Source organism: Euprymna scolopes, chromosome 37, assembly GCF_053919585.1.
Source record: "Euprymna scolopes isolate OS-2025 chromosome 37, ASM5391958v1, whole genome shotgun sequence".
Classification (NCBI taxonomy): domain Eukaryota; kingdom Metazoa; phylum Mollusca; class Cephalopoda; order Sepiida; family Sepiolidae; genus Euprymna; species Euprymna scolopes.
This window is the reverse complement of record NC_136518.1, coordinates 70,956,427-71,028,515: the sequence shown is the minus strand read 5'-3', so window position 1 is coordinate 71,028,515 and position 72,089 is coordinate 70,956,427.

Here is a 72,089-nt window from a genome sequence, read left to right as displayed (position 1 = left end):
CAAAGTCGACGTCAAAGAAAATAGACGTGTAAATTCGAGGACGAGAATGGGCTGGCTGTGGCCGACATGAGGTCGGAGAAAAGAAAAACACGTTCCAAGTTAAATGGACATGTAGCAACTAGAGACATAAATGGTGTAAAAACGGGAGAGTAATGCGTAATGAAAACCGACCGGAATTTTTATTTATATATTTAATGAATTACTAAAGTAAAGTGCAACGCCATGTAACGTCATATATATTTATTTTGGCTGCCGTGACTAGGCCTTTTAACATGAAAGGGTCAATATGAAGTAGAAAGGAAAGAAAAGTAAACGTAACCACAAAAAAATGCAGTCGCAAAAGATGAGCGAAAAGAAAAATGCAATAACAAATAAGGACTTAAAAAACAAATCCGGTCGAAAGTGGAATACTTAAAAAAAGATAGAGATATTGGTGAATCACTTGTTCGCTTATTTTTCTTCTTGTCTGCTCACTTTCGAATTTTTTTCTGTCCTTTTAATTATATGTAAAAGACGACTTTTCTAGTCTTATGGGTCAGTCATGCATTGTTATAAGTGATATTGTTTTATACTCATTTTAAAGTAGCAAATACCTTGTTTTGTTTTAGAGAGAAATTTGGAAATAACAATTTTAACTTGAACATATTTTTATAAGTTTGTGTTTACACTGTTTAAGGGTATCTCCAGTTTTATTGTTATCAAATAGTAAAGTTTTAAAATTTGAAAAAAAAAACTTGGCTGGAGGTTTGGCAGGACTAGAATAAATATTTAAAGAATTATAATGCGAGTAAAAGTAAAAATACGTACTAAAGTAAGTACTAAAATAAGTACTAAAAAATAAAAAATAAATTTGACTTCATTTCCATAAAGAGTAACAATTTTGTTATAAGCATATGAGTCGTTTATAATTGACTTAATCTTGCTATTGTAAAAATATGATTATTTAATATGAAGACATTGTATTTTTTTACAAAACTGAAAAAAAGACGCGCTCATTTTTAGTACGAGCTATGCTAAGCAACTTATAAATAACTTTGTTTTATTTTCGAGGTTTTTCACCGTGTATGGTGCTTTTGTTTGTCAGTATTTTGCTACATGGATTCAGATAAATACGGAATAGTGAAATATTAAAAGATTAAGTAGTTTTAATTTTTGAAATAAAAGCAAGACTGCATGATGGTAAGGTAGGACACTTGACATGAAGAAAATTATTCTTTGTAATTGTAACTCCTTATGACGATAAGGCGCAGCAGCTTGCATTGCCTTTATGGTAGAAACATAAGTGCCTACTAAATATTTGAGGTGCTCACAGTTCTCAGTTATAGAGATTAAGTATGTAAATAATGGTGAATTTTTTCTCTGGAAAGTCCGAAAGTGTTCGACAGAACTCGGACAACTAATCAAATTTCCCGTATATGCACGGAAGTTAGTAACTTACTTTTGGTGTGTCAGTCTATAAACAAAGAACCTTAGAGGATAGCTGAAATTATAGAGTAATGTGCGAATAAGCAGTGCTCGGATTAGATATATCTTAATGATAATGTTAAACTGTATTCTAACACGAAAAGGTGAAAATGTAATATTTATTGTATAATGTCGATATCTGATTAAGTCGGGTGTACGGATAATGCTTCTGGCCTGTTGGGTCAAGTATCAGCCGTAATTGTCTCGAATAATCTCGTCAAAAGTGACTGAGCACTTTAACAAAAATCAAAAACTGTTTTGAATGATCTCATTAAGCATGGGCTGAGCCATTAAGAGACAAAAAGAGGCTGTGGACTAAAACGGGTTAGATAAACTAGTGCTCTTTCAGATAATCTCGTCAAAAGTAATTAAGTAATACAGAGATAAATGAGTCATAGGACTAAGAACAATGTTATGATAACAAGTTTAGTCAAAGGTTTCAAAGAGGTTGTTTTAACCAAAAGAAAACTACTTATGCAGTTGGCGTAAAAATCTATTAATGAGCAAGGGAGATATGAATGCTATGATTGATAGGCTATTGAAAGAGAAGTTGAAGCAAGAAAATAAGAAAAGATCTGCACGGAAAAAAACTCACACAAAAAATATATATGTATTAACATATCTTTAAAAACATTATAACATAGGTGTTATCACGAAGCAATAAACCGAATTTATTACTAAAATAAAAATATTCCGTTTCAGTTTGGTGTATTTGCATCAAAGATTATGCAAACTCTGATTTGATCTTGCTATGATTTGACTGGATTTGTAAAATGTTTTTAACATTTGAAACTGTTTTCTTGCACAACCAAGCTGAAACACTTTAACATTTCTTCAGTGAAATTTCTGAAGCCTCCCCATAAATCCTTGTTATTTAAACAGTTCATCATTTTTTTTCTTTTCAACGTATTAAAAAGTTGCCTTAAAATAGTTGAAAGAATACTTTGAAATTCCTTTATTTTTACAAATGAAAATAAAAAAGACTAAATAAGGAAAGGAAATTCTAAGACATTTTTATTTGGATTTAATTATACATATTCTGTTGTGAGAATTTTTGGGTTTCCTTTTCTTGTTTTCTTTTATTACCAAATGGTTTAATTGAATTTTTGTAAAGAATTTTTTGGGGAGGAAATGTATGCAAGATAGTGCATATGAGCACGTGGAAAAAGGTCAGCAGCAGCGAAGGATGGCTGGCTTGCGAAGAGATTAGTAGCAGCAGTAGCCGGAAAAAAACGGATATGCAAATTAGGAAGTATGCATGAGTTGGAGTAACAAGAAAAAGAGAAAAAGGATACAACGTGATCAGTGGAAACAAAGTCGACATCGAAGAAAATAGACGTGTAAAGTTGAATGCGAGAAATGGCTGGCTACAACTACGATGAGGATTGCTTTCGTAGAGCCTCACAGCGTCAATATCTGCAACAGAGAGATGAAATTTCAGGTCAATTTCTATCATCATAACAATGCAATTTGCAATCGTCTCTGATCCGTTCGGGTGGAATAAAAAATAGTAGGCATTCTTTTTGGAACGTCCCTTATACAAAGCCAATATTTTACTCTCTCAAAAAGTTGAAGAGTTACGTAGAAGAGTGTGTACCATTAAACGAGCGACCTTATGTAATCCAGAATCTATTTTTCTACACAGTCACGACCATTCTCACTGCACTTTTGCCAGGAATTCAATGATGCATAACCTCTTCTGGCTCACGTCCATGACAAGGGGTTCTTTCATAGAGTCTCACACCGTACATATCTGCAACAGACAAGGTTCTGAATATTAAAGTTGGAGAATGTTGTGAATTTTTATGTCTTCCGGCTTCTCAGTGTGGATGTTTGTGGCAGGTAGTTCAGGTTGAGATTTGAAATCGAACCGCTTAGTCAGCAATTGGTATTAGTCAGTAAGTATTAAGCGACAAGCTATCTTCTTATATATATATATATATATATACATATATATATATATATATATATATATATATATATACATATATATATAAAGGGCAAAATGTGTACGTGTGTGTGTATGTGTTTGTATGTCTGGCAAAAACTTCTGACTAACGTGTCAGAACATAACAAAATCGGTGTTGTTTTGAAGCTCGACCCTTCGGACGACAAATATCGAAAAATTGGCCAAAAACATTAATTCCTTTACCCTCAACTGGCCAGTTTTCTACAAGGCGGGGTCGCTTTTTTCGCCGATATTTTCGCAAATCATCTTCTCTTTTCGATTGACTAGTCTCAATTTCAACTTTCACGACTTCCGGTTTTGCCATTTCGTTTTTTTTTTTTACCTTCTTTTTCTCCTTCATGCCTGCATATTACCGCTTTTTTTTAAACATCTCTCTCCACCCAAACTGCCTACTGTTGTTTCCCAACCGGTACTAACACTTTTTTCGGGTTTCCTTACTACACCACCTCGATTCAGCTGGGCAACACCGGGTACCCCCGCTAGTAATTAATAAAGACTTGTTTTTCAACTGGCATTTTTAGCTATTCAGTTTCTTTGCTAGGTTAAATAGAAAAAAAAATGAAAAAATTTCAATAATGTTTGTATTGTTGACGTGAAAAACAAAACATTTTATTTTTTGTATTCAAAAATCATATTATATTTATGCGACATTCTCTCAAATGGTAAAAAGAAAATTATTGTTCACAACAGGAAATGTTTCCCCCGGAGAACAAAAGAATATTATTTCATTATTTGAATAGTCAGCAAACCTATTTACTGTGATCTGAATTAGTATTATGAAGCAGTTATTGTTATTAAAAACTAACTGTCCCCCACCCGCCGTTGCCAGGGATCCATTACATATAAATGTGTTTGATAAATATTTCTATGTTTTCTATAACCACACCTTTTTTGGGTACAATATCTAAATTAAAGAAACAAGAAATTTTAAGAGAAGTTATTATTATTATTATTATTATTATTATTATTATTATTATTATTATTATTATTATTATTATTATTATTATCTCACAAGGAACTTTCACACAGGTCATCAAAGATTTTCCTTGAAAAAACCTGTGCTGTTCTATAGAAGCTGAGATACAACAAGTCTCCCCAGATTTTTCAGTATTCTCCACCTCTTTCGATAGCATTTGCAAATAAATTTGCGTTATTGCAACAGCCACTTACCATTAATTTCTCGATGGCAGCGGCCATTGGTCTCCACTGTGATTTGAGTTGCAATAAGCCTTCTCAAGGTCCTAGTTCTCTTTGAATATGTCCAGTGTAGGTTTAGTCAGTGCTTTCTCCTAGGTCTTTCCATCCTCCATTGACCCTTTTCGACTATTTGACATCACTTTTTTTGGAGGGGGCGGTGGTGGGGCAATGGAAGATTGGAGATAGGATGTTAAACTTGTAGATATGCAGCTCCAATGTTCTTTGTTGCATGTAACGCTTCTTCATGTTTTGCCTCTGCAGCATTTTGTCTGGCCCGCGCATGTGGCTCATGTGTATTAGTCTCCGCATTCAAGAGTTTCCTTAAAATTTCAGCTGTTTTCATTATTGTTATTCGTTGTATCTTTCCAGCCATTCCTCTAATTCCAATTTCTCCCATTCTTTTTTCAAAGTTTTTCAGAATTGTTCCTAGTGCTCCTATTATTATAGGTATTATCTTGATTTTCTTCATCATCCATATTCCTTTCAGCTCTCTGGCTAGCTCTGTGTATTTGCTCCGTTTTTTTTTCTTCTTTTATTTTATATTCACTCTGTGGTCAGCTGGAACAGCAAAGTTTACGATTTGACAGGACATTTTTTTTTAATTTAATTATTACGAAATTTGGTCTTCTTGATTGGATGGATTTATCCATTTGTATGTCTATGTCCTTTAGGATTTTGTGATTCTCATTCTCAAGTACTGTTGCCGGCTTATGCTTAAACCATTTGTCTGTGCATTTGAGAAGCTGTTGTTTGCATAATTCCCAGTGCACTGCCCTTCACACTTGGTCGTGCCTGTTCTTATATTTTTGGGGGGCCAGTTTGCTGCATTTGCTTACTGTATGGTTTAAATTTTTGTCTCTTTGTCCACAGAGTCTGCATTTGCTGTTTCTTGTGTTTTGTTGATCTTTGCTTTGATGTGATTCGTTCTTATCGAGTTATCTTGCGCTGCAGTTATTAGGGATTCAGTTTCTCGGTTTACGTGTCCTTTTTACATCCATGTCCAAGCGTTTTCATTACTCTCATCTTTTGTCATCCTTATGAATCTAGTTGTTTCTCTTCCCATTTTTCTTTTCTCGTCCTATCCTTTATCTCTCTGTTTTTTGTTTTGTTGATTTTTTTCGGTGTCTCTCGCTGCCATAATCATCCTTTCAGTGTTTTGCATTATGTATTTTTCTAATTTTTTTAATCTCATTCACACAGTCTTCTATATGAACCAGTCCTCCCTGCCATCTTTCCTTTTCACGTAGAGTCGGTCAACATCGTCCTTTGGGTGTAGTGCATGGGCGTGAGTTTCCTGGTTTTCTGATTGAGCGGTCTCAGTTCTTCTTTAGTCCACCCTAGGAACGGTCCAAAGTATTTTACTAGTGATACTGCCCATGCATTTATGCCTTTTATTAGGTTTCTGCTATATAATTTAGTTTCCAGGAGTTTTCTTGTTCTCCTGAGATATTCCTTTCCAATTCTCTCTTTCATTTATGCTGCTTTGATGGTGTCTGCTTTCATAACTCCCAAGTATTTATAGTCGTCTTGCTCCTCTAGTGCCATCATCTCCGTTTGGTTTGGTAGTTCATGCCTTCTGTCGTCTCCAGTTTTTCCCTTTTTATAACTATTAGTGCACACTTTTCCATACCAAATTCCATTTCCATATCCTTTCTGAAGATTCTGGTAGATTTTATTATTTATTAGTGTCTTTAGTTCCTTTTCGGTCCTTGCAAAAAATTTCAGATCGTTCATGTAGATCAGATGGTTCATTTTTTCCTCTGTATTAGAGAACTTGTCCGGCTTTGCACTCTCTTAGTATCTTGTTCAGGGCATCATGACTATGATCAAGAGTAATGATGATAGTGAATCTCCTTGGAAGATACTTCTTTGTATGTTAATGTTGTCCATCAGCTGTTAATTCCAGTCTCCATGTTCTCATTGCATTTTCAATCACGTTGATGATCCTGCTTGGTATTTTATACATTTTAATCATTCTATTATCCATGCTTGGGTGATCCTATTATACACTTTTTCATATTCTATCTATACCATGGCTAAATTCTTTCTCATTCTTTTTACCTCTTTCAGGATCTTTTAATCTATATATAGCAGATCAAGTGTTCCTCTTTTTCCTTTTTGGCATCCTTTCTGTTCCTCGGGAAGAAATCCACGGTTATTCAGGGAGTGGTAGATTTGTTCCCTCAGTTGTGCTGTTAGTATTTTCCATGTGGTGAGTAAGCACATGCTTGGCCTATAGTTGCTGGGAACAGTTCCTTTCTCTGTGTCTTTCTGTATCAGTGTGGTTCTACCTTTTGTCATCCAATCTGGCACGTTTGTTTCCTGTATATATCTCAGGTTTTGAACTATTCTCTCGTGTTACATTGTGAATTTTTTAAACCATTATGCATTTATCCCGTCGTTCCCTGGTGCTCCCAGTTAGCCATTTTTCCAATGATTTTATTGCATGGTTCCTTGCTGGTTTCATTCACTGTTCCTTCTTCGATTTGTTGTAACTCTTCTTTCATGTCTATCAGCCATTCGGCATTTCTATTGTGATCTCATCGTTTTTCCAATATCTTATTCCAGTAGATACCACATCCACATGCATTATCTATTCTCCTGACATATCGAAAGCCTTCAATAAGGTATGGCATAAGGGCCTACTTCACAAGATTTCCAGATACGGTATTACTGGAAATTTTTTCTCAATCATTAAATCATTTCTCCTTGATAGGTTCATAAGAGTAGTGGTTGATGGGCAGAAATCAGAGGCCCACAGTATTAATGCTGGAGTCCCCCAGGGGTCCATCCTGGGCTCAACTCTCTTCCTGATCTGCATCAATGATCTCCCAAAACAGATACTTAAATCATTCGTTGACATCTATGCTGATGACACGACCATCTATGGCAACTCATCAAAGGCCGTAAATGACAAAGTTCTCTCTTTAATTCTCTCTCCTCTGATCTTGAGTGCATGGTACAATGGGGGAAGAGGTGGCTGGTCACTTTTAATGCATCCAAAACCAAGCTTCTATCTTTACATTATCAACGCTCTGATCCCCATCTGGAATCAATTGAAATGAATGGCTGTCGTCTTGGGGAGGATCCATGTTTTGACAAGCTTCTGGGCTTGACCTTTACTCCTGATCTGAAATGGAACACGTACATCAAATCTGTTGCCAGAGACGCTGGGAAAATTGTGGGATACTTCTACCGCTCCAGAAAATATCTCACTACTGATGCAATTCTCTATCTGTGTAAAAGCCAAGTACGTTCAAGGATGGAGTACTGCTGCCACATCTGGGCAGGAGCTGCTAAAAACAGCCTATCCTGCCTTGACAGAGTACAAAATAGACTTCGTGGTTTAGTGGGGGATGCCCTTTTCTCTTCCCTGCAACCTCTCTCCCACAGAAGAGACGTTGCGAGCCTGTCTTTGTTTTATCGTTATTTCCATGGCAGGTGCTCGTTTCTATCGGATTTGGTCGTTCTGTTTTTGTTTTTCCTCCGTTCACATTTTGATAGAATTGCCTTTCATTGTTTTCAAATGTCCCGTTTTGCTTGCACTGTTTAGATTTGTATCTATATCGTCTCAATCTCCCTTCTTTTGCTGCTATTTTTTTTGGTTCATATCTTTATGTTTCTTGATTAGCCTTTCCCTGCTAATCACATTTCCAATTTTCCATCTTCTCCGCGTCGCTTTATTCCTGTTTATCATTTTGGCTTCTATTTATGTTTGTTGATTTGAGTTTCTAGCCTAATTTCCAATCCAGGTTATGGCGGGACATCTTTCCCTGGCTGTTTTTCTGATTTTAAGTCTGTGATTGTATCTGTTGTGATGTGTGGGAGGAGCTTGTTAACCTTCTTTGTTTCTGTTTTTAATTTCTTTTGCTCTTAAAAATGGGTGCTTTGTTTTTTTTTCTTCATTCATGAACTGTATTATTTTTTCTATTTCATCTGCTTCATCCTCTGTTAACTCTGATTCATTGCTCTCGATTTCCACGTTTGTAGAGTTCAGACTACGCAAGTCCTCTTTCTGTGATGTTTTTACTTGTAGGGCTTCCACTTGTGAGGTTTCTACACGTGCAGTTCTAGTGGGGGGGGGTACTTCATGCTCAACTTCATCATTTATTTTTCGCCGTATTTCTGTTAGTTCCAGTTTTGAAAACCAGCCTCTCTTGAGTATCACTCTTACTTGGTCCGCAATTCTTTGCTCTGTTGTATGGTAGTCACTGAACTTGTCCCATAGTTCTTTCATTCGTTTCTGATAACCTCCATATCTACATTTAGGGTGTTTTTTAAGAGTATTTCACTGAGTTTATTCTCTTTCATTGTCCATTTCATCCTTCGGGTTTTTCTTTTTTTATGGTTATTTTGGTTGTGCTGTGTTTGGTCGGTATCATTTTGATCCCTTAAACTAAATATTATGCTTACTTGTTCAGCGTCTGTGTTATTTTACGTTTCTGAAATTGCAAAGTGGGCCAACATTCACAGGATGACGACCGGGTTCCACCATGCTGGCTACTGAAGGAGCACCTGCCGATCATGATATCCAGATCTTTCTTCTGAGTCCCACGGTTTGTGTTATTTGAACTAGACATTTTTCGTGTTGTGGTGTTTGTAGCAACACTGGGCCCAGATTTGTTTTACCTGTCGTTCTTACGCAGAGGGAGTGTATATTTCTCATGTATATGGGAGGTATCGTGCACTATCACACATACATAAAGAATATGAACGAACACATTCAGGGCAAACAAACAACCAACAAAAGAACGGTAAGAGGGACTTTTTTAATATCTCCTTAATACTGTTCGTAGCTCTATTCCAAATTTAAGAGGATGTTTGAAGATAACTTCCCCTCCTACATTTACGGATGAATTTGTAATGTGGGATCAACATGGCATTGTTAGTTACAGTTTTCATACTTTTTTTAAAAAATATTCTAGGCACATTTCAATTTTAACTATTAATGGCAATTAGATGAAAATATAACAATAAAAACATTCTTTTAACAAGATTATTTACCGTTCGTTTACCATGTATCTAGAAGTTTATTCTTAGTTTAATCAAGGGCAGGTAATTTGTCAAGAGTTTTCACCATTCCCTCCCCCCCCCATTTTCCATTTTGAAACAAATCTATTTAAGTAAGAAAATTAGTCAATTTACGTTTACTTGTCCAAAGTTGCCACCTTCAGACTATGAGTGTTTTTTGGGGTGAGGGTAGATTATTATTATTATTATTATTATTATTATTATTATTATTATTATTATTATACCACCACCAACAACAACAAAACAATAGCAGCAACAACAACAACAACAATAATAATAATGATAATAATAATAATAACAACAATAACAACAACAACAACAACAACAACAACAATAATAATAATAATAATAATAATAACAACAACAATAATAATAACAACAATAATAATAACAACAACAACAACAATAATAATAATAATATATAAAAACAACTAAGTATTGTACTTATGTCGAGAGTCGGGATTTGTCTTCTGTAACAAAGTTTGAAGATAGGTCTCCCTTACACGATTATGCGTAGTCGCTAGTCGTAGCGGAAATGGGTGGAGTTTGTCTTCCCCCAACCTCGGATAATAATTAGTTTTTCTTTATTTCCTTTTTTATTCACGTAAGAATAAAATACTAAACCAAATTCAATAATTCAGTAAGTGATTTTTCGACATTATAGCTTCTACCTTAAACCTTAAAGGTTCGTAAGTAAATAAAATTAGAATAAACATAGATAGTTAATAGGGTGACGTGCTTATACACAGACCGAGATATGGTTCTAATAGGTGAAGTCAAGCAAAGGGCAGTTAAAATGCGTGAAATTATTATTATTATTATTATTATTATTATTATTATTATTATTATTATTAGGGGGAGGTCCAACCTATGTATGTTTCTTTAAGCTTAAATAGTAATTCTAAAAAGAAGTTATGGTTATAGAAAATTAGCAGGGAGACTCGCCGTTGCCTGGAATCGAGGAAGGATCAACAATTTTTTTTTTCGTTTCCAATACTTTTATTGTCATCGAAATCGGTGAAATCCTCCATTTTTCAATCATTGCCTACTCTTATCGGGAATCCACCATGGTGAACCAGGAGGACTCTTCACATGTCTTCTTGCAGTGTCTTAGTCCACAATGCATTGTAGTCTAGATTACATTGTAGAGAAGCTACTGTTGATTTTATAATGTTATATAACGAATTGAATGAAAGTTTAAAATGTAATTATTGTTCAGTTGGGCTCTAAAAATCAACAGTAGGTTCTCTACAGTGCAATGTAGTTTATAATGTATTGTGGACTAAATCACTGCGAGGAGGCATGTGAAACTTCTTCCTGGCGCACCCGTACTAGAGCAGGCAATCAATCGATTTAATAGAAGAATGGACAATTTCATTGATTTCGATAAAATTATTGAAAGTATGGAACATTCTTTGATCCTCATTCAATCCCAGGCAACGTCGGATCTTCCTCCCTTGGCACTTCTTCCGAAGGAGGAAGCTGCTTCAGACTGGAGGGAAAGTTAGCCATAGGAGCATGATAATACAAGTGTCTTTTTTCATACCAGAGTATCCTATATGTTTACAAAGCCACAATTCGCCCATGCATGGTGTATTGCTGTCACAACCGGGCTGGTGTATCTACAACTAGTCTCTCACTCTTAGGCAGGTTCCGAAAAGGTGTCTCGCTGACCTGCTTTCCAGCTGACTACAACATGGTCCTCTTCAAGTCCAAAGTAAACAAGTTCCCTTACATAACCAAATTCTACCTACTTTCCACCACTACTGATCCCTATGCTGTTGTCTTAGTGACCACCGTACACTCATTAATCCTTATCCTGGAGTTTGCCATCGGGCCTTGAAAAGTAGTAACTTTGTAATTTTGTAATAAAAAAAAGCCCTACGATAAAACGTAGTGACTGATTTACCATCAATAAATGGATGACCCAGGAAAAAGAAAATAGAAGATAATTTGAGCTTAGTGAGTTCAATCCTTACAGTCAGTCGAAAAAAAAAAAAACGAGCTAAATATAGGTGAAATTAATTAATGAAAGAAATATTGAACATGAAACGCAGAATGATAAAACTATCACTGTAGGATTAAATAACAGATTATTTTTAAGATAAAAGGTACAACAAAATAATAGCAAAATAGAATAGTACATCGGCCAAAAACGTTTTGAAGTTTAATGTCGCATTGCTTACAGCGTAACGAGTTTCAGATCTCTGGGGGGGGGGCTATTGTATCATTTGCGCTAATATTATTTACCTATGAGTATAACAGTAGACTCTCAAGTAGGGCAACTATAAACGAAAGAAAACTCAGAAACACAATATCTCTCCTCCCTTCTCCCCTCTCTCTCTCTCTCTCTCTCTCTCTCTCTCTCTCTCTTTCTGAACAGTCGACTTCATAGGATCTTCGTACGCGAAGTCAAGCCAAACAGAAGACGACAAGAAGAAAATGTAGGCAACTTGCTTATTTATTCAAAACTAAGACAGGAAGTCCCATTTCGTAAGCGACACATTATTATATCAACTCTCATTGTACTATTTAATGACTTTTCACATCAGGGATCACTTTTTAATTATAACGTTCTACTAAATTATAGCTCTCGATTTCGGGCACAGTGGCATGATACTAAGGTGTCACGTGCACGGTGATATTTCTCGTATAATAAAATTGCCACTTCATTACAAAGAAATGTGTATAGATAATCTATATATATATATATATATATATATATATATATATATATATATATAATATATATAATATACATTATATATATAATATATACATTATATATAATATAGATATAATAAATATATCTATATTATATACAATAGTTATATAATATATACGTACATATTATATATATTGTATACATATAATATATAATATATATAATATAGATGTATACATTATATATAGTATATATAATATATATAGATATATATTATGTATATTATACATAATATATGGATATTATATATGTTATATAATATATATAGATGTATTATATATATTATATATTATATAGAGATATATATCATACATTATATGTGTATATTATATAATATATATAGATATATATACACTGTGTGTCAAATTATTAACAGATAAAATTTTTTTACCAGTTTCAGAAACTTACCGGTAGTTTCATATCAAAAGCTTCGGAAACGTTGGCAATGGTGAGCTGCGCGTACTGTGAAATTTTTGTACTGTTCCGCGCAATGTAAACAACTTGCCATCGTAAATGCTGAATCTACGGTATTTAAGGTGTGTCAAATTATTGACAAGGCAGTTTGTTTCGTCAATAAAATGGGTCGTAAAGGTGGTTTGATTAGTTCTGAAAAGGGTACTATTACAGAACAGCTAGCCAAAGATAAAACTACCATCGAAATATCGAAAATGATAGAAAGGTAGCATCAAATTGTGAAGAACTTTGTCAAGGACCCTACAAAGGTACGTAAGAGAGCTGATAAAGGTAAATCTAGAGTTGCTTCACGCCGTTCTCTACTCCTAATTAAACGTGAAGTTGTTAAGAACCCTGTCCAGACAAGTCGAGAAGTCTTTGTCTAAGCCGGATTGAATAATGTTTCAAAAAGTATTCGGTGTCGCCTTCTGAAAGAAGTGGCACAGTCTGTTAAGCTCGTAACAAAGCCTCCATTAAAGCAACATCACATACAAAACCGATCGAAATGGGCAGAGGACAACATGTAAACAGATTTTTTCAAAGTTTTGTTTACGGATGAAGTGCATGTCACTCTTGATGGCCCAGATGGCTGGAGCAAGGGATGGATCCTAGATGGACGACATCAGCGTTTAAGGCACCAACAAGGTGGTGGTGGGATAATGATTTCGGCTGGGATTATCGGAGGTACTTTAGTTGGCCCATGGAAAGTCCCAGAAGGTGTAAAAATGACGTCAAATGCTTACGTAGCTTTTCTGAAGGAGCACCTTGAACCATGGCTGAAGAAGCAAAGGTTGACGTTCAGAAGAACCATTATTTTCATGCAGGAAAATGCTCTCTCGCATGCAGCAAACAAAAGCAAAAAGTATTTGCAACAACTGGGGCTACGGAAGATGGAGTGGCCTGCGAATTCACCAGATTTGAACTCAATTGAGAACCTTTGGTGTATCATAAAGCGACGCCTCTATGCAAGTGGACGCCAATTTAAGAGCAAAGATGAGTGGTTGAATGCTCTCCGAGACGTACCGTGAGTTGTGGGATGCTCTCCACAAGATATCGCGAGGAATAACTGTTGACGAAAACACAAATTTGACTAATTCTGTGGACCTACCTCTTTTACAAATTCATAAAAATGATCGCATATCCCCTACTAATTATGTCAACGTATGAATTGCTGTGTAGTTATTGTTCTAAAACTACATTTAATGTTTGAAAATTTCATTTAATGTTTGAAAATTTCATTTAATGTTTGAAAATTATTTCAATAAACAAGTTATGGGTAGATTGTGTTTTTTTTTTTCTCAACCTCGTTAATAACTTGATACATTGAAATCAATAGATATTCCTGTATTCTGCCATAGTTTCGCTAATACTGCTTTAAATACTTTTATTTTCTGACTGAAGTAGCTGAATAGTATTGTAAGAACTTTCTCAAAGTTTCATGGAGTTTCATTCACTCGTTCCTTAAATATTAAAAAAAATGTAAACTCTTTAATAATTTGATACGCAGTATATATATATATATATATATATATATATATATATATATATATATATATATATATATATATATTTAAATAAATGTTTAGAGGTACAGAATGTGTATATGGTTTTAAATAAAATAGTAGGCGGAAGTTTCTCGAGAGCTCTTTCGGCTATAATCTCTTCAGGAGTAAATCGATAGCAATCTAAATAGTATTGTGACGAAAATAAAGAGTTCTATTGGGGAACTTATTTAATGTGCCAACGTACGGGGGCATTAATTAAATTTATTTACGTTTAAAAACGATTAAAAATGTTGGCACAACGAGGGAGAAAAAAAAAAAAAAAGCGGGAGAAAAAATTCAAAGTTCCCCAAAGAGAAACAATGCGTTTGATGTTTCTTTTTGCCGGCACAAAGAAGGCTGATGCACCGCGATAGAGACGGCCTCCAAAATCTTTAATTTTAAAAAATCCGATAAAAGAAAGAAGTCCGATTTTGACCAAAGTTAAAACTTTTATACAATCTAATATCAATAGTGCATTTGATAAGTTTTATCACCGCACAAGCAGAAAGACCCAATACATAAAGCATCGTCACGTTGACGCACCGATTCCCGTTAGATCACCGAAGTTAAGCAATATTTAGCTTAGTCAGTACTAAAATGGGTGACCACTTGGGATTACCAGGTACTGCATATTTTCTCCGCTTATCTGACCTATATATCTATAGTTGTCCTAGACTTCTCCTTGACATGGGAATCAAGCATAATTCATTCCTTATGGACTTGGAAACGGCTAAGCCGATTTTTAAAAAAGTTTCACAGAAAGGTACTTGATGTGTCTGGGAATGTTCTTATGAAGGTTTTCTATGCGTCTGATATCGAAGTCAATAATCTAAAAAAAAAGAAAGAAAGGAAGTCGGATATAAACTAAACACTTTTATAAAAACTAACATCGCAAGTGCATTTGAGAAGTTTTATTACTGCACAAGCAGAAAATCTCAGCCTATAGAATCAACTGTAGATTCTTTTGTAAGTCAAGAGCACGTTCGAAATGAATGTGTCTTTTTTATAGCACAATTGAACCATGATACTTGACTTTTGCACGTTTAACTTTAATTTAAGTGATTTATGTAAGAAAAATATTTTCATGAAATCAACAGTTGGTTCTTTGACACATTCCAAATAAATGTTTCTGTTTAGAGCACAAATGAACCATTATACTTGGCTTTTACATTTTAAATTTTATGTGAAGCCCTTATTTACAGACAATGTTATCAACTCAACAGTGGATTCTAATTAATACAATGTTGGCTACAATGTGTTATGGACTAAGTAACTTTGTGTGTGTGTGTGTGTGTGTGTGTGTGTGTGTGTGTGTGTGTGTGTGTGTGTGTGTGTGTGTGCAAGAGAGAGAAAGACAGAGAGAGAGAGAGAGAGAGAGAGTTCCCCGTACACTCGAAAACGGCTGGGCTGATTTTTTTTTAAATTTCACATGAAGGTATTTTATGTGCCTGAAAGTGTTCTTAGATGGACGGGTTTTGTCTCGGAATGTCTTCGATAAGTATGGATAATCGAATAATCCAATAAAAAAAGGAACAGGTGAGTTTGATCAAAGTTAACACCGTACAAAGCCTAACATCACAAGTGCATTTCAAAAGTTGTGTTATAACACAAGCAGAAAGGCCCGACATATAAAATCAACATTAGGTTCTTTGATATGACAAAGTGCGTTCGAAATGATTGTTCATGTTTAAAGCACAATTGAAGCACGAGTCTTGACTCTTGAGTTCTGAACTTTCAATCAATTATATACAAAAAATAATTCAATAAAATCAACAGTAGGTTCTCTACAGTGCAATGTAGACTACAGTGTACTGTGGACTAAGTCACCGCGAAAGGCATGTGAAGCTTCCTCCTGGTGCACCGCGATGGGTTCTCAATCAGAGCAGGCAATTAATCGATTTGATTGAAAAAATGATCGATTTCATCGATAACAATAAAAATATGGGAGTGTGGAACATTTATTAATCCCGGGAAACGTCAGGTCTTCCTGTAAGTGTTCAATAAAATTTTAAAACTGCAATTGCCTGTCTCACTTGTTTTTGTGAAACCGTTAGAGGCCATCTGCGGTTTAGAAACGCTGCTCTGAGATCTTTGTGAAGTGTTCTCCCCATTCTGTCATTGGTTGGCATCTTTCTTTCTCGTATATTTTTGTATTTGCAAATGCTGTGTACGTGACCGACTTCACAGACACTGGATAATTACCATCCTGCATCAGTATTCAATCCGTTCACCTCCTCTATTTGTCGGTCTGGTTGGTCATCTGCTCGGTTGTCTGTCTGTTCGCGTGTTTGTAGATGTTTCTATGTTTTGGACGCCCATAATTAAACATTACGAAGGTGCGCCAGACAGCATGTGCCCGTCACTACTTACAATACAGTGTGTGGTGTATGTGCGTGTGTGTGTATGTGTGTTCCCGTGAGTGGATGTATGTCTTATATGTATGTATGTCTATCTGTGTTCGTGTGTTTTTGTGTGTGCGTTGTAATGTGTTATGTAATTATTCCTTTGTTTGCGGGTGTTTCTATTTTAATGCTAAATAAACCGGTTTTTCATTAGTTTTAAAGCTGAATCCGATCATAACAATTTAGCCAAAGAAATCTATTTTTGTGATTGATAAAATGTAGCCATGTATATATATATATATATATATATATATATATATATATATATATATATATATATAGTCATCCACATACAGCACTGTTTCGCTGTTTCACAGCTCATCAGTGCGGCTAGACAGGCAACTACCTCAAGCCAGGATTGAAACCCGACCGTTTGTACAGCAGTCAAGGCTCCTAACCATTATGCTATTTGCGGCTGCTTGAACGAGTAGTGAGTTTTAACGATATTTTTAATATCGTCTGAAATACCTCCGCTCGATTTGTTTACACAAAGAGCGTCGCTTATATGCTAATGGTAATTCGTGTTTCACTTCTCAATATGCTCATATATATATATATATATGAGCCAAATATATATATATATATGTATATAAAATGCCATATATATATATATATATATTTATATATATATATTTATGTAAAAATATATTTTTCTTATTATATATCAATCCTTATATAAAAAGCTCAATGTGATTACAGAGCAATATATAGACGTTGTCTTAAAGAGAATTGCTTCCCAACACCCTGGAAAACCTCATCAGTATGCCCTGTATTTGAGAATTCAGGTGACAGGTCATCTCCCTCTCAGTACAGACCAATAAGTCTACTGTGTGTCATGAGCAAGTTGCTGGAATCCATATTAAATAAAGAAGTAGTCAACCACCTCAGCAAAAATAACCTCCTTAGTGACATGCAATATGGTTTCCGTTCTGCTAGATCTACAGCAGATGTGCTAACGGTTATATCTCATAAGATTAGTGAATATCTCGACAAAGGCTTCCTTTCTATGGCAATTGCTCTTGACATATCAAAGGCCTTCGATAAGGTATGGCATAAGTACCTACTTCACAAGATTTCCAGCTACCGTATAACTGGAAATGTTTTCTCAATCATTAAATCATTTCTCTCTGATAGGCTCATAAGAGTAGTGGTTGATGGGTAGAAATCAGATGCCCACAGTATTAATGCTGGTGTCCCTTAAGGGCCCATCTTGCGCCCAACTCTCTTCCTGATCTACATCAATGATCTTCCAAAGCACATACTTAAATCATTCGTTGACATCTATGCTGATGTCACGACCATCTATGGCAACACATCAAAGGCCGTAAATGACAAAGTTCTCTCTAATTCTCTCTCCTGTGATCCTGAGCACGTGGTACTATGGGGGAAGAGGTGGCTGGTTACTTTTAATGCATCTAAAACCAAGCTTCTATCTTTACATCATCAACGCTCTGATCCCAATCTGACATCAATTGAATTGGGGAGGCTCCATGTTTTGACAAGCTTTTGGGATTGACCTTTATTTCTGATCTGAAATGGAACACATGCATCAAATCTGTCGGCAAGGTCGCTGGAAAAATGGTGGGATCCTTCTACCGCTCCAGTAGATATCTCACTACTGATGCAATTCTCTATCTATATAAAAGCCAGGTATGTCCAAGGATCAAGTACTGCTGCCATAGCTGGACAGGGGCTGCTAAAAACAGCCTATCCTGCTTTGACAGAGTACAAAATAGACTTTGTGCCCTGGGGGGGGGGCTTTTCTCTTCCCTGCAACCTCTCTCCCACAGAAGGAATGTTGCGAACCTGTCTTTGTTTTATCGTTATTTCCATGGGAAGTGCTATCAATAATTTTCCCCACTCTTTATCTGTGCCAAAATCAAACGTAGATTCCATGAACAAAGCTTCTTTCTCAGAAGTGCACGCCTGTGGAACTTTCTTACATATGCCTGTTTCCCACCTGACTACAACTTGGATGTATTCAAGTCCAACATAAACAAATTCCTGATAAACCGCCCCCCTTAAGTAAGACACTTTATCAGATCTCTATTACTAACGATTACTACGATATTGTCCCATTGGTTACTGTACACACAATAACCCTTATCCCCGAGTGGCCTCCGGGCCTTGATAAATGGTGACTTCCATGTATATATATATATATATATATATATATATATATTAGTGTTGGGCCGATTAATCAGAATCGTAAAAATCGGAAAATTTGGGGGTATCGGAATCGTATCGGAATTGGAAAAATTGATGACTATTTTCCGATGCCAAAACGATTCTTTTAATTGTCTTTTTTTTTTGATTTTGTTTAAACAAAAATCTTCGATTGCTGGTAATAATGCTAAAATAATAAATATTTATTGATTTTAAATTGCCAATAAAGCTAAATATATATATATATATATATATATATATATATATATATATATATATATATATTGTGTGTTTATTATACAAACATGGTTGGTTACGTATGTGCATCCATGGTTCAGTAGAATCCCAATTCAAGGATAACACTCCATCAGACCAAAAAAAGAATCGATATTGAAAAGGGAGTCAAAATTACATTAGTTTTATAAGATATTCGGGTGTGGTTTACGTTCTGGAAGAAAGTGGGGTGTACACTTTGTGAATGTGAGCAGTAGGGGTTTTGGAGGGAGTGGTGGTGAAGGAAGACAGTAGGGATGATGTCGGAGGGAGAAGTACGATTTCGTGTGGTTAAGCTGTTACATTGGTGAGGTGTTAGTATTCTTTAACCTTGGTAGTTGTTTGCTTTGATTTGAAAATGTGATATTATAATCTTATCATCACTACTTCCCTCTCTTAGGTTTTTATGGTTGTTATTTTTTACCCTTTTCTGGTGGCGACTTTATTTTCGTATTGCCAAGTTTATTTATTTATTTTTTTTTTATCTTATTTATTTATTAAATTCTATTTATCGCATTCTTTATACGTTTATTTGTTTCTAGCTTTCAAATTCTTTCTTTATTTCTTTATTTGTAAGATATATGTCCATATGGTCAAATTGACAGTTTGTTGAACAGATATATGGGCTTATTCATATGATTTAAATAAAGCTGGTGTACGGGTAGTTATATTTCCTCTCTACCGCGGTGTTTGATATAATTATTGTGACAAAGGTCTTTATATCTATATATAAACTTAATTTCGATAGTTGTCGTTCTTTTATTGGGATTGTTTATCCTGTCTCCAATACTATGATATGTGTATATTTGATAGGTTTATATGGTTCCTTTTAGGGATAACCTATGCACATGCAAACAGATGCATGATAACATATATTTATCTATGTTTGTGGAGTATTCCGTCCCTAGAGTTCTCTAGTTAGAGTACTTAGCTATCGTTTGAAGTGTTATCCTTGAATTGGGATTCAACTGAAACAGATACGCACATATGTAACTAATAATGCTTGTATAATGAACGAACTATATACCAGCTCTGTCCTCTTTAATAATCACGCGAGTTTCATTTGATTTACATCTAGGAAACCAATCGACACAACCAGTATATATATATATATATATATATATATATATATATATATATATATATATATATATATGTGTGTGTGTATATGTATATGTGTGTGTGTGTGTGTGTGTGTGTGTGTGTGTGTTGAGAGTCCGCGTATGCTTCTAGAATAGTGATTTAATGGTTATGAGAGTGTTTTGAAGCATGAAAATTTTTTTATTTAATATTTTATTTTTTATATTTCAAGCGGTCCTCCGCTCTTGGTCACAAAACGGTATCGAAATGAAAATGAAAGACGTTGGGGAAAAAAATAAGTAAATGAAAATTTGTATGTTGGACAGCGTTCATTCCTTGCAACAATGTTCGAAAGAGTTAACGTGAATTGTTTTTACCGTTTGTGGACGAAGAATGCTGTATTTTTTTATTCTTTTATTTAAAAAAAAAAGATTACAACGTATTAGCGTTTAATTCAAACGGCAAAAAAAGAGACGCAATTGATTTCAATATGTAGGTTGAATGGTTGGAATTTGTTTAACGGTAAAAATAATGCAATTAATTGTTATCATAATGATAGTAAAGTATTAATAAAAAAGGCGATAGTTTTAAACAATAATAATGAAACTCCCCACGAGGGCAGAGTTAGAGACAATGTCGGCTTTGAATGTTAACTAAATTTCAATACTTTTTTGTGACCAAGAGCGCAGGACTGCTTGAAATATAAAAAATAAAATATTAAATACAAAATGTAACATCGTTTTCATGCTTCAAAAAAGCCCTATACTGTTTAAATCATTATATATATATATATATATATATATATATATATATATATATATATATATATATATATATATAGTGAGTGAGAGAGAGACAGACGGTGAGAGATAGAGAGAGAAAGAAAGTGAGAGAGAGAAATAGGGGGGACTGACAGGTACGTGTGTGTTAGTTTTTATAGTTACTATTTTATGCATACGTACGTTATTATCTTCCTACCTCTCAAAAATTAGATTTTCAGATACGAAATTGAAAATCGGAAAAATGTCTGGTTTCGCAAGTTACCAATAATTTAGATTTCGCCTATTTCAAAATACAGAGTGCCCTCAAAAAAGTTTACGTCGTTTTAAAGATTTATAGATTCTATGACCGATTTCATAATTTTCACAAATGTTCAATATGAGCGCCGCCTGTGACTCTGCACACGTCATGTCGGTCATCAAACTCGTGCCAAACTCACTGCAGCAAGTCTTTGATAGCATTCTCCATTGCGGCAGTGATTCTCTGCTTTAGTTCTCCTCCTTCACTTCCGATGTTGATGGCCGTCCAGATCCTTTACCCTCTTTAAATTTTTGGTGCCAGATCCAAATTTGCTTACCAGTTCGTGCATTTGGTGAAAATTTTTCAAAGAACTCACGCTGCACAGTCTTGGGTGACTGTCTTCGAACATATTCCAACACGCAAAATGACTTTTCTTTTAAAGTGAACGACATTTCTCAACCTGAAAAGATATAAATGTCAAACATTAAACATAAAATCTTGAAATGTTTCTGTACAAACTGTCAAAAATTTAGGCCATTTCAACGAAAACTGCTAAACTTATTGCCCTGAGAAATGACGTCAAAGTTTTTAGATCACCCTGTAAATATTCGAATAAAATGTTATAAATAGAATTCTTTCGACGTGTTCGAAAAAAAAGGCATTCGCCTTGATTTATTTTATGTATATTTAGCTAAAAATTATTTTTAAGATATAGATAAAAGAGAACGCTGTATGTCAACAACTGTGGAATTTTACCGATCCTAGCTATAATTATCCTGTCAACGTAATGGTCACCGTCTGCGAAAGACCGATACCATGTTGCTATTGTAATTGTTGTTGTTGTTGTTGTTGTTGTTGTTGTTAAGGCAACAGAAAGCTGACATTTGGACAAATAACTCCTTCACGTTGATCATAGTAATCTATACACAGATGGACATCAATTAACTCGCTTGGTGTCTCCTGCGTCGTTAGATCTCTATATACGCCATAATCACGTTGACACACCGAATCTCGTTAGGTCACCGAAGTTAAGCAATGTTGAGTTTGGCCAGTATCAGATTGGTTGACCATTTGAGAATACCAGGCGCTCTATGTAGGAGATCGCCGACGTTTTCGGCTGCTCCTGGATCACACGTTGCCTCCAGCTATCTAGACCCTGTCCTTCCGCTGAATCAGGTTTGCTGGGAGGGAGAGGGTGATGCTGTTTTGCACAAACAAGTTACACTTTAAACAAAGTCCAAGGGCAAAGTTATCCATCATCTCTAGGAAGATCGGATTGTCTTTGCCGTTCTAGTCATTTTTTTAAATCTCTACTAGCCAATAAGCAATGCCCTCCTCTCATCGGGGTTGAGCTGGGATTGCACTCCTTTCCACTCTAGACGGTTCAGAAGTACTAAGAGACTAAGTTGATTTTTTTATTCATTTTTGTTAATATTTCGCCGAACAAATCATACAGAGACACTTTTAACATGTAACATGGCCGTTAGTTTTTAGCTGTGTCGTTATATTTCAAACCTCTCTGGCCCACACGTTGTCTGGTACTGTCGCAAAGGAACAAACAAATAATGAAAAAAAAAGTAGAAATAAAAATCCGACTTGGCATTTATTCATAGTTCTTCAAAAACAATGCATTTCATTATCTTCCCTAAGTCTTTTCGCGCACACACACACACACACACACACATGCTTTTTAAAAGTCTCTGTCCCCGCCACCTGACGCCGGCCTTAGCCAGCACTTTCTCGCCCTCGACTTCACACGTCCATCTTTCCCGATCGCACTTTGCTTCTCTTTCTCGACCACGTGCTGTCCTTTTTTTCTTTTTCTTGTTCTCTCCTTCTTCTTCCTTTGACGTCAGCGCGTGCACGCTTGTAAATTGTCATAGTACTTTAACGGTTACTGCTGCTAATACTTTCGCTAGCCAGCTATCCTTCGTCTGCTGATGATTTTCTCACACACGCCCATGCGCGCTATGTTATCAAGAAAGCACACTGTTTCATTGTACGTATAAAAAAATATTGTACATTGTACGTATAAAATATGTAAAATATTGCTTCATTGTACGTATAAAAAATATTAGAATCTTATGTATAAAAAATATTAGAATCTTACATATAAAAAGTATTAGAATCTTACATATAAAAATACGCTTAAAATATAACTTTAAAAAAGTAGAAATATTTTTTCAATTAAAATATTTTGTGAAAAAATTAAATAAACAATGCTTAATTTGATTAATTTTTCTTCGAGTTATATCGATTTCGTTAATACGTTATTTAGAGGCTTTTTTTTCGTAATGTTCCTGAAAAAAAAATTTTTTTTATTGTCACAATTTACGATACATTATTTTCACGAAAAAGCAAAAATAAATTCGTTCATTTTTTTTTTTACTACTGAAAACCATAAATGTAGTAAAGGTGTTTTTTTTTGTTTAAACAAAATAATACGTTTCCACTAAGATTCAAATAAAAAATAATGAGTCCATTATATTCCGTGATCATTATTTGATAAATACTGAAAATTTCATTAAAATTAGTTAATTTCCTGATTTTTGGTGTATTATTAAATAAAGGGAGGAGGTCACAATGTTTATACATTTTGAACACCGGCTATTCATTTTGCACGTACCTTGAGAGAGGTTTGATTGCAACGAAAAGAAACTGGAGGAACGCTATAGATCTGGCTTCAGATCGAAAACGATGGCATACTTTAAGGTATTAAATCTTTTATTCAGGTTTCGATTGCCTGTTTTCCGGCTGACTACAATTTGATTGTCTTCAAGTCCAACGTAAACAAGTTCTTGATGAACCGTCCCCCTAAGTAATTCAATTTACAAAATTCCCACTACTTATGTTTACTACACTATAATCACATTGGCTAATGTATACCCAGTAATCCTTATCCTCGAGTCGCCTCCGTGCCTCGATAAGTGGAGATTCCTGTGTAAAAAAAAGCTTAAAAAGTTCAACATGTAAAAAACATTAGGCACAAGGCCAACCCCAAAAGGGGGGGGGGTGAATGGGAGGTCGTTGGTAATCTTTGTCACTCCAGAACTAAACAAAAGTTTCTCTTAGCTAGTATCTTCTTCCACCATTATACCGTATTCACTCTTTCGTACTTGCAGGACGTCCTACTAAGAAGCAAATTGTTTAAAACATTTTTTATTAACGTGTAAAAACAAAAAAAGCATAACAATAGTGATAGTAGAATAATTCTTTTGTGTCGAGGGAGGGGGAAGAAAAATACAACAGTGGTTAGTCGGACCCTCCCAACCCCGTCTAGTTGATAAGACCGCTCGGTCCACTCTGGTTTGTAAAGGAACCTGAGCTCCTGTGGGACAGTCTCTAAGTGGGGATGCCCTCTAGATGGGATGAAATGGAGAAAAGAAAAATTGGTGGGTGAGTGGGTAGGCGTTAGTGATTGATTTCTCTCTCTCCAAGATTGGTGAAATTTAGAGGGAGGATGAAAAGAAAAGATTGTCTCATGCGACGCAAGGTACGAGAGTTCCTAATTCTACGTCACCACGAACACGCACGCACCCACTACCTTACAATTCAAGCTTCAAACTGAGTTCGAGCACTGCACACTTTCTAAAAGCCATTAACAGCGCTGGACAGCGATGATGCATCTCAGATGACCGTCCGTGTCAACTTCCGTTGTCAGTTTCGAAAGGAAATACCGACGCCATTTGTATTCACACTAAATCACCCGCCTTAACGCCTCAGTTCTGTATTTTTTTAAAAATAATTTTATTTATTTAATTATTTTTGTTTGTTTCATTTTATTTTCGCGAGCGCTAAGGCGACAACGTACACCTTGGCAACAGGCGTGAATGTCAGGAAACATCGAAAAGAAAGCGATCAATCTCTGGCAGAATTGAACAAATCCAACTGATTTATTAGTACATAAAACGCGACGATTTCTATGGCATATTTAAAACTGGTAATAAGACAGTGAACATAAAATTAACAAAAATATTCCTTAGATCCGTCCGTCCAATTGACGCTAATAACGACGAATTAAAATAAAGTGAAAATGCTATTTTGTGGCAGAAGACAAAATTGCTATTTAAAAATAACACGTGACAAATGGGCGAAAATGTATTCTCCTTTTTTTTTAAAAAACACTTTTTTGAATTTATTTAAAAAGAAAATACGACTCTATTATGCACCTATTTACAATGCCTCCCCACAGGACAGAGTTAGACACCAGGGTCTTTTTTTAACGTGGAGAAAAGGTACAAAAATAAAAATTGTCTCAGTCTTGAAAGACTGCTCCTCCACCGAAAGAGAACAAGAAATGGAAGTGCAGCATCTGAAGAACAGATACTACACTTTGATCTTGGGTCGTGGAATTGCAATCATCTGCAAAAGATTTAACTAATTTGCATATTCTTTTAAACATTCATTTTAATAAATTCCCTATTAGTTTTTTTTCTCGATTTTCTTAACGGATAATCATCTTTTATTACGTGTAATTATATTCATGCAGATATTCTACATGGTTTATACTTGCGTAATATTTGCGTAAAAAGGTTATAGTAAACACAAACCTCTTTCTATATCTATTTATGTATGCGTATATATATATTTGTTTAAAAAATTTTGCCTACAGAACTCCTGTCAGTTTTTGATTTATAGGCATGGAACTTAATATATAGGGTATTCGTCTCCAGCAGGTATCTCACTGTTGATGCAATTCTCTATCTGTATAAGAGCTAGGTATGCCCTAAAATGGAGTACTGTTGCCACATCTGGACAGGAGCTGCTCGGCGAGCTCTATTTAGCCTTGATAGAGTTCAAAACCGGCTTCGAAACCTAGTAAGTGATGTCTGTTTCGCTTCCCTACAACCTCTTTCCTTCAGAAGAGACGTTACGAGTTTGTCTCTGCTGTATCGTTATTTTCATGACTGAACTCCAATCTTTAGTCCCTTCACGTTGCAAAACTTTTGCAGAAAAATACTCGACTAGCTACAACCACTATAAACGATTTCCCTCACTCTCTATTTGTGCCTAAATCAAAACGCAGATTCCATGAACAAAGCTTCTTTCCTAAAACTGCATGCCTTTGAAACACTATTCCGCTGGCCTGCTTCCCAGTTAAATACAACATGGTAGCCGTCAAGTCCAATGTAAACAAGTTCTTGTGGAGCCGTCCCCATAAATATTCTACCCAGATTAAATTATTAACGATTACTACATTATCATCTTACATTCATTAATTCTTGTCCTCGAGTAGCCTTCGGGCCTTGATAAGTAGTGACTCCTAAATAATAAAAAGAAGATACGTTACCGTGTGCTTGTCTTTTAAACGCATGTGAGTAAATAGGAATGGCATTCCCAGACACTAAAACAAAAAACATTTTTTAGCAAGTGACGCAAGATTCGTCACGAACAAATAATTAAGTTAAGGTACGCCCTTCAACCGTGCCATGACGAGTTGTCGCCTAGCATCGCTAGGTACGTAATTATTTATCTGTATATCCACGTAAAAAAAAAGGGTTAACTGAAACCGTTGCACGGGGAAAATGTCTCTCGCATTCCTTTGCAAAAACAAAAAACAGCAAACGTCGCTTTTAGCCAGATAAAATCTTTTTAAGGAAATACATTTCGGAAATTAGACTCCAACAACTTATGTAGGTTCACCTATTCATGTGTGACGTACTTGCATTAAAAAAAAACAACAAAAAAAAAACAAAAACAATTTAATAGTTAAAAGAAACGGTAAGCATATTAAGTTATCGTTAATATGTGGTATAACTTCTGGAATTACCAGATTATAGTGCTGCTCCTGACTAAATGTAGTGTATTTTACTGGAGTCTTTGGAAAATGCCCCCCCCCCCAAAAAAAACGCTAACAATTAATAAATACAGGATAACCCCCCCCCCAAAAAAACGGGCCCCAACACTAATTAGGCCCCGTTTCATAGCGTTTTGTCCGAATGAAATGAAACTTTAGTCATAACTAGTTTATTATATTCAAAACATCACATCAAAACACAAGGGTCTTTGGCCTTTTTTTTTCTCAGTTCTACAGCATATGTTCTAGATGGCCTCCATTTAGCTTTTTTTTTTATCACTCTGTATATATTTAACTGGCGGACGAAAAGACGTATAAAAACAGGAATGGGTCACCAGTTAACAAGTGCTAACTCACAACGAATTTTAGGAATGAAAGTGGGGGGAAAACATGAATTAACAAACAAAATATATTATATATCAGCAATTTTACAGAAATATAAAATATACTTAAAAAACTAAAACCTCGTATTCTTTGGATTCCTCGAGCAATTGTCCTCGCTTTCAGCATCATTTTCAAAACTTTTCGGTCGACGTAACGGAAAGATAAGTGGTTAGATTACTTGGAAAAATCAATTGTAAAAAGTGATATTCTCTTGAAGGTTGAAAGTTCAAGTCTCAGTGTGGGCGACCGAAAAATACAATTGCAAATTACTCAGGACTTCTATCCAGTCATGGTTGACGAAACAAAAGCAGGTTACCACCACGAAGTAAATAAAGGGTTCCGTCCAAAATTCCGTCTAAATTCCCGACTCGACAGAAACATTCTCAAGTTCGCCAAGATAGACCTGAAGAAGGTCAGAAGTTACATCGACCAATACGCTATGAAAATAACACTCAATATGAGAACGGTAGACCGAAGAATCAGAATAATTCGAATAACCAATCCTCATCTAAAAATTTCAGAAACGTAAGATTAAAGTTTGTTAAAAAGTTTTCAAGTACATGAATGAAATATTTCTAAGTGTAGGATAGAGAAAATTTTAAGTATCTGAGACCAAGAATGAGTTTATTATTTTATTATTGGAATCCTTTGAGATGAGTAATTTGTATATTTATTTATTTTTCAGCCTGTTATACCCATCATCATAGTTGTTGTTGTTTTTCGACGTTTCGGCCAATTATTCTTCTGGCCTTTATCAGGTTATCCTATCCCGTCGTAGTTGCCAACCTGACGAAGGCCAGAGGAATCGTTGGTCGAAACGTCGTGAAACAACAACTATGAAGATGAGGATAACAGTCCACAAAATAAATAAATAAATGTACTAAGGATGACCAACGACATCAATTAACTCCACACTTTTGAATGGCCTTATGCCTAACTTGTTCATTATATATTTTTGTACCTTGTGCAAATAAATATTCCAAAGTATGTTAAGAAATTTTAAAGTTCTTGAGCAGGAAACAGATAAAGTTCGTTTCAAAGTTCCGTTGTTAGTATTAATATGTGTTTTAGAGAGTTTTCCTTCTGAGTGGATGTGTTCGCTGGAGATCGAGCATCAGGCTTAAAGGGATTTCAGCATCCTTCATCCCAGTCTTCTGGGATGGATGTTTAGTATCTAGAAAGAACTCTCCATTTCTGTTCATGAAGCAACTATTTTATAGGATTGTAGAATTTTACACAGGATTACTACATTCACATATAGGTGTTACTTTTTGAAGATTGGAAATATTTCTGTTGGTTGAAAATTCTTTGATTTGACACCTTCATGTTAAAAGTTGGTAGGCTTAGGAAGTGATGAAAAAAGCATATCTTAATGAAGCGGAGAAAGAAAAAGGGTAGCAATTGAAGCCTTTAGCTTTTTAGTGTTTGTTCGAATTATATTTTGATGTAAAAAATCGACGTTCCTGGCCAAGAAAGAAAGAAAGAAAGAAGGAAAGGAGAAGAAGAGGAAGAAAAAGATGTAAGCTGGACAAACAAGGTAAGGAAAGAAGTAGCTTACTTTGTTTATTCGTTTCGCATATCAATTTTTTAATCAACCACAATATGAATATAAATTAAAGAGAGACAAATATTGCCATTCACAAATCCGTTCAAATTATGAAAAAACAAAAAACATCCACTGTTAAATTACACCACAAGATTCCACTTTTTTAGGCAATTACGTGTGAACACTCCTAAAAACTTGGCAGAAAGAAAAACAAAACAAAAAAACTATATTTTTCGAATTTAAGTGGGGGATCAGTTTCCTATGAAAAAAATTACAAGAAACTGCAGCAGTAACCCCAAGGCGGGTTCAACCGGCTCCGTCCAAAGGAGGAAGTTACATGGGAGTATCAAATTCACAAGCGGTCCCCAGTCGCATGTATATCTCCGTTAGGGGAGATGACGACGTTAGGTTTTTGCAACTCTCGCAGAGAGGTGTCGACGTCCCCCTTCATACAGTGCCTGGTATTCCCAAATTCGTCGCCCATTTGGTACTGACCAGCCTCCACGTTGCTTTACTTCTGTGACTTCTCGAGAACGGGTGTTTCAATGTGATTATGCCTTATTACTTCGGTTTGGTATATAAATTTATTGTAAAACAATCCTCCATTTTTTTAGCCATTCTAGTGTTTAAAAATAAAACTAACTTATTTTCGGTGTACATATTTTTTAGGTGGAGCGAGCATTCATGAAATGGTAAACTTACAAAGGAATTTTCAGTTCATAAACGCCTATTTAACCCGCTCAGGGAGAATCATTTTAACAATATTAGTTTTTGCAATTTTTTCTTCTTTTTTTCCTTTCTTTTTGTGGCGAGGTATAATGGTTTTCGTAAGGCAGTTCTTTGACTTTGACGATAGCATCTTTGACTATTGTCAAGAACCACATCAACAATTCATATAAATTGGCTATAAAATTTGTTGTAGCGAAGGAAGAAAATTCAAGGAATATACGAAAATGAAATACGTGAAACCCTTAACTCGAATAAAAAGAGCTGCACGTGTGATTTTAGGCAGCTGAAGAGTCAGTTAACTCCGAGTTGTGGAAGAGAGCCGTTTAAGAGGGAAGAGCAAGAAGACAACCAGTCAGAATGAGAAATTGACCAGATCTTCGGCCTTTCTAGAAAGGTTCAGCCGATTTTGCGTATTGCCGATTTGGCGGGATGACGATTCGGTGTCAAATTAACGTTTCGTTGTCGTAGTTATTTTATTTTTTTTTTTTTTTTATATTTTTATAATTAATTCAGGAAACGAAGATATTTTTTCCTTGGATAAAATTGAAATAAAAATTATTAAAATAAAATAAATTTGATTAAAAAAAAAAAAGAACTTAAAAATAACTGTGCTGATCTAAAACACAACACAAAAACAAACAACAATACTCAGTCGTGAACAACGACTTCATATTTTCGCATTGTTTTTTCTTAATTTAATAAAAAGAACTTAAAAATATTTTTAAAAGTTTTTCATCTTTAAAAAATTAATTAGAAAATATTTAACCAGAAACAGTTTTGCAAGAACATCATTTCTCTAAAACAATTAAAGTGGTATATTTTAATCTTGCTTTTCTTAATAAAATAAAAAATTATAAAATCTTTATAGAAATGCTGACTGGCTTGGTCAACGTCAAATTTTTCTTCCGCCGAATCGGGCACACCGTTGAATCGACTGAACCGAATCGGCCACGCCGAAACATCATATTCCCATTCTAGAAACACCAATAGCCGGAAAATCCGCAAATCTAATAATAAATCCTTTGAAATCAGAGAAAGGACGAGAGCAAAACATGAAAACTCATACATTTTGACCGTAAGTCCCTTGAAAACAGAGGGATCAATGAACTATCAGCCTAATCGGTTCTTATGAGAGCCCGATAAGTTTTGAAGAGAGTCTGGCAAAGTTTTTAGATGAGTTGAAGAGAGTCTGGCAAAGTTTTGAGATGAGTTGAAGAGAGTCTGGCAAAGTTTTTGAGATGAGTTGAAGAGAGTCTGGCAAAGTTTTGAGATGACTTGAAGAGAGTCTGGCAAAGTTTTGAGATGACTTGAAGAGAGTCTGGCAAAGTTTGAGATGACTTGAAGAGAGTCTGGCAAAGTTTTGAGATGACTTGAAGAGAGTCTGGCAAAGTTTTAGATGAGTTGAAGAGAGTCTGGCAAAGTTTTTAGATGAGTTGAAGAGAGTCTGGCAAAGTATTTGAGATGAGTTGAAGAGAGTCTGGCAAAGTTTTTGAGATGAGTTGAAGAGAGTCTGGCAAAGTTTTTGAGATGAGTTGAAGAGAGTCTGGCAAAGTTTTTGAGATGAGTTGAAGAGAGTCTGGCAAAGTTTTTGAGATGAGTTGAAGAGAGTCTGGCAAAGTTTTTGAGATGAGTTGAAGAGAGTCTGGCAAAGTTTTTGAGATGAGTTGAAGAGAGTCTGGCAAAGTTTTTGAGATGAGTTGAAGAGAGTTTGGCAAAGTTTTTGAGATGAGTTGAAGAGAGTCTGGCAAAGTATTTGAGATGAGTTGAAGAGAGTCTGGCAAAGTTTTTGAGATGAGTTGAAGAGAGTCTGGCAAAGTTTTTGAGATGAGTTGAAGAGAGTTTGGCAAAGTTTTTGAGATGAGTTGAAGAGAGTCTGGCAAAGTATTTGAGATGAGCTGAAGAGAGTCTGGCAAAGTATTTGAGATGAGTTGAAGAGAGTCTGGCAAAGTTTTTGAGATGAGTTGAAGAGAGTCTGGCAAAGTTTTTGAGATGAGTTGAAGAGAGTTTGGCAAAGTTTTTGAGATGAGTTGAAGAGAGTCTGGCAAAGTATTTGAGATGAGCTGAAGAGAGTCTGGCAAAGTATTTGAGATGAGCTGAAGAGAGTCTGGCAAAGTTTTTGAGATGAGTTGAAGAGAGTCTGGCAAAGTTTTTGAGATGAGTTGAAGAGAGTCTGGCAAAGCTTTTGAGATGAGTTGAAGAGAGTCTGGCAAAGTTTTTTAGATGAGTTGAGAAGAGTTAGGACAGAGCTCCAGAGAGTCGGGGCGACCAAATATTTCGTCCTATCTAAGAATAAAAGATATAACCCCGAAATATGCAATAGACAACAGAGTATCCCAACGAAAAACACAAAGATCGGAGAAATAGACGGTGAAAATTAAGGGTATATACCTGCATGTATGCATATGAAAATGAAATCTATGAAACATTGATAGAATAGAAGGGTCACCAGTTTATAAGTGTTAACTGAAACATAAAAACAGAGAAAAACTAAATTTTGCTACAAACTGTTTTATTTATAGTTATTTTATAGTTATTTACAAGTGTTCATTTATACAAATTAGTGCTTCGTGAAGAAAGTTGAGAAAATACTCACAAGGCTTAAGAAGACGTTTAGGTCAATATTTTCAGCGCTGCGATATTTTTTTTTATAATGAGAATAGAGATGTGACACAAGGTCGAGAAAGTGGGGGTATCAAGCAAGCGTCTTTAAATTGCCTGGGCATCCCCCATCGGCATTTCCCGATCGGGGCGCCCTAGGTAGCAAGCTATAAAAGCTATAAACTTACCCCACACCAAAGCTAGGTGGCGATGTCTGGGAGGTGGATATGATAATATCAAGGCTGCATACCTCAGTGTGACGCGTACTGGACCAGTTCCTGGCCCAGCACCTGTCATGCTTATTGTCAAGAACGGGTTCTTGACTGGTACTTATCTATCGATAGGAGCTGACCAATCAAATGGAGCCACATTCTGCTAGCAACCAATCAGAAACCAGAATTTCTCTATAAAAATATTGAATATTTACGCATTCCCACAAATGATATATTTTTGTGTCTGTCCAACACTTTTCCAATCCGACACTTGCGCAGGTCGACTACCTAAATGGAAAATTCAAATTTTCTCTGATTAACGACTGCCATTTTGTTTGGAACAAGATTTTTTCTTTTCTTCTGAAACCAAAAATGGTTTTCAATTCAGAATTCATGATGTGAATAATACGTGCATGTTAGTATTTGGCAGCGTGGCATAGTGTATGCGTGTTGGTTTACATGGTTCTTGTTAGTGGGTGTGTAGTTGTGAGTAGCTATTCGTTTCTGTTCGGCTGTATTTCGCTAGTGCGCAAAGATGGGTACGCAAGGTAAAGAAGGCTTGTATGAGTCAAAACATCCTTCTCGTGTTAACACGAAAAATAATATGTGCTGGAATGCTACACAAGTCAAGATTTTTATGGAGCAATTCTGGTTTCAGAACATGGTTCAATTTGATTCGTCAGTTCCTATCGGCAGAGTTTATAAATGAAATCTCCCAACTTTCAGAGATCATGCCCCATTAGATATTAAAAAAATACTGCAAAACCCCCTCCTTTCAATTCATGTTCAATTCTGTTAAAAAATGAATGAATATATATATATATATATATATATATATATATATAATCTTTGAAGTTTTTAACATTTGAAACTATACAAAAATTACTTTTTATCATTCGTTAAAAAAACATCTAGTCAGTAAGTCATTTAATCACCTGCAGTCACTGCATCAACTCTCTCAAATTTACTATAATACCAATTTTTTTTTTTCAAGGGATCATCAGTTGTTTACCATGAAACACTGTTTCGGGGATTTAAAAACAAAACAGTGTATTACATCATGGCTCCCCAGCAGTGTTGATCAAACACCACCACCCTTAATCTTAGGAAGAAGACAAGTTACAAAAATTTGATCCAATTTCCTATTCTTAATTGCAATTACTAACCTTTTCATTGTATAAAAATGAATTTCTTACCTGTGCGATTCATCAATTTCCACATTTAAAATGGATACATTTTTTTTAATTTATCAGTCTTGTATTTATAAGATTTGGATTAATCCATTTAACTACTTATCACCCCCACTATAGTTAGTAGTTTGTATATTTACATTCTTATTTATTTAAAATTCGATATATAAAGGTTAAAAATATTTTATTTTTACATATATACATTTTTTATTATATATATATATTTTTTTTTATTATATATATATATATATATATATATATATATATATATATATATATATATATAAATTTATTATATGTAATTATAAATACATTTATACATTGCTAATATAGTTTTGGATTTCCTTTATTGATATAGTCTGGTTTATCTTAAACGATTCAAAAGCATCAGGATAACGAACAAATGCTTTATTTAACTGTTTAAATATTTTATTTTTATCTCCACCTTGTTTTATCATCCTTATTACTAAGCTAGAAACTGGTGGTATAAAATCTGTTAATTTTAGAGTAACGCGAGCTATTCTCAAAAACTCTGACATAATGGTTCCATAAAACACAAAAACAGGGCAGGTGCTATCCTTATGGGGCATACGTACAATTTTAAAGGGGAATGCGTTTCTTTTATCAAATATTTTATAAAGAAAAATCCCATCCTCAATTTTTATATCTAAATCCAGAAATGTAGCCTGTTGTCCTCTATGTTCACAATTCAACTTTAGTTCGTTTGGATATATAAGATGTTTATTTTTTTCGAATTCATCATTATCGTTTATGCATATAAGGTCATCTATAAATCTCCTACACCCATGAAAGTTATATGTTTTAGATATATCTGTTTTTAATAATGATGACATATATATATACTCTAGTCTATGTAAATACAAATTTGCCCAAAATGGTGCCGGATCCAATCCCATTGGGATACCTATCGTTTGGAGTAATATTTTATTTCCTATTTGAAAATAGCATTCTTTAATAAGATGACTTACAAGCATTTTTAAAATACCTTTAGAAATACTAGTTTTGCTATTTTTATTTTTACACCAGAAAGCTTTAGAGTTTGAAAAGTCTATATATTTACCTTTTCCACCTTGAAAAGCCAAATCTACAGTATCATTTAATTCTTTTATAAGTTTTTCGTGCGGAATTTTAGTATATAGCGTACTAAAATCATAAGTAGCTATAGATTTTGCTTTTATTCTGGAATTTATTTTATCTAATTTTTCTTTCACTGGTTTGGAATTATTTACTACGCAAAATAGATTTATATTACTATAGAATTTACTTTTCAGGTGAAAATTATTTATTTGATTTATAATTAATTTAAATATTTTAGATATAGCTTTACTTAGAGGTTTAGTGATGCACGTCTTTGAACCTACAATAAATCTAGCCCCAACTGGATTTTTATGCATTTTAGGTATCCAATACATACGTGGAAGATTTTTGTCTTTATCTTCTAACTTTAATCCTACTTTTTCATTAATAATACTATTATTCAAAATAATGCTATCTAAATTACTATTACTTACTTTATAAGTATCCGAATCGTTTCCTATAAGTCCTACTTCTATCAATAAACGTTGTATATAATATTTTTTACATATAAAGGCTATATTGTTTGCCGCTTTATCAATCGGAACTATTACGAACTTTTCTTGAAGTATTTTAAGTTCCTCCCGTATTTCTGAATTTTTTAAAAGAGTATTGGTTTTTCTAGGGTGTTTAAATTGTTTTATATGTTTAACCTTTTTATTTACGCATTCAATTATACTATTTTTCCATGCATCAAACGTAGACTGTGCTAATTTATATTTCTTTACCATAGACATAATAAAACCTTCTAGTGCTTTAGTAACTTCTTTAACGCATTTAGTGTAATTTAGGCATTTAGGTTCTCTATAATTTGGACCCTTACTAAGTAGTTTTCTTAATTTAGGATTATTTACTATATTTAAATCTCCTGTAATTACATGTTTTATCTCATTATTACAGAACGGAGAGGAATTACATTCACATTCTGGAATATTTATATTATTATCTTTTATATTTATATGTTCTACCGTTTTCTTATAATTAAAAATCTTATTGCGTATTGTTGGCCCTAGTTTATCTGTAACTATTGGTTTTTGATCTTTTTTCTGGAACTCATTTGGTAGTAATTGAATATTTTTTTGTTTATTAAATATTTTAGGTAAATTTACATCATCAAAACCTTTATTTTCATACAAAACTACACAAACATTTTTAGGTTTCTTTTTTATATCGTTCACTGGTGGCTTATATAATTTAGTGTCAATTATATCTAGAATATATTCATACCATTGAATGAAATAGTCCTTCTTATATATCATATCCGGTTGTAATAATATTTTAGATGCTATTTCCTTCAAAACTTTCTTTTTTGTTTGATTAAGCAATTTTCTTATATAATTGAACGACTCATAAATTTTATTAATAATGATATCTTTAATTTTACTAAAAAAATCCTCGCATGAAATAACTGATTTTCTATTATTTCTATTAACATGAGTTCTATCTCTAATACCGTAGCGAGGCAAAGCTGGATATAATCTACCTATAATTTCAGAATCTTGTAGGTTATTATTATTTTTTTAATTTTAATATTCAACCCATATGGGTAAATTACTCGCATTTTTTTTAAATTATATCGCCTTCCTTATCCTGACGCATCCTTAGGATATCGTTATCTACATTACCTAGACTATTATATCCATTACATTTAAATTTTTCAATTATTTGTACGGAAAAAGACGACTGACTACAGGTTTCTTTAAAATGTTTAACAACATGAATACATCCCTTAGTGCTAGTCCTATGCAAATTCATTCGTTTATTTAGAGGCATTACAGTTTCTCCTACGTATTGTAAATTACAGTTTTTACAGGACAACAGGTAGACCAAATTTTGGGACCTACATGACAAATCTTCTTTAGAATGATTTACAACATAATAAATTTTATTAGTCACATTTGACTTATATTCTTTAGATGTTATAAGAATATTACAAGTTTTACACACATATATATATATATATATATATATATATATATATATATATATATATATATATATATTTCAGCAAACCGAACGCCGTTTTCCCCCCTTTTTTTTCTCTGCGCGGGGAGAGGGTTGGTTAGGTGCGAATTTGTTAGTTTATTTATTTTTCTATTTGTTTATTAACTTATTCACCGTGTCTTCATTCAGTCATTTCCGGTTTGTGTTGGGGAATCGTGTTTGTAAGATCAAGGGTTGTAAAGCTAGAGCGATGTAGATGTTATCTTAAACAAGGATGAGGTTAGCTTGTCTGGTTGCTCGCCGCCTGTCTGGGTGGATTGTTTCAAATTCCTTTTTTATTATCTGTTTTAATTTAGTATTCCTATTTGCTAAAAGATTCAACTCAGATTTATTGACCATTTCATGTGCTTCTAGTGAACGGTGGAGGGAAGAAAGGGGCTTAGGGGCGTAAGAAAGAAAGGAAAGAAAAAGAAAAAGTGGGGGGGGTTGACGCTTATTCTTTATTTTCCATTTTGTTTTGGTTTACCCCCCCACACACACACATACCTCATCACACCAGGGTAACGCCGAGTACCCTCGCTAGTCTAATATAAAACAAGTAATTTAGTTCATTTCAATCTTAAAATTTGAGTATGTAAAAAAGGCAGCCTTTTTTTTTATTTTGTTCAAATGCCAAAACTAGGTGTGTAAAAAGAAAAAAGAAAGAGAAATGAAAGAAACTGATCTTTTATTTTTACCTTGAAAAGGTGACCATGGGAAAAGAAAGCCATTTTTTATTTTAATTTACATTCCCGTTCTAAAACACACACACACACACATGTTAAAAAACACTTTGAAATGAGTTAAAAACATATTTAATCTGAAAAGGAAACACTAGATAAATGGATAGTCCTTAATCCGCAGAGTTTCGAAGAAATACTTTCCTTCTCATCAGAGGGTAGGAATTAGCAAAATGCGGGATCGGATTTTGAATGCAACAGTATTTGATGAAACAACAAGTAAGTCAAAGACCTTACTTGATAACAAAAAATGAAGCAGAGGGAATATGGGGAAGAAAAAGGTGATTACACATGAATGGATAGTCTGGTGGAAGATAAATAATCCAGTGACGGTAAAATCCAAATATATAACTTCAAAAAAGTTAATTGAATTAAAAGTTAAAAGAATTTCCATTTGCACAAGTAAAATCCTAGGAAATCCCGTAATTGGAAGAAGATGGTCCAAAATAATCCAAAGGCAGAAATCCATGGAATAATTCACGAAAATGTGTAAAAGGGGGAATATATATATATATATATATATATATATATATATATATATATATATATATATATATATTCATAAAAAGTATTTATTTTTTGTTAAGTAAAATTAAAACGAAGCAAAAAGAAAAAATAGGAAAGACTTGTCTAATTTTCGGTATATTAAAAAGAGAGTATTGTGCACAAAATAAAGGTATAAAAACGTAAATTTTAGTTTATGCATACCTTAAAATAAGCATGTAAAAAGTATTTGTAAAAAATACAAATACAATGTTTTTTATTTTTTTTTATTTTATTTTTTTATTTTATTTTATTTTTTATTTTTTATTTTATTTTATTTTTTATTTTATTTTTATTTTATTTTTTATTTTATTTTTATTTTATTTTATTTTTTATTTTATTTTATTTTTTATTTTATTTCATTTTTATTTAATTTTTTATTTTATTTTTTATTTTATTTTTATTTTATTTTTATTTATTTTATTTTTTATTTTATTTCATTTTTATTTAATTTTTTATTTCATTTTTTATTTTATTTTTTATTTTTATTTTATTTTATTCTTTATTTTATTTTATTTTTATAATATTTTTGTTTTATAATAGTTTTTGTTTTATTTTATTTTATTTTTTATTTTATTTTTTATTTAATGTTATTTTTTATTTTATTTTTTATTTTATTCTATTTTTTATTTTATTTTATTTTTATTTTATTTTATTTTTTATTTTATTTTTTATTTTATTTCTTATTTTATTTTATTTTTTATTTATTTTATTTTTTGTTTTATTTTATTTTTTATTTTATTTTGGTAAAAGTTTTAAACATTTGTTACGCATTGGTATGTTTTTGTTAAAAGTGTTATTGCAAACAAAATGGGTGCAGTTTAACGTCTTTCAATTTGCTATGTAGCCGGTACGAGTGTATATGTACTTTATGTATATACTAGCGAGGGGTACCCGGCGTTGCCCGGGTGTTTGGAGGTGTGTGTGGAAACTCCGGAGGTGGGGTGGGGGGTAAAAAAATTAAATTAAAGTGTGAAAAAAAAACGTGCGACGTTAACCACTGCCCCACCGCGAGATGCTAACGGAAACACGTTTGAATTTATTTAATTACTTGGATTTGGCAGGTGCCCGTTTTAATGAGTTAATGAGGTCAAGTTTGACTGCGGGATAGTATTTCATTTACTGCTGAACGCTTTTTTTAATTTTTATTTTCCCAAGATGTTATAGGAAAAAGACTAACCCACATGCGGCGAGCGACAAATGTTGAATATTTATCTTCCCGAAATCGAGCAAATTAAATAGACAGGCGAGCTTCGTTGTTAACTGTGAGATATTATGATTTATATGTGATATAAAAAGTTTTTAAAAGTTGTGAACCGACCGACCGCTTCTCTGAAAAAAGCCTTTTCTAGACATACAGAAAAAAGCGAACACACATACATACATACATACATACATTTTCGCTTTTATATTTATAGATGATGTATATATAACGAGTGTATAAACGCGACTCCATTTACTGTTGACGTGTCGTCTATTTGTGCTCATGTATTTCGTGTGATCGTCTCCAGTTATGTATATATTTATAACTGTCTCTTTTTTTTCTTTTTGTATGTGTGCGTGTTCACATATAACAACAATAAAAGAACAGATAAAATTTTATTGGGTGCACATCGGAGAATAGGGAAACACAACTCTCTGTACTTGGCATTCGGGACAAGATCAAAGTGCAGTATCTTCTCTTCAGATGCTGCACTTCAATTTCTTGTTCTGTGTCAGTGGAGGAGAAATCCTTCACGACTGAGGCAATTTTTATTGTTTTGTTCCTTTCTCCGTGTTAAAAAACGACCCTGGTGTCTAACTCTGTCCCGTGGGGAGGCATTGTAAATAGGAACTCTCTGTGGTTTCTTCGTCTCTTCTCATCGTTCAAGCCCCCCCTCTCCCCCGACGGCAACCAAACAACACGAGATTATGTATTTGATATAACTTTATTCTTGACTTCCCATCAAAGCTGCAAGACGTTGTATTTTTTATATATATGCTAAAGTCGCGTTTCCTCTAGCTTCCAAAACGCGGAGACAATATCTTTTGTGTTACCTTGTCCTAATGAATTTTTGTTAAAATGTTTTTGATTACCGGTTGGTGTACGACTCCAATGATTTCGACGATCGTTTGTATAACCACGGTTAACACAATCAACCAATCAGAAGCTTCGAATGTTATGTTAAACTCTCAACTTACTGCTTACGTGTATTACCAAACTATCTCGTTACGTCATTAACTCCACGTAACATTTTGGCCTTTAGGCCAAGATCAAAGTGTAGTATCTATTCTTCAGACGTTTCACTTCAATTTCGTGTTCTCTCTCATTGCAGGAGAAGTCCTTCTCGTCTGAGACAATTTTTATTTTTGTTCCTTTTCTTCACGTTAAAAAACGGCCCCCGGTGTCTAACTCTGTCCCGTGGGGAGGCATTGTAAATAGGGAGTCCGCGTAACATTAAGATCACATGATGCCGTCACTAAAATCATTTACATTTTTTTATGTTCTAACGTTCTTGTTTGTTTTAACATTCCTACGTAAACATTCCTGGGAACTATAAAATGTAAATATTTTTATTCTTCTGGAACATAATTTTTCGTATCAAAACATTTTTCTATCTAAACAACAGTAATCATCAGAATCAACTATCAGCAAGACTAAGCGGTATTTTCCGGGAAGCTAATAACATAACGTTACCCTCGAAGTTGTGCTCATGTTGTAACAGAGCACGTGTGAAAATACCAGCAGCAAACGAAGAATAAATGGCTAGTGAAAGTATTAGCAGGAGCAGTAGCGTTTGAGCGCATATGCAAATGAGCAAGTGTGCGCGTGCTTGAGTCACAAAAGAAAAAAAGAAAAATAGGACAACACGTGATCAGGCAGATATGAAAAGTGCGGCTGGGAAAGATGGACGTATAAAGTTAAAGAACGGAAATGGCTGGCTGTGACCGGCGTGGGGTCGAGGAGAGAAGTAAAGTGCGTACAGTCTCTTCTCAGCATGACATTTTTTTTAATTATAAAATTAAATAGCTCATTTGAAACCGTAAACAGGCAGCCATGTTTTTTTGTTTGTTTTGAACATTTTCGGATAAGAAATGGTTTTAATGATTGTTAACTGATAAAGAGCGACCCTAAAAGAGGTTAATCGTTTTTAATTAATTAATGTTTGCGATGATGATGTTTTTTCTGTGAATTTCGAAAAGTGAGAAACTAGTGATAGATGCACCATCTCAGATCTGGTAACAATACTCCATGCATCCACTTTCTTTGCAGTTAACTTGACAATATCCTAAATGTATTTGTTCCAGTTCATGTTGTCTCTGAATGTTAGACCGAGAAGTTTGAAAGATGGGCTCTCGTGTAGAGTATTATTTGTCATGGCAATTGGTGAGCAAGGAGGCTTTTTTGTGGTTGGTAAAGGAAAGAAGCTTAAGCTTAATAGCATTGAATGTTACCATTCACGACGTTTGCTTCAAATCGACCACGAGAATTGATAGAAACGAATGTGATGTCACATGACTCAAAGAGAGGGCGTACATGAAAAGTCAGCAATTCGTTGGAAACTCTAGAATTTCAAATTTGAATGTAGAGCCTTATTTATTTATTTATTTATTGTTTACTTGCCTCCCCACGAGGGCAGAGTTAGACACAAGGTCGGTTTTTAATGGAGGGGGGTAAACAAGCTCCCCAAAAAGGGGCACTCTGGTTAGTAATAAAAATAAAAAATGTATCAGTCATGAAGGATTTCTCCTTCATTAACCGAGACCAAAAAAGTCTAGTGCACAATCAGAACAGATACTACACTTCTTTCTATTTATGTAGTGCCTTATTTTTAATTAAAATTTTATATTTTTCTTATTGTAAAGTTGTTTTGAGGAGTGTGAGTTAAGGCTGAAAACCCTCTAAATTGTTAATTTTACAAAAATTAATATGCTCACATAAACCATCGTGTTGCCTAGAATATATATTCCATAACTTATATGATCAGTTTATTAGTTTAGAAGTGAACCATCTGTTACATATTAAGCAAGCAGGCTTGTTAGTATAGAATTTGATTAGTCCATTATAATTGGAAATAAATTTCAGTCAGCGTCTACCTGATTATATCGAGGTTAGCATCAATTCGATTATGTGAATTGATAGAAACGGATACGATATCACATGGCTCAAAGAGAAAGTGCGCAAGAAATTTTGTCAGTTCGATTGGAAACCTAGTAGTGGGAACATGTTACTTTAATATGTCCTGATACGATATGATTAAGCAGTAATTATCGATCCGACTTTCTTACCGTTCTCTGATCATTTGGTTAGTAATTTGGAACAAAGAACAAGTCGAATAGACTTTCCCTGTCTTCAGCAGTTTTGTATTTACTTGCACTTGTCGAAATATGAAACGAACCTAATTATAGGTAGCGCTTAATCAGTCTGACAAGATTATATTAAAGTCATTTTAGTTTCAAATATTCAATCCATTTACGCAAGTATCACATTGTAAGATTATCAACGCCCATGTATGACACAAGGTTGAAATGCGACGCTTCCGGCTACAGAACATGAAGTGAATATTTTAAGATGTACTAATTAAGACTAAAAAGTGTTATAGGCACAGATGATGTCGCGTTCAATTCTAAGCAATGTCGAGTTTTCGTGTTAGTTGATTTTTTTTTTTTTTTTTTCATTATTTCGGTTGTTTCTTAATAACCAGCTTCTTGTTCCTGGTCTGTTTATTGAGGTGTATATCCTGGTTGAATGCTAATAGTTGGCTGGGTAGCTGCACCACATTGCGTTCTTTATGCTATGTAGTAATTTATTTGCAACAGCCCTGGTGCCTTTTTCTGTGCCGGTGCTTGATCCGAGTAAGAAGTGATTAGTCTTGACCATTATACCATATCATCTTCAAATATCCTTTTAGATGTTCGCTTGAACCACTTTAAAATCCTTGAATCAAACTCAGATTAGAATCTAGAAATAATACGCAAAAGGAGGTGCAACGTTACGAAAGACATAAAAGAAAACAAAGACGCTATACATTAGCGTTGTTGGATTTCAAACGTTACCAAAAACGACACCGTACTCTGCGACCCTGTCAATACACGCACAGCTGTGTTTTCAATTTATCTTTCATACTTATCTACCATATGTCTTGAAAGGACAGAAATAATGACTCAATGCCAGCATCAAAGATATTCGCTCAACACAGTGTACAGTTCAAAAGACAGTTGCTAAAAAGTTGATTCAAATAAAATTTAAATGCTATTCACTAACTTTATAGTATGTGGTCCAAATTGAGTGGATGTTGATACAGTCGAATATACGTCCTGGACACTCTGTCAAGCAGTTTGGCAAAGAGCAGAAAATATTCTCAGAGATCATATCTCAAATATATATTTTTTTTATCTCTTTAGATCTTGTTTCACGTGTACTTGTGAAACAAATGTTGCGCAATCACCACCCACATATCTCCTGAATCGGCGCTGCTTGAATTGAATCCATCGGTTTCTGACATCTTGAAGTTCAAGATGTCTGAAACCGATGTCAAGCTAAGCAGAGAGCACATACATCACCTGGTATTCCGAAATTGCCACTCATTTAATACCGACCAACATTGCTTAATTTGTGTGGTTTAATGGTTATTGGGGTGTCAATATAGTTCTGCTATAAAGGATTAAGTAAAAATAAAATTATTGAAGACTTAAGACGTTTATTTGCCATGTACTTGTTCCATATTACTGATAAGTGGGGAGAGGGTTTATAATTCCTGCTTAATCATATCTCTTTTCAGAGCATTTTAAAATAAATTCCTATGCTTCTAATCCGACTGACGACTTCTTTCACTCACTCTCTTTAAGCCATGTGACGTTATATCCATTTTCATCAATTCCTACAGTCAAGTCAAGCTAACCTCGATGTTACCAAGTTGACCATGACAGAATTTTTATTTGCTGTTATTTTCAACCGACCAAATTATATACCAGTAAAACCATTCACCGAATATTTAACAGAAGAATATACTCAATATAGATTGAAATAAAATTTAAATGTTATTTGATAAATTTATAGTCTTTAACACAAATTGAGTAGATGCTGTTGATACAATGGAATATACGTCCTCAACACTCAGTCCGGCAGTGGGCTTATTTCTGTTGGGCTAAGATATATTTTTGTTCTGTCCCAATAAATATGCTTTATTACAACAGCCATTTACCATTGGTTTCTCCGTGGCAGTGACTATCGTTATTTACTGGAATGTGGATGTCAATAAGCCGCCCCATCGCCCCTAATGTTCCAGTCTTGTTTGCACTAATCTAGTGGAAGTAACGTTACTGCCTTCTCTCATCGATATTGTTATTTTCCTTGACTCTCCTCGTTTATTTGGTATAGTGCCAGTTGATGCTGACACTTATTTAGGTGAGGGTAACTATACAGTTTCAGTTTTCTTGATTCCATGTGATGCTTCTTTTGGGTCTTACTTTTGTAACAGCTTCTATATGTCCGGTTACCGCCTGTAGCTCGTGTTTATTAGCCTCCGCACTCAAGGGTTTTCCTTAATATTTCAGCCATTTTCATTATTTTTATTCATTGTATTCTCTCAGCCATCCCTCTGATTCCGATCTTTCCCATTCTTTTTGCAAAGTTTTTCCGGGATTGTTCCTAGTTTTCTTATCGTTGTTATTATCTTGACTTTCTTCATCGTCCATATTTCTTTCAGCTCTCCATCTAGCTCTGTGTATCTGCTTCGTTTCTTAGTCTCTTTGATAGTCACTCTGTGATCTGCTGGAATAGCTAAATCTACGATCTGGCAGGACTTTTCCTTCTTATTAACTATTATGACCGACAGTTCATGCTTGGATGGGTGTATCTGTTCGTGCGTTCACCTCCCATGGGAATTTATGATCTCTGCTTTTAAGAATTGCTATTGTGCTTGTATGATAGTTTTTTTTGTTGTTGTTTTTTTTTACACGGTGGTCACCACTTAACAAGGCCCGGAAGCCACTCAGGGATAAGGGTTTTTGCAAGTACAGTACGTTAGTGTGGAGATTTGATGAAGTGTTTACTTAAGGGGGCGGTTCATTAGGAATTTGTTAGCGTTGGACTTGAAGACATCCAAGTTGTAGTCAGGTGGGAAGCAGGCAGACGGAACAGAGTTCCACAGGCGTGCAGTTCTAAGAAAGAAGCTTTGTTCATGGAATCCATGTTTTGATTTAGGCATAGATAAAGAGTGAGGGAAATTTTTCACAGTGGATTCAGCTAGATGGGTGTTTTTCGTGAAAGATTGGAGAGGGGGGACCAGAGATTGGAATTCAGACGAGCACCTGACATGGAAATAATGATAAAACAAGGATAGGCTTGCAACGTCTCTTCTGTGGGAGAGAGGTTGAAGGGTTGAGAAAAGGGCATCCCCCCACTAAGCCACAAAGTCTATTTTGTACTCTGTCAAGGCAGGATAGGCTGTTTTTAGCAGCTCCTTCCCAGATATGGAAGCAGTATTCCATCCTTGGACGTACTTGGCTTTTATATAGATAGAAAATTGCATCAGTAGTGAGATATCTTCTGGAGCGGTAGAAGGATCCCACCATCTTTCCAGCAACCTTTGCAACAGACTTGATATACGTGTTCCATTTCAGATCAGGAGTAAAGGACAAACCCAGAAGCTTGTCAAAACACAGGGCTTCTCCTAGACGAGAGCCATCCATTTCAATTGATGCAAGATGGGGATCAGAGCGTTGATGATGTAAAGATAGGAGTTTAGTTTTAGATGCATTAAAGGTAACCAGCCACGTCTTCCCCAACTGAACCACGCGCTCGAGATCAGAGGAGAGAGAATCAGAGAGAACTTTGTCATTTACAGCCTTTGATGTGTTGCCGTAGATGGTCGTGTCATCAGCATAGACGTCAACGAACGATCTAAGTATGTGTTTAGGGAGGTCATTGATGTAGACCAGGAAGAGAGTTGGGCCCAGGATTGACCCCTGAGGGACTGCAGCATTAATACTGCAGGCCTCTGATTTCTGCCCATCGACCACTACTCCTATGAGCCCACCGGAGAGAAATTACCTAATGATTGAGAAAACATTTCCAGTTATACTGTAGCTGGAAATCTTGTGAAGTAGGCTCTTATGCCATACCTTGTCAAAGGCCTTTGATATGTATAGAGCAATTGCCCTAGAAAGGAAGCCTTTGTCAAGAGATTCACTAATCCTGTGAGATATAACTGTTAGCACATCTGTGGTAGATCTTGCAGAATGGAAACCATATTGTGTGTCACTAAGAAGATTGTTTCTGCTGAGGTGGTTTACTATTTCTCTATTTAATATGGATTCCAGCAACTTACTCATAGCACACAGGAGACTTATTGGTCTGTACTGAGAGGGAGATGACTTATCACCTGAATTCTTAAATACAGGGCAAACTGATGAGGTCTTCCAATGTACTACCTTCCCCACCTGATCATGCCTTTTCTTATATTCTTTTTAGGCTAGCTTATTGCATTCACTTATGTGGTTTATTGTTACGTCTCTTTATTCTCAGAGGCTGCATTTGCTGTACTTGTGCCTTATCGTTCTTTGCTTTGATGTGTTTGATTCTAATTGCATTATTTCGTGCAACTGTTATTAGGGATTCAGTTTCTCTGTTTCAGTGTTTTTTCGAGCCATAGCCAAGTGTTTCTATTAGTCTCAGCTGTTGTTATCCTTAGGAATCGTCCGTTTAGCTAGTTCTCTTCCCATTTTTCTATTCTCGACTGATCCCTTGTTTCTCCATTTTCTGTCTTGCTCATTTTTTTTAGTGTCTCATGCTGCAATAATTATTCTTTCAGTGTTCTGCATTATGTATTCTTTCTAATTTTTTTTTGTGTCATTCACAGTCTTATATACAAACCAGTCCCCTTCCCCCTTTATTTTCACATAGAATCGGTCGGCATCATCCTTTGGGTGTAGTGCATTATGCATGGTCATGTTTCCTGATCTTCTCGCCGAGATGCTTCAATTTTTCTTTGGTCCAACTGTTGTCTCCAGTTTTTTTTTTCTTATAACTAGCAGTGCAGACTTTTCCATACCGAATTCCATTCAGATATCCTGGCTGAAGATTCTGGTCATGTTTATTCGCGTTTCTAGTTCCTTTTTGGTTTTTACAAACAGTTTTAGGTCGTCCATGTACATTAGGTGGTTCATTCTTTCATATGCATTAGTGAACTTGTATCCGTCTTGGCGCTTTCAGTATATTGTTCAGGGGCATGATGGCTATGATGAACAGTAGTGGAGATAGGGAATCCCCTTGGAAGAAACCTCTTTGCATTTTAGTCTCAGTTATGTATTGTCCATCAGCTGTCAGTTCAAGTCTCCTTGTTCTTATTGCATTTTCAATCAGTCTATTTCCTAGGAGTTTTGTTGTTGTGGTTGTTGTTTTTTTTTTCTTCTTCTTCTTCTTCTTCTTTTTATCATTATTATTATTATTATTATTATTATTATTATTATTATTAACTCATCAGGAGTTTTCATCATCATTGTTCACTAACAAAAACCGATGGTGTTCTCTGCAATATGAGTGACAACAAGCCTCTTCAGATTTGAAATACTCTCCACCAATTTAGATAATCTATGCAAATAAATTTGCATCACCGCAACAGCTGCTTGCCATTGACTTCTCGCTGGATTTTAATAGGTTCGCTTTTCCTGGAATTTGCGTGGCAATAAGTCTCCTAAAAGTCCCAGTCCTCTTTGCAATCATCCAGTGGAGGCCTGGTTAGTGCTCCCTCTTCTTCGGTCTTTCCATCATCATTTTCTGTATGTTCTCATTACATTTTCAATCAAATGGATAATCTTGCCTGATATTTTGCACATTATCGGGCATTCTATTATCCATAAGCTTTCTTATAGTTGATCAATTCCATGGACATATATTTTTTTGTATGTTTTAGCTCCTTCAGGGTCATTAGGTCTATGTACATTAGATCATACGTTCCTCTTTTTCCTTTCTGTTCCTTGTGAAGTAGTCCACACTTATTAAGGGTGTGGTAAATTTGTTCTCTCGGTTGTGCTGTTAGTATTTTCCAGATAGTAACTAAGTATGTTATAGGCTTGTAGTTGCTGGGAACTGTTTCCTTTTCCATGACTTTTCATGTAATGTCGTAATTTTTTTGAACCAGGATGCGTGTATTGCATTGTGACTTAGTGCTCTTCAACTTGCCATTTTTGACTCGAAGGTTTTGTTGCCAATTTCATGTGTCTTTGATTGGGTGTGACATTTCTTTGCTGTCATTTAGTCATTCAGCATTTCTATTGTGGTCTTGTAGCTCTTCCCATATCTTACTCCAGTAGTGTTTTGTTTCTGTCGGGTCCAGTCGTTCTGTTTTTCTGTTTTTCTCATGTTTACATTTTAACAGAATTGGTTTTCATTGTTTTCAAAGTTTCTGTTTTGCTTTCACTTTGCTGATTTATATAATCTTAATCTCCCTTCTAGCAATTTTTGCTTCAGTTTTTTTTATTTTTTGTTTAGCCTTTCCTTTCTCGTCACATTTCAACTTCTTTTTGCTTTTATCTTGTTTATACCTTTGACTTCTTTTTTTTTTTCTTTTTTTTTCTTATTCAACCTTCACCCCAAACAAGGCAAGTGCTACTTTGAAGTAGTTGGCTACTATCGGGGACAATTTGCGGGGGCATTATGAAGGGAGATGAGTAGAAAGATGTTTGTTCACATTGCACTTGAACTTCTGCATATCAGTACAGTTGGGAAAGCAGTATCCTGGAAGGGAGTTCCAAAGACTTGCAGTTCTAGGGAAGAAACTATTGGAGTAAAAGGCTTTCTTACACCTAGGGATCTCTACTGTAAAAGGGTGGGACTTAGTTGCTTGTTGGGTTTGTCGGGGGTAGTCACGTCGAGGAGGTACAAGTGCTTGCAGTTCGTCAGAGCAGCCACCATTAAAGTATTTGTAGAACAGGCAGAGGGATGCAACATTTCGTTTATGGGACAGAGGTTGAAGCTTAGATGACAGTTCAGGACCTATCAGGTAGGCGACTCATTTTTGAATCTTGTCCAGGAGTGAGAGACAAGCAGCAGATGCACCAGCCCAAATGTGACAACAGTACTCCATACATGGGCGAATAGTGGCCTTATAGAGGTACAGGATACTTTCAGGCGTAAGTAGTTTTCTAGCACGGTAAAGAGAGCCCACCTTCTTTGCAGCAGCCTTGGCAATGCTCTCAATGTATATATTCCAGCTCATGTTCCCTGTAAACGTTAGGCCGAGGAGTTTAAAGGAAGTACTTTCAGGCAGTGTATTCTTAGCCATTGCTATTGGTGGTAAAAAAGGTTTCTTGTTGTTATTGAAGGAAACAAGCTTAGTCTTAGCAGCATTGAATGTGACCATCCATTTTTGTTCCCATTCCACTACAGATTGGAGGTCATCCTCTAGTGATTCTGCCATTTCCTTAGACATGTGTTCATTTGTTTACCCCTCATGTTGTTATAGAGGGTGGTGGCATCGGCAAATTTTTTAAGTTTGTGAACCTGGGTTTCCAGTCTGCATTCCCATCCAAGTTTTGTCAAACCATTTTCTTCCCCCAGCTTTTTTTCTACTTTGAACTTCATACTTATTGTTTTGTGTGAATCAAATTGTCTAGGTCGGTAATAGATGGAATGTATGGGAGGAGCTTATTCACCTTCGCTGTTTCTGCTATTATTTTCTTCCATTATTGGTTCTTTAGGGATGAGAGTTTTGTTTTTTCTTCGTTCATAAGTTGTATGATATTATCTACCTCAGCTGCTTCATTTTCGGGGTTTCATAGATTTCGGTTTCCATCTTTACTGTGTATAAGTTTTGCAGATCTTGTACATGTGGAATTTATACATGTGAAGCTTTATACATGTGGAGTTTTGTACATGTGAATTTTTTAATACATGTGGAGTTTTTACATGTGGATTTTTATACATGTGGAGTTTCATACATGTGGAGTTTTATGCATGTGGAGTTTTGTACATGTGAAGTTTTGTATATGTGAAGTTTTGTATATGTGAAGTTTTGTATATGTGAAGTTTTGTATATGTGAAGTTTTATACATGTGGAGTTTTACACATGTGAAGTTTTGTACATGTGAAATTTTTTATATGTGAAGTTTTATACATGTGGAGTTTTGTACATGTGGAGTTTTGTACATGTGAAGTTTTGTATATGTGGAATTTTGTATATGTGGAGTTTTGTACATGTGGAGTTTTATACATGTGGAGTTTTGTACATGTGGAGTTTTGTACATGTAGAGTTTTGTACATGTGGAGTTTTGTACATGTAGAGTTTTGTACATGTGGAGTTTTGTACATGTGAACTTTCTACGTGTGGAGATCTGCAATTCTTTGTTTTATCGTATGGTAGTCAGTATGCTACGTTATGCTAACATGAACGGCGCCCATCTAAACGGGTGTGTACGTTTCGTGTTTGTTTGTGACGTGTCCTTAATGTGTTACTCATGTCTAGTGGTTCTTCACTTTCTGAATCTTACTCGTCTATTTATGTTGTGTGATGTATACATACACGTTTTATATTCCATGATTGTTAGCATTTATATGCGTGCATTTGTGGGGGGGCGGTGCTATATATCCGACATACCTTATATTCACTGGTCTATCTGGAATTCATCTTCTTGGAGGGGGCTGGAACCTGTTGGGCGAAAGACATTCACTCCAAGACGATAATTGGTTTTAGTTTTTTATTCACTTTCCAGATGTCAACGCAGATGAACATGAAAGTGAGTTCTTTTCTTGTGGTCTTTAACAGTCTCCATTGAGACCTAGGGGGAGGGAGAGACAATCATTAACCCAACCGCTGTTTACCGTATCCAAGTTCCAAATCCAAGCCATCTCCAGCTAACCTGATCCACGTGACTCACGCGCAGTTCCTGTCAGATGCATCAGGTAAACTTGTCTATGATCTAGCTTTGTTATATTTTGACAGGTTTTATGAAAACATCATCATATCCATCTCTTGTCTACCTATCCAGTTAGATAGATAGATAGATAGATAGATAGATAGATAGATAGAGATGGGCAGATAGCTAGATCGATAGATAGATAGATAGATAGATAAATAACTACAAAGTTAGATAAATAACATTCTGTTCTGCCTATTCGATAACAAGTAGATGTGCCTTAAAACTCTTGCATCCGTTTTCTGATAACCTCATTAGTTCTAGATTATTATATTCTCTTGGGAATAAGTTTTGCTTGATCCGCAATTCTTTGTTTTATCGTATGGTAGTCAGTAGATATGTCTCATAACTCTTACATCCGTTTTCTGATAACCTCGTTCTTCTGTTACAGCATTCTCTTTTGTGGTTCATTTCTCCTTCCTTCGGCTTTATGGTTTATATAGATTATTTTTGCTATTTGATCCGTATTATTTTGCTACCTGAGAGTAGAGGAAGTAGGTATTTATTTGCTTGCCCACGTAAGCAAAATATGACACAAGGTCGGTTTTTATGTGCGGTGAAGGGGGAGGGGAGGGGGAGGGGGAGGGGGAGGGGATGTTTTATATAGGGTTGCCCCTACATGTACCAACAACCAATTGCCATAAGGGCAATTGTCACAAAGTGCAGCATCTGCTGGAACAGATACTAAACTTTGCTCCCACCAAAAGTGCCAGGTAAGTGGAGGAAGTACTTATCTGTTCAGTGTTCATAAACTTATATATTTCATGTATTTTCATTTATTTATTTCTTATCGATTGGCTTTAAATGAAAGTTTTCCAGCCTCCTTAACACTTCTATTAAAAAGAATACAGAGTTCATATTTCCCGCTTAAATTTGACGCGTACAAGGTTTTTATGATACGCGTAAACATTAAATAAACTCTGACCTAAATCTAAAACTCACCCCTCCTAAAAACCTTGATCTCTACAATTGGCTTTGCGGGTTTAATCAAGGCCACTGAAATGAGCCGTGGTTTAATGCTTCCCTTCATCTTTTCTTTTTTCTTTTTCTTCTTCTTTTTCTTCTTCTTTTTCTTCTTCTCTTTACATCAGTTTTGTTTTCCTCCTTTTCATCCTGTAAGATTATCCTCTAAGCACCAAATGATCGGTCCGACACGTATGAACCTATATTTGTGAGGGACAGGCTGAAAAAGAATTTGTCTAATAGTTTATCAAATGGAAGCTTGCTGTGTTCGGAGATTTCTGTGTTCTAAACTTATATATATATATATTGACATACATATAATTTTGGATATCTGTATATCTGAATACGTGTTGTTGTAATTGATATATATATATATATATATATATATATATATATATATATATATATATATATATATATATCATCATTATTTGTCAATTTTTGTCAATAATTATAGTCAATTTTAGTAAAATGAATATCGTTTCCGAAAGCCTGAAGAATCCTAGAGTGGATGAAACGCGGAATATTCAGTGTAGCTTAATCGCCATATACATTTTATAACTTACTATATATATATATATATATATATATATATATATATATATATATATATATATATATATATATATATATATATAGTAAGTTATAGTAAGTTATAAAATGTATATGGCGATTAAGCTACACTGAATATTCCGCGTTTCATCCACTCTAGGATTCTTCAGGCTTTCAGAAACGATATTCATTTTACTAAAATTGACTATAATTATTGACAAAAATTGACAAATGATATATATATATATATATATATATATATATATATATATATATATATATATATATATATATATATACAGAGAGAGAGAGAGAGAGAGAGGGGGGAGAGAGAAAATTTGGTAGAGACCACAGAAATCAAATATATATATATATATTTCACATATATATGTGTGTGTGTGTGTGTGTGTGTGTGTGTGTGTGTGTGTGTGTGTGAAAGTGTCTATCCGTGTCTGTGTGTGTACATTTCTCTGCGCAATAACTCTGTCAATGTTTAGTCTACAGACTCGCAATTTGATATACAGGGTACTGAGATTTGGGGAAATCGATGTGATCGGTTTTCGGCCAGAAATTTGGCGATTAAGGGGTCAAAGCTCAACGATTTGACCTTTGTGAACTCTACCAAACTCCTCTTACAATTCTGGGTCTAAACACTTGAAATGTTAGATATAGGTTCCTTGGACATGGATCTAACTTAATAACTTGATTTGAGCCCTAAACAATAAATTTTAATTTAAATAGGGGTCAAAGTTAAAAAAACTTGACCGTTTTTTTTTTTTGCTCAACATACACGTCCAAATACCCGAGCAACGCCGGCCACCCATGCTAGTATATATAAATATATATATATATATATATATATATATATATATATATATATATATATATATATATATAGCCAAATTAAATATTGGAATGTTCATATCTTTGGTTCTATAGGACGAAGCTATATATATATATATATATATATATATGATGCCTGTCTCGTATTACATATTGTCATAGTCTGGGTTATACTAGTAATGGCTTGATTTGCTGTCGAACTGTGGTGTCACAATTCTCTGAAGTTCATCCACTTTTTCGCCCTTTGAGAAGGGGTTTGTTTATTGCTAATCACCTAAAGCGCCCCCCCCCCCACCGAGGAATGCTGACGCGTCTGAGCAGGTAATGTTTTAATCGGCCAGAATGTTCTTTTTGGCTTCAAATCACACTCTCTCGCCATTTGAGACGCATCGTCTTACCGCCGTGAGAAGGAGATTAATAATCCCGCCCTACTTTCTCGTTTGACCAGCTTATTGTTAAATGACATAAAGTTTGACCGGTTTTGGACTTCTGTTCTTTTTTTAGTAGAATATGTCGCAGCATGAAATCGATGCTATAGCATTAGTTCAAATAGTGTTGACCGATAATCGCCAAGGTCGTTTATTTATATCGATATTTACTTTTGAAATAATGCGAAATATATTTGATTAGCGAGACCTGTGTCCCGGCGTTGCCCGGAAAAATTGATAAAACTAAGTACCTCAACTTCAGAAATAAACTGACCGCAAATGAGATGACTGTCGTTCTCGTCTCAAATTCTAAACTTTTATTCACGATAAAAATAATATTTGTGAAAATTTCTTGAGCGTGTGTCGGCGGAGAAGAGGCAGCGATACTGACTTGAGTGTTTGTCCGCAGTATGTGTGTGCTTTGAGGTAAAATTTTGCTATTTAGTTTACAATTTAACGCATCAGTAAAATGGCTGACTTGTGTATGAATGACTCCAAATAATTTCTAGTGGAACTGAATCTGACTTGTTTGCTTCGTCCCGATGTGTGTGCGTTTTGGGATGGAGTGGAACTTTGATTTTAATTTACAATAAAACAAAAGAATTAAATGGCTTATAGGTATACAGATTAATCGAAACGCATTCTAGTTGAATTTAATTTCGTACGACTAACTGACAGTTTGGCGTCGGAGTATACTTACTGACGTTTTTGCTCGCACGCGTCGAGGGTTGTGTTTATAATTTAGAATTTAACAAAACAATAAAATGATTGTTTTGTGTACGAATATATTAAAATGCATTATGCTGGAATTTAGTTTCGTAATGGAATTAATCTGGGGGAAGGGTCGAGTGATATTTACTGACTTGTTTGCTTGACCGCACTTTGTGTGTGTGCATGTGTGCGTGTTTTGTTGGGAAAGGGAAGAACTCAACTGCAAACACAATCGCCATTAGGAGGGTTCTGTTACAGAAAAGTTACTTTTTAATTACTTTGCAAATTAAAAACAAAATATTACGTCCATGGCGGAAGATGTGTTATATACTAGTAATCTACGCCAGTAGTTAGCGATTATGTGAACTAGTATGAATTTAGATAGGGTTATATTAAATACATGCCAGAACAACCTGGCGGCAACCGGAAATAGACCCAGTTCAAAAAAAAAGACGTGAATTAAAAAAACTGTCTTACTGATGTGCCTAACGTGGTTGTTAGGTCACGGGCGGTCGAAATAACGCCTTTTGTGTGACGTCGTGGACGCGAGGGTTGAATGACTTGCAAAAAATATCAGCGAAAAAAGCTCAACCTCCCTGTATAAATTGCCCAGGGAATTAATGTTTTGGGCCAATTTTTTTTTTATATTTGACGTCTGAAGGGTCGATTTTTAAAATGATACCGATCTCGTGCAAATCCGTCGGCTCTGTGGAAAGTTTTAGCGAGAAATACATACATACATACATTTAAACAGACAGGTGAGATTTATATTATAGATTAATTGTAGTTTCTCTCCTCCTAAACGAACTATCTCTCTTGAATGAAACTTTAAAACTGCAACAAATCTCCATTGTTTCCGTACATGAGATTTATTTATCTCAGTTAAACAGCCGATCACCAAGCATAAGACGACTAAGTATACTGGGAATGAGACACACGAAAAAGCGACGCTCAAAAAATGAAAAAAAGACCGCGCACGTATGTAAAACACACTTCTGTTAATTAATTTGTGTGAAGAGACTATGTACTTTCCTTCGTTTAACGTTTGCTTGTTACTAGTAGGCTCATCTACACTTTTTTGTCGCCATGCATCAAACATGTTCAGTCATGTAGTACAATAGGTGTAGCCGACTAGGCACCTCCAACAGTTAATATATTAAAAAATACCTTTGACAATTGATACATTAGAAATACCTCCCACGGTTAATATATTAAAAATACGAGGGGTCCAAAATGATCTATTTATTTTATTACTACAATCATATCTACTAGCGGGACTTGTGGAAATTCCACAGTGGACTCTTTCATATGTAATATATTGATGTTGGCATTTTGTGGATGGCCAGCGTAAGTGGAGACACCCGATATTATTGTAGTTCTTTTGTTAAAACTGCAAAAGTATATATCTAAGCTAGCAGGGACGCCCAGCATAGCCTGATCGTAAAATATGCCTAAATATGATATTTTTATTTATGCAGATTTTGTATATATTACTATAAGAGTCAATTTTCGATCCATTCTTATATATTATAAACTTGTGATTTCAAAAATAAAAATATATCCATATGGCTTCGGTGCATCAGCTTGAATCGAAACCGAAACCAAAACCTATGAAGAAAAAAGAATGTATGTATATATAACTTGAGTTCTTTCAACTATAATCGAAACCGAAACCAAAACTGATGAAGAATTCTTGGTAAAATTATTTATTATAAGAAATGGAAAGGCATAACAATTAAACGACAGACACTCAGAAGAAAAAAAATAAATGTGATACATAAAATAACACACACGCTATCGTATTAATATATAGATTAAAATATTTTATGTATTAAAAACAGTTTTTCATGAAACTATTTTAGTTAAAACAATGTTATAATAAAATAATTAATTTACAAAAAGGAACTGTCATTTATATATATATATATATATATATATATATATATATATTTAATGTTTTTATACAAATATTTTATGTACAAAACCAGTTCCCTTTCGCTAATAACGTGTCGCTAAGTTCGAGGTTTCATATCTTGGCTTTTGTTTGCATGTTGTTGTAGTAGCAATAATATTTTATTAACGAAGACATCATCGTCTCTCTCTCGCGCTCTCTCGCGCTCTCTCGCGCTCTCTCTCTCTCTCTCTTTCTCTCAATAAACAAATATAAAAAATAAACAATGAAAAAAAAAAATAAAACAAATAACTGCTCAATTTTTGTCCCCGCCGACCGAGAGATTTGTGTTATAGTTTTTTTTTATTACGGAATAACTTAAAATTAATTATTTCTTCACAACTTTTGAAAGATAAAACCTTAAATTTTATAGAATTAAAAACAAATATAGCGGTGAAGATTAAAATATTTTATGTACCAAAAACAGTTTTTTATGAAACTATTTTAGTTAAAACAATGTTGTAATAAAAAATAATTTATTTTAAAAAAGAAATTGCCATTTAATATATTTATATAAATATATTTATATATATGTGTGTTTTCTTTTTTAGATTTAATGTTTTTATAAAAATATTTTATGTACAAAACCAGTTTCGTTTCGCTAATAACGTGTTGCTAAGTTCGAGGTTTCATATTCTGGCTTTTGTTTACATGTTGTTGTAGTAGCAATAATATTTTATTAACGAAGACATCAGCGTCTCTCTCTCTCTCTCTCTCTCTCTCTCTCTCTCTCTCTCTCTCTCTCTCTCTCTCTCTCTCAATAAACAAATGTAAAAAAATAAAGAATGAAAAAACAAAACTGCTCAATTTTTTCTCCTCGCCGGCCGAGAGATTTTTATTATAGTTTTCTATTACTGAATAACTTAAAATCTATTATTTCTTAACAACATTTGAAAGATAACCCCGTAAATTTTATAGAATTAAAAATAAATATAGCAATGAGAACACGCTAATCGAATATAACCTAGAGCGTTCGTAAATGTGTATTCCGAAATCAAATGTCTATTCCAGAACTAAATCTCAACCAATCAAATTTGCCGAAAGCGTGACGCACAAAAGAACACACACGCTATTGTATTAATGAATCCAGGTTTCTGTTTTTTAGGTCATCATTTTCTTATCGTATTATCCGTATAGTTGTTCCAATATTTTTCTAGTCAAAATTCTTTCTAGAAAGTCATCAGGTACTTACAGGAGGAACTAAATGAAGGTTGCCAACATAATAAGTGAAAAGGATTTTGTGGAATGAACTGGATTCAAACTTAGAACACTAAAGTCATTAGTTCATGTCGCTAACCACTAGTGTTATATGGGAAAGAACTAAGAACTTATGCCACACAAAACTTACAGCATTACATATTAGTGACCCAACGTCAATGGCAGTTAAGTTAGCAAGTGTGAATTTGATCAATTTGGATCGTTGCCAGGGATTAGTGACGCAAAGCTGAGGCAGGGACCAGCAAGTGTAGAAGACGGATTTGCAACAAACGCAAGCAGGAGCGAATTCTCGCGGTTAGAGATTTTGAAATACACTTCCTTCCTGACTTGTACAATCAAAAGCCAGTTTCCAGTCACGTGACTGAGTTTATAAAACGTTAAACTGGCAACTCTCTCTCTCTCTCTCTCTCTCTCTCTCTCTCTCTCTCTCTCTCTCCATATCTTGGACAGACAACAACTCCATGTAGAAATGTAGAAAAGACATGTCCACCTCCAACTTCTCTTTTGAGACTCAACAGAATCCATTCGGCCTTCGGGCTCGTGCTTTGACTAAGACATGAATACAAACAAGCTAACATAGCTATCTCCACACACGAACTTCCATGCAGTACATACACGGACTTTCTCGCTAATCATACAGTACTGCCTCTGATCTTTCGTGGCGCACGCTTCTACTACTAGGGGAAAATAATATATCATATCTACACACCATAACTTCAACGCACACACCTATGAATACTTCTCTCTTTCAACAGACCCGTCTAATCTTTAATCTACGTCTCTACACAGGAACACTTTTAGCGATTAACCCTGTTTGTAAACAACCTGTTGCCCTAAACTTACTAACGAAGACAACAAATAAAGTTGCTTTTAAATGTTAGAATCAGATTTCTTGTCCTCATTTTTTACACAAGTCAAACTGCATAGACAAAGAAACCGTGACGATTTTCAAATCAGCCTCTCTGTGGAAGCCGTGCGAACGAGACACGGCCAATAACGTAGGACACTTGATAATCTAAGCTCAATGTTCTGTCCGTCTGCGTCATTCATTCCATTTAATTTTATAAGTTATTGAATAAATAATTATGTGCATGAATATTCTCCCCAAATAAAATCTAGAAGATATCATGTGTCTATCTCTGACTCCCTCGCCCTCTCTCCTTCTCTTTCTCTGTATCTCTCCTGTATCACGTGTCTCTAAATAAAACCTTGATGAAACTCGCAGTGAATGCCATGTATCCTCTTTCTTCCATAAAAGAGGTTTATTTCATTGTAATGACCAATAACAACCTACTTGAGAGCCCATCTTTCAAACTCCTCGACCTAAAATTCACATGGATTGGAATAAATAATCTCACTGCTCAACTCCCCAGATGTCCCTGTTGGGCGCATATCCCAAATAGTAACCCTTACGTTTCAAGTGGTAATATGTCTTATTTGGGGTAAAAAGGGATAAAAACAGAAATTCTATACGAAACACGAGACATGACCACATAAAAAATACAACAATACAAATAAAAAACTGTAGAGAAATATATATATATATATATATATATATATATATATATATATATATATATATATATATATATATATATATATAAGCATACAGGTACGAGAAATAAGTATCCAACTTTCGAATTACAGTCTTCACTTCCGACAGGAATTGGCTGATGTAATCACCATATTTATCATAAGTCCTAGTACTTCGGGATTTGTCGTCAGGAATAAATTAATATGATTGGTTTTGAACAATTTATAATTTTTTTTGTTTGTTTTGTTTTTCCCCCTTTTCTCTTTTCTTCATTAGTTCATTATTTTATTTATCCTTTTTTTCTATTGGTTAAAATTAATTGCATCCTTAAATGTTTGCAAAGCTATTAAAATAAATAACTCTACAAACACTTCAGGATGTTATTAATATTGCTAAAGTTTGTTTTATTAATAATTGTTTTTTGTTTTTTGCTTTTTTTTAAAGATTTTATTAGTAATGCTTTTAGTATTTCAAGTTTTCGTTTATTATTGGTTTCTCCAAGTGTGGATGTGTTATCAACTAAAATCTTTCTAAATTAGAACAGAGGACACACATACAAACACACTTTTATATCTTAATAATTATAAAACTCTATAGAACGTCCAGGCGTTTTATCTGTTTGTTTGCTCACAATTTAATTAATATGTACAAAAGGTACACTGTTTCACAAATTAATTTTAATACTGAAAACAGACTTACATACACTTTTTTACAGCCTGATTTCTCTATATAAACTATGTAATCAAACGAAATATACATTCAACGAGTAACCTCATTTGCATATTACATTAAAGAAAATCTATTTTAATAATAAGCTCGATTTTAATTGTTTGTCGAAATAGAATCGTTTTAATTGTTCTATTCATTTAAAGTTAATTTTTTTAACTTATTTTTAATTTAATTTATATTTAATTTTATTTATTTTCAATTATTAATAACTGGCAACAGTTGCGTTTAAAACCGGAAGTAAGCTCATTTATTTAAACTATGGAAGTAATTTTCCATTTAAGCTATGAAAGTTTCTTCGCGTTTGATTTTTATAAACTAAAGTAGATATGTTTTATGCTTCTCTAAATCCAACACGTGGTCACTTTTTGTAATAAATTAGGATTTTCTGTGTATCTTAAATAGTATGTGACTAATCCCTCCGTCTGGTAATATGTTTTGACCGGGCAAAGCCAAGTATATGCTACTAGTATAGATATAGATTTCCAGTCTATACGTGCCCGTCTCCAACTTCTTCAATGCAATCAAGGTTTCAATTTCTGTTTGAATTAGCTGAGCCCACCAAGAAAAAGTGTTTAAATCCTTATCAACTCTTCATCTGTCCAATGTCGTTAATGACAATTCAATTATCTAATTTATTTTTATTATGACAATTGACTGTCAACTCTGATCTCATCGGCGCAATCCAGCGTCTAAACTCTTGCAACCATTACTTAATGCATCAACAGCCTAAAAAAGAACGCGTACGAGCGTGCGAGAGAGAGATAGAGAGAGACTGAAAGAAAGGGAGAGAGAGGGAGAGAGAGAAGGAGATAGGGAAGTGGAGCCCTTAAAGGGGGGGGGGCTTGTTTTAATTATCATTTAATCCGGTTGGCTTTGTTACTCCTCTTAAACTCAATTGTCTAAATACTTGCAAATCGCATTGTGCAAAAAATTCTTTATTTTCTATCCCATTATCATTTTTTTCTTTTTCTTTATATGGACATTAACATCTCCATTATCTCCTATTGAGAATCTTTATATATATATATATATATATATATATATATATATATATATATATATATATATATATATATATATATATATATATATATACTAGCAAAAGCAAAAACAGCCTACAGAAAATGGACTCTGATTTATGAAGGTATGGTAGGTTATGAAATGAAGGGTTGTAAAGAGCTAGCTTCGAATTTGGGGGTATCAAAACCAAAGCAAAATATGATGAAAGTCAAAGTAAAACAGATAAACCCCATAACTTATTATACCATACCTGTTCACACTGAAACACTTATCACAATATTCTGTGGATCTACATTAAAAAACCTTGTTAAACTTTGTGAAATATTTCCATTCTATGGAGGTCAGGCGCGAGCGAACACCCCATAATTTTATTATACCATATTTCTTAAAACTGAAACATAACTATCAAAGTATACTTACGCAGATAGATATGAAAAGTCTTTATTAAAATTTGTGCCTATTTCCATTCTATGGAGACCAGGCGCGAACGCAGACCCCACAATTTTATTATACCATCCCTATTTCAGTTAAAACATACTTATCAAAGTATTCTTATGTACATCTATATCAAAAACACTTGTAAACGTTTTTTTTAATTTTTAAATTGTTTATTTCCATACTTTGTGGACCAGGCGCGTAGGCAGACCCCACAATTTTAATGAATCATCATTATGCCAGATCAAACATACCCATTCCTGTGTCTCGATACATCTTCTATCATATGTGATCAGTTTTCTATAATAGTCAACCATATAGAAGCCTATTCGTAACTAGACACACACAGACGTTCAGCTTGATATATATATATATATATATATATATATATATATATATATATAGTCTGTCTGTCTGTCTGTCTGTCCGTTCCTCTTTTACCTGAAACTAAATATACCAATCTGATTGAAATTTTGTATTGACATTTGTTCTGATAATGTGCAGCGAATTAAGTATTATGGTATCTGTTCAATGTACAGTTAGGGATTACGAAGGGTTAATAAGGATTGGTATTTAATGCAAAGAATTAACACTAATTTAAAGAGCCTAAGATCGTCATGTTTGTTATTCTTTATGTAATACTTATATATTTAAACTGTGTATTTCTCAAGTTAAGATGCGTAAGATAAAATAAATTTTAATTCGAATTGACTCCCCATGTAATAATATTTAAAAAAACATTAATGTCCACACAGAATTATTTTCTTGCTATCAACTTAATACGGTATTTAGTAACTTTACCTGGATTTTTAGGATTACAGTTCTTATTTTGAATGTTGTTTTCACGAATATTCGATTAATGTGACATTCAACTGAAGAAGGTGTATTTTCTCGAACTCTGGAATCTTTCTATCGAACTCGGAATTTCGAAGGGAACCCTTTACTTAATCCGCTAGGGTAGTATGCTCTCGTCCTGTCATCCATGACTGGATAGAAATTCTAAATAATTCGCAATTGTATTTTAAGTGTCGCCCTCACTGAAGGTTGAACCTTCAACATCCAGAAGATTGTAACTTTATGACTGAATTTTGTCAAGTACTTTGTCTACTACGCCATCATTTTTTTCTGTTAATAGATCATATTTGTTAATGAAGCAGACATTTTTAAATTAATGTTTAGTGTTTGTTAGTATTAGTGATTTTTTAAATCAACGAATTTCGGATGAAAATATTATTGCGTATTTACGAAATTAGTATAAATTTTTAAAATTACGAAAAATGATACAGTAGAAAGAAATAAATACAAGTAAAACTAAAATTATCGAGGTTAGCGATTTAGCATAATTTGGAAGGACAGGGCAAGGATCATGCGTTCCTTGGTCCACTCAGTTTTCTTGTATGCTTGTGAAACATGGACCATTACAGCAGAATTAGAGAAGATGATTGAGATATCAGAAATGAGATGCTTCAGAAGAGTGCTTGGCATCCCTTACAAAGACCACATAACCAATAAGGAAGCCAAAAATAGACCAGGGCAAGCCATTGGTCCTAATGAAGAACTCACCACAATCAGGAGGCGCAAACTACAATGGTTTGGTCACGTAATAAGAGGAGAGAAGCTTCCCAAGACAGTGCGCCAGGGAACAGTCAGAGGAGGAAGAAATAGATGAAGACAGAAGAAGATATGGGAAGACAACATAACAAAATGCATAGGATTGAAGCTGAGCGAGGCAGTCAAACGCGCAGAGGATAAGGAAGGTTGCAGAGGACTGGTTGACAGATTTGTATCGTCCCAACTGCAACCGCCACGGAGCAGTTGAAGGTGAAGGAAGAAGAGTTTTATCGTATGTTTTAATGGTGGAGAGTTCACAAGATACAGGGGAGGCGGGTAACTATAATCGATAATTTTAACTAAATCAACCGCGCCGCCATCTTTAATCCAGATATCTGGAACTGTATTTATGACTGTCTTTTCTTTTTTAATTTAAAATACTTATAGTTTGTAGCAGCAGGAGCAGCAGTGTTGATTGATGCTAGTAGTCAACTTCTTTCTGGCTTAGCCAATCAAACGCCACCTCACTGGCGAGCTGAACATGTGACGAAGTGCATAAAGATTAAATTACGGCATCCCTCTCCCCCTCTCTCTCTCCCTCCCTCTCTCTCCTAGTTCTTCTAATGTAAATGGCGTAAAAACATGGCTACCAGTGATAACACAAGGAATTACATTGCTTAATATTCGGAAAAACTACTTGTTTGCGGCAAATTTAAATTCGATATTCGTTTTCAGCATACCCCAAAACCTTTGAAAGTCGTCATTTTAAAAATGATTGTAAAAGTAGAAAGTAAGTACAAATTGACCAAAAACGTTTTCAGGCAGCCCAGAAAAACAAACAAAAGAAAAAGATTATCACTAGGTGACCTGAAAGTGGATGCCTATTTTCCGTTATATTTATATAGAAAAGTGATCCCCGACTTTTTGAAAAAGTAATTTTTTAATATCATGAAAACTATTTCTCTGCACCACTTTTAAATGTTATATTCATTTTCAGCACCCCTGGAATCCTGTATAAGTTTTTTTTTTTTGTTTTTTGTTTTTTGTTTTTTAATTTTATTGGAGTTGGAAAGAATCTAGACATTAACAAAAAAAAATTAAAAAACTATTAACTTTTTCCACTTGTTCAGACAAAGATGATCAATGAATTTCATTATACACGTCCATTATCTACTGGATCATTTTTCGTCATTTTTGGAATTTTTACTAACTTTTATTATTTTCTTCTCTGGCAGAATGTTACGCAACGCTTATTCTATACAAAAAGAAAAAAATGGAGGCTTTAAGTGAAATATTGGGCGTTTCACTGACGTCACGCATCCCACTTAATTAAACTCACGTATTGGGTGTGACTACCCTTCCGGCGCTCGGACGATCAGCAATTTTCTACATAATTAATATTACATAATCACGGCACAATTACGTTGACTCTCCTGCTCCCGTCAGATCATCGGAGTTAAGCAACGTTGACCTTGGTCAGGACTAAAATGGGTAACCATTATGAAATTCCAGGTACTGTATGTGTTCTCAGCTTCGTTCCAGTCGTCCTGGACTCCTTGTTGTCACTGGACTCAAACAGTGCCGATTCAGGAGAGGTGTGGTTGGAAATTGCGCAATCCTTGCCTAATAATTACTCGCGCTGCTACCCTTACAGGGAGTATCCATTGTCTCTTGAGATTGAACGGAGGCGTCGAGTATTGCATCAGATTTTCTTCCTGTGTGTAACTTGCAAATTAACCGGGCCCCTTTCTATTTGATGTCGTGGGATCCAGTTATTATAATCGATCATTGATCGGCTGTTGCAACGCTTCTCAACTACTGTGTCGTGGCACATCAGTGTGCCGTGGAGTGATTACTGATGTGCTGTGAAAAACTTATGGATTTTTTTTTTTTTACAAAGGTGTCACCAAATATCAAGTCCCGGAAGCCACTAGAGGATAATAGTTAATGTGTGTACGGTAGGCATTAGGACAGTAGCGTAGTAATGGTTAGTCGTGGAAATTTGGTATGATTAAATTATTTAAGAAGACGGTTCAATAAGAACTTCTTTAAATTGGGTTTGAAGTACGACAATATTATAGTCCGGAGACCACTAGAACAGAGTTCCACAGAAGGGCAGTATGAGAGAAGCTTTATTCATGGAATCCACATTGGAAGTTACAAGTTGTTGTGTAACGTTAAAGGGGAACCAATACGCTGTAGACTCAGTACATCACAAGGAACATAGGCCAAGTAATAACTCGACTCCTATTTTTTGTAACAATGACATTAATTGCCTCATTCTCCCACCAAGCGTGACTTCTCGTTTCGGATGTGGCGTCCTCTACGCCTATAACATGATTGTCTTCTCTAATATCCTCTCTCTCTCTCTCTCCTTTTATAGTCTTTCTTTTTCCTTACCGTGACGTCATTTCGCACGCTGATTGGTATTTGCATATGCATGTCCTTGCTCTGTTCCAGTTATAGGTAAAAAAAGGCCGGAATTATTTGCATTAATAAACGCTTATACGTTATTATTTACATAATACTGATGTTTGAATATAAAAAAAAATAACAAGTGAAGCATGCATGTCGCCCCGTGAGTGCACAGTGAACGAGACATAAAAAATGACTAAGTTCAACATTTGCACCCCCACATTTAGCCCCAAAAGCCCCCAGTGGACGTCAAATCCTCGTGAAAATAAACAAATAGTGCAGTTTTAGACCTTAACATATGTAGATTTGAGTTCTGTACCATGTAAAAAAAAAAATGACTAAGTCCATCATTTGCCCACTCACATTTAGCCCTAAAAGTCCCCAAGGTCTTAACATATATTAATTTGAGTTCAGCACCATGCAAAACTGCTAAATAGACATACACAGAAAATTTTGGACAAATATGGTAAAATAGTCCAAAAAATTGAGTGGTTTTGCCCTAAAAGAGACCCTGGGGCACACCCAAGATTTATCGCGAAATATAGACAAACAAAATTATATAGAAATCAGTTAGTTACAAGTTTTCGAAAAGTTTTATAAAATGCAAGGCATCAATTTTTTTTTAATAAGCACAAAAGTATCAATTTTAGCCATTTTAGGAGGAACAGCCGAAGTTTTCCCAGAAAATTCGTTGTGTTACTTTTTACTCATATCATGCTTAATGTTTGTGCAAAATTTCAAAAAATTCCAAGGTGTAATTATTGAGAAAAGTGCGGACAGACGAACGGACGAACGGACAAGGGTGAATTTACAGGTCCACCCTCCTTTTGTCGGGGGACCAATAAATCGTTTGTCTAAATTGTTAGATATTTTGAACTCCCTGTCAAGTCCTCCAATCCTAACAGCCCGAAGAAACTCACAGCAGAAGTAGCGGTAATTCAAACAGTCCTTTTCAGGACTAACTACCACAAACTATAATTGCGATTCAGACAGCCCCTTTTAGGGTTAACTTCCAACACACTACCTTAATGTGATATCCATTTCACTCTCCACTACTGTCTGCTTTGTGAGACTCCCTTTCTACAGACAGTTACCCCTGCAGCATCCAGCACTCCAACGACTCCAGCTCACTCCTGCTTTTTACAGCGACTCCAGCGGCCTCTAGCCCACTCCTGCTGTTTCCAGCAACTCCTGCAGCCTCCAGAGCATCCAACCACCACTTCATGCACCCTTCCACGTCCAGCTATTAGTTTTAGCATTTTTGAGAGATTTGATCGCCACATCGACTGAATCTACATCTTTGTAAGTGAAGGTATTACGTAAAGAAGAATGTTTTAGTTTTTAATTTTGATTTCAAATGATGTATTTTCAAATAAGTTTTCATTATAATACCTTTACTTTATAGATCATTTTAAAGGCCGTTTTTTCGCTCTATCCAATCGTTTCAATTACAATCGTTTTAAAACAATTATGTCTTCTTTTCAGAAAGTTGAATACAAGATGGAAAAAATGCAAATTCGCTCAAATTTCAATACAAACTAAGCTGAAAAGCTGCTGAAACAGCTCGCGATATCAACGAAGCGTTTGCCTAAGGAACCACTATTGAACGATGGTGGTTTAAGACATTTTGTAGTGGCGACGAGAGTCTTGGAGATCATGAGTGTAATGGTCGGCCATCGGATATTGATAACGATCAATTAAGAATCTTAGTCGAAGCGAATCGATGTACCCTTGTTTGAGGACTTGCTTCTGAATCAGACGTAACATATACGATGATTTCCAACCACGAGAGAGATTGGAAAGAAAAATAAACTTTATGAGCAACTCACGAATTGAACGACAACCAAAAGAAACGCCGTTATTAAGTGTCATTTTCCCATCTTTTATGCAACAAGAACGACCCGTTTCTCGACCGGGTTGTGACTTGCAATGAAAAATGGGTTCTTTAGGACAACCGGCGACATTCAGCTCAGTGGTTAGACACCGACGGAGCTCCACGACATTTCCTGAAGACAGAGTTGCACCAAAATAAGATAATGCTGACTGTTTGATGGTCTGCAACCAGTCTCATCCATTGCAGTTTTTTGAATGCAGGCGAAACCATTATGGCGGAAAAGTACTGTCAATAAATGGATGAAATGCATCAGAAACTTCGCGGGGGCTACATGAATTTATAACATAAATAAATATACCTTTTAAGGTAAAAAGTGCACTGCGTTCATTTAGCTGATGTCACAACTTTCGTATGAGTTCAGTCATGCATTGAATTGGGTGTAGCAACCGTTTCGGTGAGTTGACAGCGTAGGCTTTTCTACATAAACAGTGGGGGAGAATAGTTTAAAGATAAAATTAGTAGATTTAGAAATCTAGTTTATAAAACTCTTTATGTCTGTCTGTCTGTCTCCATGTTTTCAAGCTCTATCTCTTCCGAAACTAAAAGTCGCAGAATGGTAATTGATTAGATTCCTTATGGACCATTCTTTTATGGATCTTTAACCGGTTTCAATAGTTTTTAAGGGGTCCAAAAATGGTCAAAATTAAAAAAAAAAAAAAAAATCGTTATACATTTTGTACATTCATTTTTTATTTTAAACCAGTTCATATGCGTGTCACGTTAGTACAGTGGTAACGTCACCAACTGCGCATGAATTTTTGATTTCGGTTTCGATTCTAGCTGATGGTACCCACATACTTTTTTTTTACTTTTGAAATTACGACTCTATAATAATATATACGAAATCTGGACAAATTAAAATATCAGATTCAAGCGTATTTTATGACCGGACAAAACCATGCGCCCCCTGCCGCTAGTTTTAGTAAAAACGGAATCCATGTACAATGACTATTTTTAGGGGGTATCAGATATTTCAAATAATTATTATCATTATTATTTCACTCATTAGGAGTTATCATCACAGATTGCTCACTGACAGCAATTGATAGCATTCCCTGTATTCTGGGTGACAACAAATCTTCCCATATTACAAGTACTCTTCATCTCTCTCGGTAATCTTGGCAAATGAATTTGCATTATCGCACAGTCGTCTCTCATTGATTTATCGCTGGCAATAACCAGTGGTCTTCACTGCAACCTGAGTGGTAATAAGCTTCCCCAAAGTCCCAACGCCTTTCGCCTCTATCCAGTGGAAGTTTGGCTAGTGCTTTCACTCATCGATCTTTCCATCCTCCTTGATCCTTCGAGTATTTTGTTTGGTGCCAATGATGCCGGTAGTACAATTTTTTTTTGTGGGCAGGGGGTAGTTAGCCTACAATTTTTACAAAAATGTAGGTTGATTATTATTAGTATTATTATTATTATTACTATTATTATTATTATTATTATTATCATTATTATTATTATTATTGTCAAAATAGTCTTAATAAGACACAACCTCATGGACACACGGATTTTCATTACATCATTGACGTTAAGTAACACTGAACCTGGTCAGTCCCAGATGGGTGACCATTTGGGAATACCAGGTACTGTATTGAGTAAGACGTCAACACCTTCCGACAAGAACTGCAAAAACATAACCACACACGAGATATATATGCAACTGGGGACCCATTGTGAATTTGATAATCCCTAGGTATTTCCACCTTCAGAAGAAACCGGTTCAACCCACTAAGAGAAGGCCGCATAGTAATCTCAACCTTTGAATGCTTTTAGTTGGATTTATTTATTTGTTTTTAGAACATCATGTCCTGAATTTTAGACGTTCTAGCAATATTTTAACATGTTCGCTATTCTTCATTTTTATGGATCAGTTCATTTATAGGTAATGCAGGTAATTCTGCTACAATATCGTTAGAATGTGTTTTTCACATTCTAATGATATTGTAGTTTAAAAAAAAGAATAATTTAAATTGAAAATAATATATACTCTATAATATAAATCTTACCTGTCTGTTTAAATGTATGTATGTATGTATGTATGTATGTATGTATGTATGTATGTCTAAAATTTTTAACATAGGCGCGACGGATTTTCAGACGATTGGAATCGTTTAGAAGATCCATCCTTCGGGCGAAAAATTTCGAAAAATTGGCTAAAAACATTAATTTCTTCACCCTCAAATAGGCAGTTTTCTACAGGGAGGGTCGTTTTTTTTTTTGTTTTTTTTTGCGTCGCCATTTTTGCAAGTCATCATATCGGTTGGAATGACTTTACTTAATTTCAACATACCGAACTTCTGCTAGCGTCAAGGAGTAGCGGTAAGACGTCAGTTTTTTTTGTTTTTTTTTGTTTTGTTTTTTACTTTCTCGTCGGCCTTTGCGTCACAGGTTCGATCCTGCCTGGCCCCTACCACTTTTTTTTAGACACACGGACAACGCCGGAAACCCAGGCTAGTAATTAATAAATGGAGAAAATAAAACTAAGGAGGTAAATTATACTAAATGACATGAAATGAATAAAAGGAATAATTATGAATACGAAAGTACGGTTGAAGGGGGAAATATGTAATAACTAAATAAATAAAAAGATGGAGACCTGACCACCAACGTGAATTACACCCTCGACATAAGAGGTATGATTTTGACTTATTGAGATGTAAAGATTGAGTTTGAATATGTTTTATCGTCATAGAATTGTCTGAAGTGTTTGCTACATTAAAAAATACAGTGATAACATATTTTTACTCTCTATTGAAAATTGCTAATGAAAGTTTTTTTTTACATAGGCATCACCACTTATCAAGGCCTAGAGACCACTCGAGGATAAGGGCTAAGAGTGTACAGTAGTCAATTGAACAATATAGTAATTGTTAGTAATAGAAATTCGGTAAATTTGTAACTAAGTGGAACGGCTCATCAAAAACTTGTTTACGTTGGACTTGCAGTTTTGTCGGTTTTCTTATGGGATGATCATCTTTAGTTAACTATTACGTGTAATTATATTCACGTAGATATTCTACATAATTTATACTGGCATAATATTTGCGTAAAAAGTTTATAGTAAACACATTGTTTCCATATATATTTATGTATACGTATATAATTTTGTTTAATATATCTATCTATCTATCTATCTATTTATCTCTCTCTCTCTCTCTCTCTCTATATATATATATATATATATATATAAAAGTGAACGTGTCTGTGTGTGTCTGTGTCTGTGTGTGTCTCTGTGTGTGTCTGTGTGTGTACATTTCCTTACGCAATAACTTTGTCAATTTTAAGTCTACAGACTCGAAATTTGATATACAGGGTACTGAGATTTGGGAAAATCTGCGTAATTCGTTTTCAGCCAGAAATCTGGCTATTAAGGAGTCAAGGTTCAACGATTTGACCTTTGAGAACTCTACCAAACTCCTCTGCCTAAAACTTTCGATAAAGGCGACGGATTTTTACAAGATCAGTATCCTTTTGAAGTTTGAGCTTTCAAAAGACAAATATCGAAAAATTGGCTAAAAACATTAATATCCTCACCATTAACTGGGCACTTTTCTACAGGGGGGTTGTTTTTTTCGCCGATTTCTTTGAAAATTATCCTCCCCTTTCTATTGTCTAGCCTTAAGTAACGATGAAGACGTCAGGGTTTTCCCCCCGTTCTTTTCGTCCTTCGCGGTTCGAGCCTGCCTTTCTACTAAGGTTATGTACTTATAGGGGCCGAGCAAAGCCGGGCGGAACTACTAGTATATATATATATATATATATATATAAAACAATGTTTGGCTGTGGAATTTATTATATATATATATATATATATATATATATATATATATATATATATATATATTTATATACACTAGTAGTTCCGCCGGGGCCGGGCGGAAGCAAAGCCGTGCGGAACTACTAGTATATATATATATATATATATATATATATATATATATATATATATATATATATATATATATATAGTCATCCACATACAGTACTGTTTCGCTGTTTCACAGCTCATCAGTGCGGCTAGACAGGCAACTACCTCAAGCCAGGATTTAAACCCGACCGTTTGCACGGCAGTCAAGGCTCCTAACCATTACGCTATTGGCGGCTGCTTGAACGAGTAGTGAGTTTAACGATGTTTTGATATCGTCTGAAATACCTCCGCTCGATTTGTTTACACAAAGAGCGTCGCTTATATGCTAATGGTAATTCGTGTTTCACTTCTCAATATGCTCAACTCAAGGTGAGGAGCACTATAGTCATCCACATACAGTACTGTTTCGCTGTTTCACAGCTCATCAGTGCGGCTAGACAGGCAACTACCTCAAGCCAGGATTGAAACCCGACCGTTTGTACGGCAGTCAAGTTAAAATATATATATATATATATATATATATATATATATATATATATATATATCAAAGCCGGGCGGAACTACTAGTATATATATATATATATACATATATATATATATATATATATATATATATATATATTTATATATACTACTAGTATATATATATATATATATATATATATATATATATATATATATATATATACTACTAGTATATATATATATATATATATATATATATATATATATATATATATATATATATATATATATATATATATATATATGCTAGTAGTTCCGCCCGGCTTTGCTCGGCCCCTATAAGTACATGCCCTTAGTGGACGTGTCTGTGTGTGTAAATTTTTCAACGCAATACCTCGGTCAATTTTAAGTCTACAGACTCGAAATTTGATATACATGATACTGAGATTTCGGAAAATCTGGGTAATT